Source organism: Camellia sinensis, chromosome 6, assembly GCF_055761805.1.
Source record: "Camellia sinensis isolate YWXY chromosome 6, ASM5576180v1, whole genome shotgun sequence".
Taxonomy (NCBI): Eukaryota; Viridiplantae; Streptophyta; class Magnoliopsida; order Ericales; family Theaceae; genus Camellia; species Camellia sinensis.
This window is the reverse complement of record NC_138966.1, coordinates 194,738,957-194,811,045: the sequence shown is the minus strand read 5'-3', so window position 1 is coordinate 194,811,045 and position 72,089 is coordinate 194,738,957. Positions and strand designations below refer to the sequence as shown.

General features: G+C 36.5%; 1 protein-coding gene and 1 pseudogene across 1 annotated transcript; one reads left to right on the top strand and one right to left on the bottom strand.

Moving 5' to 3' along the window:
* The first annotated feature begins 25,821 nt into the window (after window positions 1-25,821).
* Window positions 25,822-37,494, top strand: LOC145793960 (glycosyltransferase BC10-like; annotated as a pseudogene).
* Window positions 37,495-65,687: 28,193 nt separating this feature from the next.
* Window positions 65,688-66,074, bottom strand: LOC145793959 (uncharacterized). Its single transcript, XM_082876874.1, has one exon. It carries the CDS (start codon window positions 66,072-66,074, stop codon window positions 65,688-65,690), a length of 387 nt encoding a protein of 128 aa, XP_082733000.1.
* Window positions 66,075-72,089: the final 6,015 nt, after the last annotated feature.

Below are 72,089 nucleotides of genomic sequence, written 5' to 3'. Positions count from 1 at the left end.
GCTGCAGGTGCTTTACCTTCTGGGTCTCCCCCCGTATTTCGTTTTTGTTGACCTTCGAGTGGATTACATTGACTACCCGAGGCCGCCTGCCTGCGGTTGCTGTGATGGCGGAGGTGGAGCTGCTGGTGCTTGAGGAAGTCTTGCTTGCTCTTCCCTTGTCTTGGCCTCATCTACAAGGTCCCTCAGATGGCCCTGTCTTACCAGGTCTTCTAGGTGTGACTTTAGGGCTCTGCAACCCTGAGTCAGATGTCCATCTTCATTATGGTAAGCACAATGCTTACCAAGGCTCCTTCCCATAAATTCTCCTTGTACCCTAGCTGGTGCTCTGAAGTAGGGTTGGGTTCGAATTTTATCCAGGACTTTGTGAATTGGGATTCGGAACACAGTTGTGATTGCCTGTGCGGTTCTCATCCTATTTCTTGTTTGTTGGATCCGTTGTTACCTCGGCCTCGCTTCGGTGAGCCGTTTGTTTTCTCCTGCTTTGTCGCCTTAATCCCTGGAGTGTCTTCCTCGGCTTTGGCGTATTTCTCAATCCTGGCCATGAGCTCCTCTATGTTTTTTGGTAATATTTTTGCCAATGACTTGCGTAGTGCGCAATCATCTTTCAGGCCGTTCTTGAAAGACACGACCGCCACCTCTTGGTTGCATTCGGGTATTCGGTTGAACACCTCATAATACCTTTTTGCGTATGCCCTAAGGCCCTCATCCTCACTGATCCTCAGAGCCATCAGGGCGTCCACCCTTAATGGCTGCAATTTGTTCGTCACGAACCTAGCCACGAACATCTCGGCTAGGCTTTCCCAGGTCTTCACACTTCTTTTAAGCAATTTGTGAAACCAGTCCGATGCAATCTCCTCGAAGGATGAGGGGAACACCTTGCAGAGCAACGGCTCGTTCCCAGTATACAGTGTCATCGAGTTCAGGTATAATCTGACGTGAAAGTTGGGGTCTGACTTACCATCGTATATCTGGAACCTCGGCATACTGAATCTTTTCGGGGCCTCAACTTTGTCTAACTCTACCGAGAATGGTGTTCTCGGTTTAACTATTGAAGTTACCTCGGCATGATCTTGCTTCCTCTTGAGGTAATCTCTCAAGTCCTCCTTGGTCCGCCTAAGAGCTCAGCTATCTCCTGATTTTAGTCTCTTAGGTGCACTGCTTTTAGCTTCGTGGTGAGCCCTTTTTGATCTTTCTCCATTGGTCGCATCGAAACACAACTCCTGCCTTTGAACATGCCGATGTTCTTTGGAGTTTGCCTCCTTGGTGCGATGTGTCCTTCGTGATTCTTCCCTTCTTGGCTCTCCTCGCCCGACCTCCCTTGAAGGCCGGTGAGAGTGTCTTTCACTTCTGGCATGCTGGAGGGGCTACAGGGATTGTCTTCTGTCCTCCCTTCTGGGCATTGGCCACTGGAATTGGCGTGTCCTGCAGCGGGAACAGTGGCTGCATGACGTTATTTTGCATCATGAAGTTGACCATTGTTTGTAGGTCCGCCAATTTGTTTACTATGGTCTTCACCTCATCATCCCTCCGTAGGCATCTTTCTTTCCATACCTGGAGGTTGTCTTCGTTATAGTACCCGCTTTGATCTGTCTTCTTTGGTACGTCGCCTTCCTGGCCGACGTCTTTCACTCCGTGACTTTGGTCCCGAGTTTTTTCGTTACAATTGTCTTCTTCGACATCAAGGTCAATTGGTCTCCCACTCCCAGTAGAAGTGTTATCCCCCATCTTCTCTTTCTGTCTGTCGTTTGCCATCTATTCTTCTAGGATTCCCACAGACGGCGCCAAATTGTGTGAGTGAATTTCTGACCATACTACCAACTCAGTATTCAGCTGGAGAACACTAGCAAAATAGGATTAGCCCGAACAACCTGCAACAGAAAAAGGGACTCCGGTGGTGGTTCGTCCACCTGGGGGCACTCTGATGATTAAATCAGTAATCAAATATCTCTCAAAGATAATCAATAGTGCTCCAGTCACTGTTCTGAATATAAATTGCGTACCTTAGACCCATGGGAGTGCCTCTCTATTATAGTTAACTCAATCCTAGTCCCAATAGAAGCCTAGCTTCAATGGACATAGGATTATTGCTAATCTTGGACTCCCAGTAGGATTATGATAAACTCTCTAAGAGTCTTATCTTTACCCAAACTGAAGTCTTCTTCCATTCTAGGACTCTTGTCCCTTATCCGCTTATCCCAGATTCCGGTATCCTTGGAGATAATCTCGGCCTTGTGGAGATAACCTTGGCGTCATGACCAGGACATGTGGCACCTCGGCTGACACGTCGACGTCACCTTGGCCACGTGTTGGTACTCAAAAAATATGTCCCCACAGTTATTAATGTAATACACATTGTTTTTTTTTCAAATAATCAAGAATATTGTTCCTGTTATATAATGGTTTCCTAAATAGAAGTGGTGGTTGTCAGATTTAATTCAAAACTGCTTGATGTGGCTGAGTTGTTCTTGTTTATAGGGAAAACAGTGGTGTTATATGCATTAATTAGTGTACCAACACTAGTAATGATATTATTATTGACCCCACTGATTATACAAATTACAAATATCAAAAACCTCGTAAATTGTGTCACATTATCAATTGATAAACTAGTTAGGCCATCTCCAACGGTTCATCAAACCTTGCATCAGATTTGAAATTTGGTAAAAAATTCACTTTTTGGAGCTCCAATAGTTTCAGCAAATTGGTATCAAAATAAGAATGGAACAAAAAATTCATCAAAGTGAGAACAAGTTCCAGATTTTACTATTTTATTGTGCTTTACCGTTGGGGGAGACCAACCGGTCAACCAGCTAGATGTCCGGCCGGTTGACCAACCGGTCGACCGGTTCCCTTTCAAATAGGTAGGTTCAAACAGGTTAAAAAAAAAAAATTATCCTTACCGATCGACCCACCGGATGACCCTTCCCTTTTGATGCACTGTTGGAGCAACCCATATCAAATTGAGAAAATCAGAAATTTTTTACTCAAATTTAGTGAAAAAAGTAGTGAACGGTTGGAGATGCTCCTAGTACACTAATTAGCACATATATCATTATTTATGGAACCATGCTCTGTAATAAAGACAATAAATCAGATTGCTTCAACCATTGGTTGTAATGTGCCTTCCATGTTTTTTTTTTTTGGAACTGATAAACTAAGAACACCGAACAAAGCAATTTCAAAGACATAGCCCTCACTAAACCAGGAGGAAGAGAAGACACCCACGAAACTGGTAAATCACCCATCAAAAAGGATTGGGCTGTCCAATGAGCCGCCTTGTTTGTCGATCAAGGACCCCATCTGAAGATAAAATTCCCTCTCCCAGCCATGCTTCTGATATCTAGGAAGATAGCATTGCATTCCCAAGGGGGAACTGTCTCAAACTCACAAAGGTGGTTGATTGACTTCTTGTCGCCTTCAATCTCAATGTTCGAAAGGTTATGCACTTGTGCCAAATGACAAGCCATTCAAATAGGAAAAGCTTCACCTTGTAGAACAGATGAAATAGTCACAAACTTGGCTATTCCATCAATGAGATTTCCATGAGAATTTCGCAATAGAACAACGATTGCACCATGAGTAGAATTTTTCCTGACAGTCACATCACAATTGATTTTCAAACCAATCCCCAGAGGAGGAACCCAGGTAGACAGATTCCACGGCCCAGCAGCAACACCAACAGGGCTATCCGAAGCTAACTTTAATTCCTCCATTGCTTGATTGGCTCGAAGAAAAATGGACATAGGGTTAACTGGGTTCGCATTGAAAATAAAATCGTTTTGCCCCTTCCAAATAAACCAACCCATCTAAGCTACAGAGCTAATGAAGTCCTCCTACATTGATTTGTTGCTGAACTGATCTAGAAGATGATGTAGCCATTGAACCACAGATGAAATAGAAATTGGGTCAACCTTGAAGCTCAAGTTGTTACCAAACCAAACGGCTCTCACCCAGCTACACCCAAGAAGCAAATGTTCCATTGTTTTAGCAGCTACTTGACAAATTGGGCAAATAGGATGGAGGGCACACCGCCTTCGATGAAGATTCTCTTTAGTTGCCAATGCATTTTTACACACTCTCCACAAGAAGTGGTTTATCGTAGAGGGAACCTTGAGACCCAAATGAGCTTCCAAAACTATTTTGAAGGTTGAAAAGAGGAGGATGGTTGTTATGGACCCTTGTTTGACTGTCCCAAAATGGTTGTACGAGACCCCAATTTAACAGAATAAACCCCATTTTATCAAAATGCCAAATAAGAGAATCTTCCATATTCTTTGTAGATATCGGAATATACAAGATTGGTTGTGCTTCTTCCACTAAAACTAGCTTCTTAATCTCGTTCTCTTTCCACACTCCATGCGCTGGATCAATAACTTCCTCCACTTTTTGAATTTGACAGTCTGAAGGTTTAGGAGCAGTCACTCTGAAGCCAGGGGTTAACAAAACCCACTTGTCATCCCAAAACCTTACAGAAATCCCATTATGAACTTGCCATGGGACCCCCTCTTCAAGCAACTTCTTGCCTTGAATAATACTAGCCCATGCCCAAGAAACTCTATGCCCTTGAGTAGCCTGCATGAATTCGGTATGTGGAAAGTAAATACCTTTCATTATTTGAGCACAAAAAGATCCTGGGTTTTTCATCAAGCGCCAACCTTGCCACACTAGAAAGGCTATAATGAACGCATGAAAATCACGAAAGCCCAGCCCTACTTCTGATTTGGGTAAAAATAATTTAGTCCAATTCACCCAATGGATCTCTTTCCTTCCTGGGTCTTCGGCCCACCAAAATTTGCTGATACAAGAGTTGAGTTTATTACAAAACTTTTCTAGGAAAGCAAAGCACGCCATGGTGTAAGTGGGGATAGCTTGGGCCATAGCTTTGATTAAAGTTGTTAGGGAAAATCTATAATTCCCCACAAGTAGTTCAATCAATGGGAATAAAAACTAATGCGGAAAAATTAAATCAAAAGCAACACAAGAATTTTTACATGGTTCCCTCAATGTGAGGTACATCCACGGGATCGAAATCCGATTCCACTATCAACTAAATAGTTTCCAATCAATTACAAACGAGACACGAATGGTCTCACAAACCACCCTTAGGTGAATTCCAAATAATCACAAATAAATAAGAGGAAAGACCTCACCAAATAAATAAACCAAAATCTTCAGAACCAGAGTTGTAGAAGACCCAAAATAATAAGCCCAAATTAACTCCACCAAAGTAGCCGAATAAGCACACTGACAGTGCATCAAAGAACCAAAAAAAAAAAAAAACCAAAGCAAAGGAACTTCCGAAGAGCAACCGGACAACAGCACTAACTCATCCAATTTAATTCCACCAAATATGATGCACCAAGTGCTATCTCATCGAATTAATTAGCTGCTGCTGCTACTCTGATTTTTTTTAAAGAACAAACAATATCACTATCAATATATATTGTGAATCTAGGGCTTTTTATCAAACCCCTAGTTGTTACCAAACTGAATTAGGTTTCCACAAAATTAGATATAATATATAAAAATATATTATACCTAAACCAAACCAAATTAAAACTCTTTCAATAAATCAATTGGGTCCCACACTCCAATAAGGAGGTATACCCAACAATTCTCTCCCTACCGACTTAGGTGGAGATATCAACCATACTCGCCAAAGTTCGACACTTCAAATGTTTGTCTCTCGACAAAGTCTTAGTCAACATATCCGAAATATTATCATCCGTGTAAACCTTTTCGAGTTGCAACAATTTCGAATCTAACACATCACAAATCCAATGGTATCTCGCATCAATGTGTTTCGATCTCGAATGAAAAGTAGAATTTTTACTCAAATGAATAGCACTTTGACTATCACAATAAAGCACATACTTTTCTTGCTTCAAACCCAACTCTTGCAAAAATTTCTTCAACCATAACTCTTCTTTGCAAGCTTCCGTAATAGCAATAAATTTAGCTTCGGTAGTTGAGAGAGCAACACATTTTTGTAATTTAGATTGCCATGCCACAGCTCCCCCTGCAAAAGTCATCAAATACCTCGAAGTAGATTTCCTAGAATCAATATCACCGGCCATGTCAGAATCTGTGAACCCATCAAGCATCGGCTTACCATCCCCAAAACACAAACACACCTTTGAAGTCTCTCGAAGATACTTGGAATCCATTTTACCGCTGCCCAATGTTTTTTACCCGGATTAAAGATAAAATGACTCACCACACCAACGGCGTGAGCAACATCCGGCCTTGTACAAACCATGGCGTACATCAAAGAACCAACTGTTGAAGCATAAGGAACTTTCAGCATCTCTTCCTTGTCTTTCTCACTTATAGGACATTGATTCGAACTAACTTTGAAATGACCCGCAAGTGGACAACCAACCGGCTTTGCTTTATCCATGTTGAACCTCTCAAAAACTTTCTAAATGTAGCTTTCTTAAGACAACCAAATCAACTCCTCTTTGCGATCACAAGCAATTTTTATACCAAGTATTTGTTTTGCCGGTCCCAAATCTTTCATAGCAAAAGACATGCTCAACTCCAATTTCAACATGTTAATCGTGGTAGAATCTTGACTCACAATTAACATGTCATCAACATAAAGCAAAAGAATAATAAATTTACCATTCGGAAATTTTTTCACAAACACACAATGGTCGAAGTGGTTTTAGAAAAATCATTATTCATCATGAAAGAGTCAAATTTTTTGTACCATTGCCGCGGGGCTTGCTTGAGGCCATACAAACCTTTCTTCAATTTGCAAACAAATTTCTCTTTCCCTTTCTCTACAAAACCTTCCGGTTGGTCCATGTAAATTTCTTCTTCAAGATCACCATGAAGAAATGCGGTCTTCACATCAAGTTGCTCAACTTCAAGGTTCATACTTGCAGCCATGCCAAGTACAATCCGAATAGAAGACATCTTCACAACTGGTGAGAAAATCTCATCAAAGTCAATGCCTTTCTTTTGCTCAAAGCCTTTCACAACAAGATGTGCTTTGTACCTCAGATTCTTGCCATCATTCTTCAATTTGAAGACCCACTTATTTTTTAAAATTTTCCTCCCCTTAGGCAACTTCACTAAATCATAGGTGTGATTTTCAAGTAAAGAATTCATCTCCTCTTCCATGGCCTTTTTCCAATCACCTTTCTTTGCATGCTCAATTGCTTCTTGGTAGCTCTCGGGCTCCCCTTGATCAGAAATCAACACAAATTCATTGGGAGGATACTTTCTTGAAGGTTGTCGGTCCCTTATAGATTTTCTCAACTCAAGTTGTGGTGGCTGTTCTTGAGTTGGATGCTCTTCCTCAATTTCTGGCTCAACTTCATTAGGATTAGCATCATCCTCCACATCTTCAATAGGTGGCTGCACATCTCCCCCATTTTCATCATCCACCGAAGATGAAGGAGATGGATCCATGTCAATGAGATCACTAGTTTTTGGCTCCGGTTGATCACCTTTGCCAAAGTCTTCAATTGTTTGGTCTTCAAGAAACACAACATCACGGCTTCGAATGATTTTCTTGTCGACCGGATCCCATAATCTATACCCGAATTCATCTCGCCCATAGCCAAGAAAAATACATTGTCTTGACTTGCTATCAAGCTTGGGCCTCTCATCGTTTGGAATGTGAACAAAAGCTCTACAATCAAACACTCTCAAGTGCTCATAAGATGCATCTTTACCGGTCCAAACTTTTTCTGGAACACCACCGTTCAAAGGATAGGAAGGAGACAAATTGATCACGTCAACTGTTGTCTTCATTGCCTCACCCCAAAAGGATCTTGGCAATTTAGCTTGTGAAAGCAAACACCTTGTTCTTTCCACAATAGTGCGATTCATCCTCCCGGCAACCCCATTTTGTTGAGGAGTCTTTTTAACTGTCTTTTGGTGCCGAATACCTTGGCTGCGACAATACTCATCAAATGGTCCAATGTATTCACCACCATTGTCTGATCGGATGCACTTCAATTTTTGCCATGTTTCTCTTTCAACCATGGCCTGAAAATGCTTAAATACTTCTAGAACTTGATCTTTAGTTTTTGTAAAAAAGCCCAAACTTTCCTTGAATAATCATCAATGAAAGTAACAAAATAAAGTGCACCACTATGTGTTCTAACTTTCAAAGGACCACAAACATCCGAATGAATCAACTCCAAAACATTTCTTTTCTAGAGGCAACATTTTTATGAAAAGAAACTCTATGTTGTTTACCCGCCAAACAATGAACACAAGTTTTATGATGTGTACCTTTCAAACCAGGTAGAAGCTCTTTCTTGAACAAAACTTGTAGCCCCTTTTCACTCATATGGCCAAGCCGCTTGTGCCACAATTCAGTAGAAGTATCATCTTCAAGTGCATTGACAACACTTTTACAAATTTTTCCTTGCATCGAATAAAGTGTATGAGTCTTCTTACACTTAGCCACCACCAAAGAACCCTTTGTGAGCTTCCATATTCCATCACCAAATTTGTTGTTGAAGCCTTCATCATCTAGCTTCCCAGTAGAGATCAAATTGAGGCGAATGTCGGGAACATGCCTCACATCTTTAAGTAACAACTTACAGACCAAATTTGTTTCCAAGCAAACATCACCCATGCCAATAATCTTGGACAAACCTTCATTACCCATTCGAACAAAACCATAATCTCCTTCGGTGTAGGTAGTGAAGAAATCAACTCGAGAAGTCACATGAAAAGAAGCACCGGAATCAATCACCCAATAGCTCTCTCGGCCTACAAAATTGATACAATCATCTTCACAAACGACCATGAGATCACCATTGGTAGTCACTGCTGTTGTGTCTTCTTACTTCTTATCCACACTTTTATCATGCCTTTTCTCTTTGTTCTTGAGTTTTCGGCATTCTCGTTTCATGTGCCCTTTCTTATGGCAATAATAGCACTCAATGTCTTTCTTTGAAAAAGAACCATCTTTTGATTTGTCACGGCTTTGATCACGACCATGAGGAGTCTTACTCCTCCCCCTTGTTTTGCTTCGACCTCTCACAACGAATGCTTCCGAATGAGAGGAACCCACTGATTTTCTTCTAGTTTCTTCATTCAATAGGCTACTAGTGACTTGGCCCATTGTGACAACTCCATCAGGTGCTGAATTACTAACTGTCACAACCAAAGTCTCCCAACTTTCGGGCAAAGAACTAAGTAGCATCAAAGCCTGCAACTCATCATCAAAAATAATTTTCATAGAAGCAAGTTGATTAACAATACTCTTTATTTCATTCAAATGTTCTGGAATGGGGCTGCCATCTTTATATTTTAAATTACCAACTTACAAAACAGAAAGGCTTTATTTGTGACTGATTTTCTATCATAAAGATTATAATTTTTTCCATAAATCATGTGCCGAAGTTTCAGTAGCTACATGTTGAAACACACTATCATCAATCCATTGACGGATAACACCAACGGCTTTTCGATTAAGCCTATTCCATTCATCATCTTTCATACCCTCAGGTTTGCCACTATCACCCTCAATGGATCTATACAAATCTTTACAAAATAATAGGTCCTCCATTTTAGTTTTCCAAGTTACCCAATTACTTCCATTGAAGCTAGACATGCAACCTACATTCCCATCCATTGATTTACACAAATAAATAAACTCAAATAAACCTAAGCTTTGATACCAGTTGTTAAGGAAAATCAATGATTTCCCACAAGTAAATCAATCAATGGGAATAAAAACTAATGTGGAAAAATTAAATCAAAAGCAACACAAGAATTTTTACTTGGTTCCCTCAATGTGAGGTACATCCACGGGATCGAAATCCGATTCCACTATCAACCAAATAGTTTCCAAACGATTACAAACGAGACACGAATGGTCTCACAAACCACCCTTAGGTGAATTCCAAATAATCATAAATAAATAAGAGGAAAGACCTCACCAAATAAATAAACCAAAATCTTCAGAACTAGAGTTGTAGAAGACCCAAAATAATAAGCCCAAATTAACTCCACCAAAGCAGCCGAATAAGCACACTGACAGTGCATCAAAGAACCAAAAAAAAAAACCAAAGCAAAGGAACTTCCGAAGAGCAACTGGACAACAGCACTAACTCACCCAATTTAATTCCACCAAATATGATGCACCAAGTGCTATCTCACAGAATTAATTAGCTGTTGCTGCTACTCTAATTTTTTTTAAAGAACAAACAATATCACTATCAATATATATTGTGAATCTAGGGCTTTTTATCAAACCCCTAGTTGTTACCAAACTGAATTAGGTTTCCACAAAATTAGATATAATATATAAAAATATATTATACCTAAATCAAACCAAATTAAAACTCTTTTAATAAACCAATTGGGTCCCATACTCCAATAACGAGATATACCCAACAAAAATTTCGCCGCCAACCTGTGAAAACAACTTTAGTTTCCACCCTTGGAGTATAGAGAGGACTTTTCCAATGATGAAGCCATATGTATCAACCTTTGACCTTCCCCAAAACGAAGGCAGTCCCAAATATTTGGCATCATTCTACATTAACCGAAATCCAGAGGTAGAACAAATCTGGTGTTGGGTAGGCAATGGTACATTAGCCAAAAAAGACAACGCTAAATTTGTCGAAGTTAACAAGTTGGCCTGAGGCTCCACAATATACCCAAATCACCTCGATCATCTTTTGACATTTAGAAGAATTGGCTTTAATTAAGGAAGAGGAGGACGTCATTTGCAAACAAAAGATAAGAGAGTATAGGGCAATGTCTTGTAATCTTGATGCCTGATGTCTGGTGGCTCCTCACACTTCTAGAAATCAGCCTAGAGAGCACATTTGAAACTAGAAGAAAGAGATAAGGAGAAAGGGGATCTCCTTGTCTCAACCCCCAGGTTGGGATAAAGGCAGTCTTATTTTCCCCATTAACAAAAACTAAGAATGAAATCGTTGTCACGCACTCCATCACCCATTGAATCTAGGTAGGATAGAAACCCATCTTCCTTAACACTGCCCCCAAGAAATCACATTGCACATGATCGTAGGCTTTATTGAAGTCCAGCTTAATCGCCATGTTTCCATATTTTCCTTTACGCTTCAGCTTCAGGGAGTGAAAAGCCTCATGAGCTAACAAAATGTTGTCTTCAATTAGTTTAGCTGGTACAAAGGCAGACTGGTGTGGAGAAATCAACTTGTTCAGAATCACTTTTAGTCGATTGGCTAAAATCTTGGTGATAACCTTAAGGCTGAAATTGCAAAGACTGATTGGGCAAAATTGTGACAGTTTCACTGGGTTGGGAACTTTTGGGATTAGCACCAAATTCGTGTGATTGATTTCTTTCAGAAGATATTGAAGAAATCCTTCACTACTTGACACAATTATGTGCCTACCTCAGCCCAATAAGTTTGATAAAAAAATCTGAGGAAGCCATTGGGACCGGGGGCTTTGTTCGTACCAAGGCTAAAAACTGCTTCCTTAATTTCCTCATCACAAATTGGTTTTACCAACACGCGGTTCATATCTGCCGAGATTGAGTGCTCAACCACTTCTAGAGCTTCATCTGTATTGCTATTACCACCGTAAGTAAACAAATTGGAATATAAGTTCAATAAGGTAATGATTAATATCGGTATTAGAACAGAGCCACCTCCATTCTTCTGTTTGAAGCTTTAAAATTTGATTCCTTTGCTTCCTTTGAATCATTGAAGCATGAAAAAACCCTGAGTTACGATCCCCGTACTTAAGCCACCTATTTCATTTCTTCTGGGGATAAGACTTCTTCCATCTCATTTTGAACTCTGAGTTGATCAAACAAATTGTCCTTAGTGGGAGGGAGGGCCTGATTTCGAATTAGTTGGTCCTCTAGAGACCAGCTAATCTAATTTTGCTATTCCCAAAAACCGTTTTGCTCCATGGTTAAAGACCTCCACTACAAGCCTTCTGTTTGTGCACTAGTTGAAATATAGAGGAGCCATTAATAGTAGATTACAATTTGGATTTAATAACCTCTATGCATTCAGGGCTAGAGCATCACATGGTCTCAAATTTGAAAATTCGAGGAACCTTTTTCAGCGACGTACCTTCCATGTTTACAACTCTAAGGAATGTTGGTTTGTGGTCATTGAAAGCTATAGGTTTTCCAAGTGCAAGTAATAATATAATAAAAATAATGATATTGATAATAATGGTGAGTTTTGGTAGGATAAATTGAAGTTTTAGAGTAAGAAAAGAAGAATAAGAGAAAATAATTCAAATACATGATTACATGTGTTCTACATTCATGTGATAATTTATGACATGTCATTCCTTAGGTGTGAAACTATTGTGAGATTTTACACAATGCCAACATGACATAAAATCCAATAAAATTTTACACCTCAGCAAGGTGTGATTTGGAATTTGAGAGGCTATATTGTTGTTTATTAATTTTGAATTGTTGATTACTCTGAATTGACCACTTTGTTGGGCTAAACGCAGTCTGGGGGAAGGTAAAATAGCTGGGCCATATTACTAACACGAGCCGACGAATAAACAACCCATACAATGTGTCAAGAAGGCCCAATAATGGGCCTACACCCACAAAATAATTAAACCGGGTCTTCACCCTCGGGGCTGTTACAATTATAGGCCTGGGTTCGTTCTTGACCAAACCACCCACCTGATAGGTCAAAGTCAACCCACCCTAGAACAAAAAATTGACTCGGTCCATTTTGTAGCAACCACACCCAGACTCAGTCCCCCTTACAAGTTTTAAAGGAAAGGAGCTTTTTACTTATGGAATTATGGTGGAGTTATAGAATAAGGAATTATGATAGAGAACTTAGAGACAAAGAAGAAAGCAAAAAGATGGAGAGAAGTTGAAGGGAATTTACATGTCCCATTATGTTGGCATAAAGGCCAATATATAGACTTACAAGAGGGGAATACAAACAAAATATAACTTATTGCATATCTAACTTCATATCTAACATATCTAACTTTGTAAGACTTTACGTCTAAAAGTTGCCAATTTTTCTAACTCTTTAGGCAAGCCTAGTCATAGGCTTTTTGAAAAATCTACCTAAAAGTAAATACAAAGAGACAAAAATAAATACAAAAGGACTACAATTATTTGCTCTTTGCTACAGTTTTTACAATTATATACACTGATACACACTGTCTACCCTTCTCGATTTTCAAAGAGATAGACTGTTGTAGATAAGCTTTGGCTGAGCTGATTTGTCGTGTAGCGTCGGCTGAAAGGATGTGGCTGATCACTTTCCGCCAAATAATGCAGGTTGCTCCACGTGTCCTGGATAAGGTTGGAGTCGATCAGGAGACAGTTGCATTTGATAGTGGGGTCCACTATGCTTCTATCCTGTTAATGAGATTGTGATATTCTTCATCAGTCTCTGATGGAGGGGAATCTGGATCTTGGCTGTATTGCTCATTCCGAAAATGTTCTACATCATCCGCGGTCATGGCTAGTTCCAACAGAAGATCCAAATTATTTCTCTTTTTGAGATTTATTAACATGTCAAGAGCCTCATTAATTTGTGTAGGAGACCTTTGATATATTATGGGAAAATGAGTTACAAATAATATTCTACCATCTGTAACCATGAATGGCAATTTTGCTGAGCCATGGATGTTGGACGCTGCTTGTGAAACAGATATTAGACTGTCTATCCAATATCCTGTCAAAGAAAGTTTTTGGATATTTTCCAATTGCTCTCTCCAGTGATCTTCATCTAAATAATCATCTTCAAATTCAAAATCTTCAGTTTCTTTAAGATACCAAATTTGGTATGGTTGGAAAAAATGTTCTCGTTCTCGCCAACCAACAGTACTGGAGATCCAAAAAGTAAAATATTTGCTCCATCGAAAGCCTTTTACTATCCATGAGAGCATTGTTTTGATGATCATTGGATAATCTATCCATTGGATTGGATCTAAAATTTGGAAAATAACTTGATTAGTTATTCTCCAATCTATATCCTCAAAAAACCACATGTCATGGTTTGCCATGATGGTTATTTTGGGAATTTCGTATTTCAAATTTAATTTATCATAAGATCATTCTAAGATTTGTCTAATCTTATCATGATGATCTTCAACTCGACTTTTGATTAACATAAAAATTTCTTTTGGAACAAAGTTCTTGCTTTTTCAAAAAGATAAATTCTTTTTATTTGTTCAAAAACTGGATCAGAAAACTCATCTGATATGAGGTCTGATAGTTGAAGAAAATTGTTTATTTTTTCAAAATTAAAATCTTCATTCCAATTCATTTGTTTAAGAATATTGAAACAAAGATTTTGCAAATCTTTTAATTTAACTGTTTGCTCAGCTAATTTGTTGGCCAGAACTCCCATGTGTTTTCAAAATTTCACTTTGTTGTCTACAATGTGACTTTTCCAAACTCTATTGAGTTCTGCATAAATTTCTCTGAATATACCAGGGTTGAAAAAATCTTTTATTTCAGATTCATTTGGTCTAGATGTCTGAATATTAGCTGGAACTGGGTTAGTTCTCATTTGACAAAAATTCTTTTGATAAACAGGCGTAGCGGGTGCACTGTAAAAAGCTTTTTTAGCTTTAGTCATGCTAACATATGCTTTATAGCTCGCTCCTGAATATCCACAAACTTGTGTTTTGCAATCATTCCATTCTGTGTAAATTCCAGGTTGTTTTCCTGCAAACACAAAATAAACTTTTTCTTCTCTGGGGATTGTTTTTTTAGCAATTGTCACCCAATCTCCTTGAGCGGGTTGTTTACCCTTATCTATTGTTTCCTCTTGGTCTAGAGGTCTTCTGTAAAAATTAAATTTACTTGTTTAGAAATTTAATTTTCTGTAAACAATTTCTGCTAAGAAAATCTGCAAGAAAATTGTTAGTACCTTTAAGATGTTCTACTTCAAAAGTATATTCAGAAATTTTATTATACCAGGCTAATCTTCTTCCTTGTTCAATAGGTTTTTTATTGATCAAGAAATCTCTTACTGCCTTATTATCAGTGCGTACAATAAAATTTTCTGGAGCTAAATAAATATGAAAACTCTTTATTGCCAATTTTATTGCAAGTAATTCTTTTTCGAAAATAATATATTTCTGTTCATTTGGTTTAAATGTTCCAGAATTATATCCATAAATTAATTCTTCTTTTTGTAATTTTATGGGTATTGGATTTTTTCTTGGTCTAATCCCATTTTCTGATAAAGGTATCTCTTTATCATGCCATAAATTACTAGGTATAGCTTTAAGAACACATCCCCAGCATGCTTCTGAGGCATCTGTTTCTAAAATTAATTTATCACCTGTTTTAGGAAGATAAACATCTGATAAATTTTAACAGTTTCTTTAATTTGTTTAATTAAAGCAATATCTTCTGCTGTCCATTAAAAAATAACATTTTTCCTTAATTTGGTTAACCAAGGAATTTCTATTTTTGAAATATTTTCAATAAAATTTCGTCCATAATTTAAAATGCCTAATAGACTCTGTAATTGTGTTATATTTTCAAGAGTATTAGGAAAATCTCGTACTTTGGACAAAATATGTTCTTGTAATTTTAAACTTTTTTTATCTAAAATTATTCCCAAAAATTCAATTGATTCTTTTTCTAGTTCAATCTTTTTTGGAGACAAAATAATTCCATGTTTTTGGAATTTTTCACAAAGTAATTTTAAATGTTTCTTATGCTCCTCCTTGGTTTTAGAGAAGATAAGTATATCATCAATATAAACTACACAACAATCTTTAAGATCTTTAAAAATTGTATCCATCCACCGTTGAAATACCTGTGGTGCTATATTTAATTCAAAGGGCATAACATTCCAGTGATAATGTCCTCTAGGTGTACTGAAGGCTGTCAATTTTTTGACTCTTCAGTCAATTGAATTTGCCAAAATCCACTTTTACAATCAAATTTACTAAAGATTTTTGATCCTTTGGTTAAGTTAATCAAAACATCTTTTCGTGGAATAAAATATCCATCAAATTCTAAACTTTCATTTAGCCGTTTATAGTTTACTACCATTCGGGCTTTTCCTCTTCTAATTTCAGTATGGTTTCTTACCATAAAAGCTGGACTAGAGTGAGGGTTTTTAGTTTCTTCAATTAACATTTTGTCTAAAAGTTCTTGGAGTTGAATATCAAATTCATCTATATCTTGTCTAGTATAGATCATTGGTCTTACTCTAATGATAACATTAGGGTCTTTCAATTTTAAACTACAATAACGTGGACTACGTTGCCATAGTTTTAATGGATGTTCGCTAAAATTTTCTTCTAAAATTTTATAAATCCAATGTGATTCATCAATAGTTTTGATGATGGGAGTTAAAACACTACGCGGCACGGGCGCAAACTCTTTGTCACAAATGTATTTATGTTGTTCTAACAAGGGAATATGAATTAAGACATTGTTTATGCTTAATGAAATAGCCTTTTCCTGTATTTGCATTGGATGGTATTTATATATAAATTATTGTCAAGAAGGAAATCTCCATGCATATACGGAAAACATAAAATTTTTGGTATAATGAATTTACTATCATTTAACCAAATAGCTATATTTTTAGCCTTGAATTGTGTGGAAGTATGGTTGCCATCTATTCCAGTAACCAAAATTGGATGTTTCATTAATGTCCATTTTTCCTTTGGTATGGCATTCCATTTACATGAGCTAATTGTAGCTCCTGTGTCTATGAGAACACTGAGGCTATATGGTTTGTAACCTGCAAAATTAAACGTTCCCAATACATATGTATATCTTCTTTTTCCTTGGCTAGGAGAAAAAATAATATCATCATTTTGTGTTTGAAAATGATGCGTATATGCGGACTTAATATGTTCAAGTTTTCTTGTTCCTGGAAAAATAGGAATCTAAACATTGTTTGAAGTAATAGATTCTTGATTAGAATTATTACTTGATTCTCCAATGCTTAACTTTGAAAATGATTTGTTAGGAAAATCTTTTTCAAATACAGAAGTTGATCTTTTAATTTTTAGAACTGTATTTTCAATATATAAATTTTTTCCTGATGCCTGCATTTGTAATTGTGCAGGTTTTTTTGTTTTAGAAGATTCTCCTTGTCCCACTAGGTCTTAGATTAACCATTGTCGAGGGACTTCTGTAAATCAAAACACAAAACATGCAGCGGAATAAAATCATCAGATCATACCTTTTGATGATTGAACCTCGTGGATAAATCACGTGCTTCCAGAATCAGATCAATCAATCCCAGCAGTGGGGTGATATTACATTGGTGAATATCACCCACACAAACCACAGTGCAAAATGACTTTGATCGTTGTTTCTTGGGAGAGAGTCAGAATATGGGTTGAAACAGACTCAACGTTGTTTCTCTTGGATTACCCATAACCATATAACAAATATTTAATATATTATAATATCTATCCATATCAGTTAAGATACAGATAATATCTAATATATATTATATCTATCTATATCAGTTCAAACTGATAACGTCTGTTTCAAGAGTGGTTATCCTAAATAGGTTTGATTTCAAAATCAAAACCTATTTGGATAAGGATTCAAAATCAAATTTTAATGGTCATGCCACATGGGCGCCCATTACTAACATCTCCCACTCGCACATGAGTTGGCATGACACTGCCACATCTCTATCTCAATCTCCCAAAAAACGAACAATCTCATACTAGCCACTGCACCGTGCGACTGCTGAGAACACCTGCATGTGGGAGCTCTATACTAGAAACTCAAAATGAGCCAGCATAGAGACATCAACCCAAAAAGAAAAGAAATAGTGTCTCATATACCCCAGACCCATCTAATTACACCGGTCCAAAAAACATCTCTAATCCCTCAAAAAGAGCATGTTTGACCCTCTCAATTCTTGCAATATATTCACACTCAATTCGCCTCTCATACAGAGCGATGTGAGTTGCCGGCAGTGAATATACAACAGTGGTGTAATACTAGATGATCTTCCCTTTGCACTCATGCCATTTAGTTTAGGATTGACCGCTTTCCCAGTGATGTCCCTTAAGGCCGAATCATGCATGACCGCAGGCAACATACCAAAGTAGCAGAACATCAACCCCTTACCTTATGACATAGTCAAAAGTCACAAAAGGGTACATAAATGAAAGTCATATCAATAATGACTCGTAAGACTCACACGGTGAGGAAGCAGGGATCCATTCTCTCACCTCATTACTCGGTCGCTAAGCACATATAGTATGAATATATGTTACGGTGGAGTAACTCTTCCATAAAGAGTGACGTCATACTCGATACACCGTACAGATATTAGTCTAGTCGCTTTCTAGCGCCTAACCCGAATTCTCTATTTGCTCGCCTTCTAGGCGCCAAATGAGATCTCGCATCTGGCTAATCATAACAGGCACAACATGGAAAGTGGGTACTAACATCCATGTTTGGTCCTTAACACGACCTCATCTTGGTTATAACCAAGTCGACATACATAGTGGATGATTTAAGCCTCTCTTGGCTCCAAATAAAAATAAACCACCAGTCTCATCCTTGCTCGCTCCCAAGCGCCAAGGGCGATTGCTCGTGTGAGTGAGCCAATCTTGCCTGCTGACATCATCATTTGCTAATCATTATGACACAAACCATAATAGTGTCAACATCCCATCATCTCAAAATAAGTGATCGATTTTAAAAAAAATTGACCACAGCTTGCGCAATTATGGATTTCAAACATAAGCCTTATCAGCACCTCTTGCGATAAGTATACACAACGGAATCCACCATGTGCGCCTCACATGAAATGATTTAAGATCACTACCTCTTGCGCAATAACCTCTCTAAAGATATTTTTGGTGACCAATTTGCGTTTATTCTTAATGCGCCCAACTAGCGCAGATGCGCCCAACTAGCGCATTGAATTTTACAAGGAGCAAATTAATATGCTTCTAATAAAGCATTTTATCCACAGTCTAATGAGCAAGGTCAATGTCTAAACAACTCAGTTAACCATTTATCAAAGATAAAACTTATCATGCCGAATACGCCCACATAGCGTACTTTAGGCTCCCACAACAAAGAAAAAATCAAGGAATATAGGTCATCTGTTTCTCCTAAAGACAATCTGAGGATTCACTCAATAGCTAAGGCTCTGGCTTTTACCGATAGGTAAGTCAATGGGTTTGCAATTTTGCATCTAGAATCGTTCTAGGATATTCCTTATGTAAGTCATTGAAGACAAACCGAGAATTTTCCTAAAACAGTCCCTAAGGATCGTACATCCGAGCATATGAATTACATCACCCATGTCCATCATATCTAAAATGGAGGACTGCCCACCCTAGGTGGCGACAACCTTATAAATTCCTGGCTCATAATGACTAAGTAAGGAAAAACTTCTTTTGGACCATTGATCATGCCTCAGTGGTCTTCATCGATCATCGTTGCCCTATCATGGCTTGACGAAATCTAAGAACCACTGTTTGGATAACTGCTTGTAAAAGATTTGTTGGAACTAGCAACCTTTTTGCGCTCCTAACTTTTCACCATAAAAGCAGAAGGTAAATCCCTACGGATCTACTTATCCAATTCTCTAATGAGAAATCGGGTCACAGTGTCCACAAATCAATGTTCCGAACTTATGTCAATTATAGCCTAAGTCAAAATAACCTCACTCCCCAGGAGGAAGTCTTCTCATGGTCTACACTTTCCTCAATGGTGCGACCATTCGGTATCTAGCGAGCCTTATGCCTCAAAAATGACTATCCAAATTACGCATAACTTTATAACAGTTTTGCGTCATAATGGAAAGTCAACCAAATTATAAAAAATGGTTAATCCTCAAAGACTTTGTCTTAAACTGCGCAGCATTGATCCACTTTCTAAAAACAGGGGACTAGAGCCTTTGGCATTATCCTAGGCTCTTTATCATCTTGCGGAGCAATCATGAATGTTTCCCTCTCAATCACCCAGTGATGACGTGGAAAATTTTCACATTTGCTACCACGCAACTAAGAATGTAGAGTATTCTGCTCTAATGGAGTAATCCATTAGTAGACACATCGCTCCCACTGTCCCTAGGATATTGGAAATTTCTTTCCATTCTCAACTAGGCTACATAGAGCGCTATGCTTGGAATTCTCCATCTTATAGAGTTCCGAAAACTCTATTCACGTCACCTTTACTAATAAAACTTTATGTGACTTAGTTACACTACCACAAAGCTGCTTACCTATATGCACATGACCCGGAGGGTTTGCATGACCGCATACAATAATGCGCCACACGACCCTTTGTGTTTACAAGACAGCATACAATAATGCGCTATAGAACCCTAGGTCTTAACTTCGCAATCTTATGAGAAGTAGAATAAAGATAAGCTGCTTAATGGTTACAGATCGCCCATAGATGGCTCTCTGCTAACCCATTACTCAAAATGGAGTGTAAAAACTGATATGGAGGGCACTTAGTTAGGGATATAGGCAACAAACTAGTGCAATTCCCAATTGGGAAACATTTTGCGCCATTATCTACCTAACATTAACAATATTTAATTCCTTATCTCTACTACACCAGTGTGTTGTTGAGTACTAGGAATAATCAATGTTCTAAGCATCCATCTCTCTTCACAGAGTTTTTCTGAAAAAATAACTCAAATAGATACTCGCCACCTTGGTCAAAACTAAAAGCACAAAAAACTCTTATCTAATTGATCTCGACCTCATATGTGCAATGTCAAAAATCATCTCAAAACTTTTGACTTATGGGAGATCAAATAGTCTTGACTCAGATGCGTATCGTAATCTATAAATGTGTTGAGATTGAGGCTTAGCTATTGTACCCTCACACATATCTAGTCACAAAATATCATAGTGGACTAAATGCGCCAAAACAAATGACCTTCTGCGGCTTTCCTACTTACTTGTGCGCACCCATTGCGAACAAAGTTACACATTCACATGAGAGCAGGATGTCATAAGCGAGTGGGCCCGAGAAGGCCTACTCAAACCATCATGTCATCATCTCATTAATGTGATTAAGTATAATAAGCCACTGGTTCATGACCAATGTCATAAACTAATTCCAATCATCTTAATGTGTGAGTTCTCGAAGACAAGTTTTAAAGGTTTAGGCCCAACTAGGTAATGACTCACGACTAAGTCATATTCACTAGATCATAAAAAGGATGTCATGGAGATATCAACTGCGCCTAAGTCGCAAATTTAACTAGTAAGTGCTAATCCCCTGCACCTTCAAGTCAATTTTATTCTCCATACACTTTAATACATCTAGTTGAAAGATGACGATACTCCTGTTGCCATCTCTATTTCTCGCTTCATAGTTACTTGCAATTAATTCTACTATCCACAAGAAGGAGAGAATAAGCTATCAACTATGATAGCTCCCGAAGTAACTTAAGCGCGAATTAGGCTAAAGAGTCTAATTCAACACAATGCTCTTACAAGCGATGCGTTAAATTCTTAGAGTCATAACAACCTTGTCAGCCTTAACCTTTTCATTACTATGCTGCAACGTTTGCGCTTAGTGGTAAATGTTATTCAAAACGTTAGCCTTGTAAAGGAATCACACAAAGAAGCACCTCATCCATGTTTCACACTCAAGTGTGGAAACAGTAAGTGTCCACACTTAGACAAGTTGGCAATGCTAATAGATTTTGCAGCCACTAAGCGCTAATCTTTTCACTCAGTGTTAATAGATTTTGCAGCTTCTAAGCGCTAATCTTTTAACTTCACGTGATATTTCAACGCACACTATTATAGTGCATGAAATTTCGCTCAATCCACTCCCAATAATTGGGTAGAGAGCAAAACACTGCTCGTACTGGCTACTCGTCTTACACTTAATGACTAATTTATTTAAGCTCGCATTTCTTGGATGACGTGACTCTTGAATGTTACTTCATCCAATGATGTAACATTATTTACAAGTCAAATTACAAAGTCAATCCGCGCAACTCATTAGTCAAGATCATATACAGATCTATTGAGGGCTTACTAATTTCATAACTCCAAAACTCGCCAACTAAAACTATGTAGCGTGCCGCTAACTATAGCGCACACATTAGTTTTTATTGTGCCAAACAAGGCAACAAAAACACGGCGACTTTGAGTCATGTTTCCTTACTTTGGCTCAATTAAGGTTTGACCTAAAGTCTCCAAGACTTTTGCTCATCTAAAGAATGGGATTAGTTTGTTCACATTTGAACATCTCTACTAAGTTTAGGTCAACCAAATTAACTTTCATAAGCTAAATCAATTTAGAGAGAAATTCGCATTGGGATAAATTTGATTAGCATAATATAATTTTGCCGCAAAAATCTAAATTAAATAGTGACAATATTACACAAGTCGCAAGATCGAAAATCCGCTATGCTCGTAATCATCTCTTGCGCCACAAGTGACAATTATCCAAAATTTAGTTTAATTTATGCGCAAAATATTGGTTTTCGGGAGTTAATCTACAAAGATTTCTCTCAACCGAATAACCTCCCACTGACTATGGCATATACAAAGCATGATAAATTCCATACAATAGCATTTTAATGTAAATCTACAAATAACTCATGCTATATTTATTTAATAATGGAATTCTAATAAATAAATAAATAAACATGCTCTTCTAATTACAACATATTACAAACCCAAAAAAAAATATGCTGTATCCAATATTTAAATTATGCCATAACAGAAAGTACATCATCCTGAAATTTTCTGGTATTTTCTGGAATTTTAAATAACTAATTAAACACACATAAAATTAGAAATAAAAAATCCAGAAACTAGTAAACAGAAACAATATTCAGATTATGCCATAATTAAAATGTACATTGTTCTGAAATCTTCTGAAATTTTTTTGAAATATTCTGGAATTTTAAATAACTAATAAATACACATAAAATTAGAAATAAAAAATCCAGAAACTGATAAAATGAGACAATATTACCAGTAGATATTAAAACATTTCAGAAGTCCACAATAAAAATTTCAACCCCAGAAAATTATTTATGCAATACCAGCATCATTTTAAAGCATAAAAAATGAATTATTAACACAGAAAAAATATTTTTTATTTTCGTAAAATTTTCAAAATTTTATAGAATGTAGAAAAATTAATTCTGAGTCTAAGGGTACCAACCATGCTTAAAACAAAGCTATAACGAATAAATTATGGCCAATTAACGCAATTCAGAATTAAAAAACAAACAAACAGAGCCTTAGAGCCAAGCCAGCGCGGAAAAAACGGCTCGGCTCGGCTCGGCGCCGCTCAGCGCAAGTCGGCTCAAGGATCGGCTCGGCGCGCGGCTCAGCCTCGGCTCGGCCCGCGGCTCAGCCTCGGCTCGGCGCTCGGCTCCGCACGCGGCGCGCGTGCGGGCGCGGACGGCGCGCCTGCGTAGACAGCACCGCCGACGCGCGCGTGATGGCGCGTGCAGGCGCGTCAGAAGGGCATCCGGCGCGTGTAGGCGCGTGGAAGCGCGTGGGCGCGCGTGTCTTCGGCGTGGTGGCGCGTGAAAGCCACGCGCCGCCTTCCAGTGTGCTGACTGTTCCGATTTTTGTACTGCCGGACTCCTTTTTCCAAAATAAAATCATTTATGCTCTTAAAAATGACATTAATGATCACAAAAATAAAATATTTTGGATCTCCACATCTTTTATAAATATACACATGATAAAAGAAAGCACGAAAATATCCACTATTGGCTCTGATACCAATGTAAATCAAAACACAAAACATGCAGCGGAATAAAATCATCAGATCATACCTTTTGATGATTGAACCTCGTGGATAAATCACGTGCTTCCAGAATCAGATCAATCAATCCCAGCAGTGGGGTGATATTACATTGGTGAATATCACCCACACAAACCACAGTGCAAAATGACTTTGATCGTTGTTTCTTGGGAGAGAGTCAGAATATGGGTTGAAACAGACTCAACGTTGTTTCTCTTGGATTACCCATAACCATATAACAAATATTTAATATATTATAATATCTATCCATATCAGTTAAGATACAGATAATATCTAATATATATTATATCTATCTATATCAGTTCAAACTGATAACGTCTGTTTCAAGAGTGGTTATCCTAAATAGGTTTGATTTCAAAATCAAAACCTATTTGGATAAGGATTCAAAATCAAATTTTAATGGTCATGCCACATGGGCGCCCATTACTAACAACTTCTAAATCGCTCCAATTCATTAGACGAGGTTGTATTATCGTGTCAAATGGTCTTGGTTCAAAGATCTCAACGATTTTATTATCGTTTGATCTTGTTTTTGTTTCAGGAAATTTGGTTAATTCGTGAATTATTTTCCAACGAATAGCCAAATCATGAGAATTTGATTTCATTCCTAATCCTTGTGTTTTAATTCTTATTCTGACTGTATCTTCAAGATTAGGATCATTTATGGAAATAAAGAAATTTGGTCTAACATTAAACCAAACTACTCCATTAGCCAAATTAGACTGAATTCCTCCAATGATTGCTTTCATTGGGTCGGAAAATTTTTTATCAAAAATTACTGCCAAAATAGGAGTATCTATCCCTTGGCAAAATAAGGCTGTTATGGTTACTTGAATTAATCCAATATGAATATATTGAATTTCAGGATATTTCTTTTTCCATCTTGCAACTTTTTTCTTATCAAAAAAAGGAAGATCAATATTTCCTTCTTCTGACCATTTTGCTTGAGTGTTACCACTGTATTGTTCAAACACTCTTGCTAAAAAGAAGTTAAATTTTAAAAGTTTGTAAATTTCTGGAACAGTAACTTCTTGCATTTTTTCAAATTTTGCTAATTCTTCGTCGGTAAAAGTTTTTTCTTCCCCGATTACATCTCTATGTTGAATTGCCTGCAATTCTTCTTGAGATATATTATCCGCTTCTTGAGATATTGCTTGACTATTATTAGTAATCATGAAGATTAGTTCTTCATCTGAACTTTCTTCATCACTAGAAATTTCATATAAGATTTCTTCTTCATCAGAAATTTCTTCTCCATATATTATTTCAAAATCTTGTTCTTCAAGGACTTTGATCATTTTCTTTGCACTTTTTTCCCTTTTTGGGCATTCGGGTGTATAGTGACCTTCTTCGTTACAAATGTAACATTTACAAGTTTTCTTTTTTGAAACATTTGTTGGTTTCTTTTTTCGAATATACTTTTTCTTTTTTGAAAAAGTTTTGTTCTTTTTCCAAGGTTTCCATTTATATTTTTTATGCTTTTTGGAAAATCCTTTTCTTTTAGGAAATGTATTACAACCAATTTTCCAATTTTCTTTTAAAATTTTATCACAACATTTTTGACCATATGGCGAGTTAGAAATTTGATTTTTTATTTGTTTTTTTTCCTTTGCTTCTAGACACCGATCTGCTATCAGCCTTAGAACATAATTAATGCGAAAACCAAGATTATCATATTCTTCCTTCCCCATTTTTTTTGAGAAAATCAGGATATATTTTAATACATAACTCATCCCATGGATTAGGGAGTTTATGAAAAAATTGATCTAACCAGGGTTGATTTGCTGGTGGATCAATAAGATAATAATATTTTTTTAAAAGTTTGAACATAATCTTCAAAAAGACAAATATTATGTAATTCTAATTTAGTCAAAATATAATTTGCATCTGCTTGCAAATTAGTATCTCTTGCAAAACCACATAAATTTTCTTTTATGATTTTTGCAAATTCAGCTAAAATTGTGTCAAGTGTGAGAAAATTTGTTAACAAAGTCATTTTTTGACTTTTTCCAATTTCAGATTTTTCCCACTGTCTTAACCATTGCAACACATCTCCTTGGAGAGTTGCTACAATATAATCAAGGAATTTTTCCTTTGACCAACTATTTTTATAATTGGTAATAATGATGGACAAGGATTGTGCCCAATCATCTATTGCTTATGGTTGATCCTTAAATGGAACATGAGACAAATCTAAATAAGTACCATTTTGAGATATTGGATACTTATGATTATTATCTTTTTTAGATATTACTGGCTCAGGTGTAGGATTGGAGGTACTTCCAATGTTAGTATCATTTTTAACTTCATTTGTTTTAATAAAGTCAAAATTTTCTCCATCTCCCCATGTACCAAATAATTCGGGATCAATTGGCTCTTCTGCCTTTCTTTTCCCTTTATTTATTTCTGTTGAAATATCTTGATCTATTGATTCTTCAGATGAGGATGATTGGCTGTCATCATCATTAGTTAACATATTAATATCATAATTAAAGCGTTGTAAAAGGGCTTCATTTTCTAGATAAGTTTCTTTTATCTGATCTAGTAGCCTATTTCTTTCATCAATACCTAAGTCTGGGTCTTTATATAATTTTCTCCAATAATCCAATATTTCAACAATATTTTCATATTCAGTTTTATTATAGGTATTGGTTTGAAATACCATAATATCTTCTGTACCATAAAATTGCCTAGAGATGTCACTATCTCCTGAACTATTCATTCCATCATTGTTTATGAAAGATATAGTTTCTAATTTTGTCACCAAATTGTTTATTTGATTTTTTGCTTCTTTATTTAAATCAATATTTATTATAGAACCCAAATTGTCTATTTTAGATTCTATAGACTCAACTTTAGTTTCTAGATAATTTTGATTTATTTTTTGATTTTTATCTAATTTAGAAAACCAAGAACACATAATATTAGTAATATTATTTAAAGTAGAACACACACTATTTATATTTGCAGATTCTTTAGTAATATGCAAACTATGATCATATTTATTATTAACATTATTTTTTGTATTTCCAAAGCATATTATATCATCAGAATTAATTGTCATTTTAGATTGTTGTTGGTACCTAAGACCCTCCTAGTGTATTATCTGGTGCCTAAAACCTCTCTTTATGATCTTAAAGACTTAATTATGGCCAATTGTCAAAAGATCTTAATGAGTATATGGGTTTTGACATACACTAAGCATATTGGTTTTACAACAACTATAAATGAAACAAATATTTATGAAGATATAAAATACCAAGGATACACAAAAAACTTAAGACGGAATTTTTAACTAAAATATATATATATATATATATATTTATAACATAAAACACACCATACAAACTTATATATATATCAAAAATTTATACATAGATCGAAATACTTACATAGCTTGATCTTGCTTTCAAAAGCTCTTCACCAAACTTTGATACCAATTACAAAACTAAAGGAAAGAAGCTTTTTACTTATGGAATTATGGTGGAGTTATAGAATAAGGAATTATGATAGAGAACTTAGAGACAAAGAAGAAAGCAAAAAGATGGAGAGAAGTTGAAGGGAATTTACATGTCCCATTATGTTGGCATAAAGGCCAATATATAGACTTACAAGAGGGGAATACAAACAAAATATAACTTATTGCATATCTAACTTCATATCTAACGTATCTAACTTTGTAAGACTTTACGTCTAAAAGTTGCCAATTTTTCTAACTCTATAGGCAAGCCTAGTCATAGGCTTTTTGAAAAATCTACCTAAAAGTAAATACAAAGAAACAAAAATAAATACAAAAGGACTACAATTATTTTTTATAATCAAGTTTCGGGTTAATTTATATTCATCTCGATTAATTTTGAGATCTTAAAATTACTGATCAAACAAACATCTAGTAACTCATTTGGATGACTCGAACTTGAGACAACTAAAGTTTAAAAGCTCTACCATTACCAAACTCAGTAATCCCTACTAGCTCAAAATTAAGAAATAAATAAACACCATAAATGATATCATACTCGTTTTTATAGAAATTGAACCCTTAATCTCAGCTTACAAAATGGTACTACATACTATTAGGTCAAAGGAAGCTTGGTTCACATTTTCAAAACTTACCACCTCAAAAAAATAAAAATGTTGATTGAAACTAAATTGGATAAATTACACTGACCTGCATTGAGTTTTAAAATAAATATACAAATTTCATAATTTAAATATAATTAGACAGACCTCTTTTTTAGTAAGATTAAAGATATCAAAATTAATACAGATGGTATAAAGACACAATATAAAATGTACATTTCAATGTAAATAAGATGACAATATCATTTTTTTATTCATATTATTAACGAATTCTAATAAAAATGAGGCTAAGTATTATATAAATTAAAACTTTAAGGGAGTTTAATATAATTATGTCAAATTTTTTAGACTTACTTCATTTTTACTAAATCTCAGTAGAGTTTTTACCCAACTAATTTTAGCTGTATTTACAATATTAGACTCCTTTCACGTATCTATACATAGGAAAATGATATACAAACTCACTTTCTACGCCCATTTTGTAAATTCAATGATAGCCCCGTTTGGTAGAGCGGTGAAAAAGTGATTATACATTATAACTTAACAGATTATGGCTTATAGCTGTGAACATAAGCTATTACCTAATTGGTGTAGCTGTGCGATTATGGATTTAAGCAGCTAAATAGTGTTTGGTTAATAAACTATAAAATAACTTTTTATTGTGTAATTGTCCTTTTTTCCCTTATATGACATAAAATGATTATTTTGTCATTTTTTGAAGTTTTAATTTAAAGAAATTATTTCATTAATAAAAGTTAATATAATTAGTATTACAAAAATTATCATTTCATTAATAGTATCAATTAGTATAAAATTATTTCATTTTTTCATTATAAATTAATTAGTATTAATTAAGGGCTTAATTGGCATCAATTAATACTAAAATTATTAATAGTATCAATTAATATAATTTTTTTTTTCATTTTTTCATTATAAATTAATTAGTGTCAATTAATGACTTAATAAGTATCAATTAATACTAAAATTATTAATAGTACTAATTAGTATAAATTTTTTTATTTTTTTCATTATAAATTAATTAGTGTTAATTAATGGTTTAATTAGCATCGATTAATACTAAAATTATTAATAATATCAATTTGTATAATTTTTTTTTCATTTTTTCATTATAAATTAATTACTGTCAATTAATAGCTTAATAAGCATCAATTAATACTAAAATTATTAGTAATACCAATTAATATAAAATTATTTCATTTTTTCATTATAAATTAATTAGTGTCAATTAATGGCTTAATTAGCATCAATTAATACTAAAATTATTAATAGTATCAATTAGTATAATTGTTTTTCATTTTTTCATTATAGATTATAAGAATAATGCTATATGTACTAATTAATGTACACATTAGTGTACTAACAGATGATGTGGTATCATTTGTATGGTTTTGAGTATTTATAACTTGTATAATAAATATGGTCAATAATAATATTATAACACTAGTTGGTACACTAATGTGTACACTAATTGGTGTATGTAGCACCACAGATAAATTAATTAGTGTCAATTAATAGCTTAATTAGCATCAATTAATACTAAAATTATTAATAGTATCAATTAGTATAATTTTTTTTCACTTTTCATTGTAAATTAATTAGTATCAATTAATGGCTTAATAAGCATCAATTAATACTAAAATTATTAATAGTACCAATTAGTATAAATTTTTGAATAATGCTATATGTACCAATTAGTGTATTAACTAGTACACCAATTGATGATGTGACATAATTTAAGAGGTTTTTGGTACTTGTAATATGATTAATGAGTGGGGTCAATAATAATGTCATAACTGGTGTACCAACACTTGTAGTATCAATTAATTAATAGTATCAATTAATATAAATTTTTTTTTTATTTTTTCATTATAAATTAATTAGTGTCAATTAATGACTTAATTAGCATCAATTAATACTAAAATTATTAATAGTATCAATTAGTATAATTTTTTTTCATTTTTCATTATAAATTAATTAGTGTGAATTAAAGACTTAATAAGCATCAGTTAATATTAAAATTATTAATAGTACTAATTAGTATAAAATTATTTCACTTTTTCATTATAAATTAATTAGTGTCAATTAATGGCTTAATTAGCATTAATTAATACTAAAATTATTAATAGTATCAATTAGTATAATTTTTTTTCATTTTTTTATTATAAATTAAGAATAATGTTATATTTATCAATTGATATATTAACCAGTGTACCAATTGATGATATGGCATAATTTAAGAGATTTTTGAAATTTGTAATGTGATTAATGAGTGAGGTCAATAATAATGTCATAACTAGAATTGGTACACCAGTTACTTTACTAATTAGTGCATGTAGTATCACCAATAAATTAATTAGTATCAATTAATTCTTAATTAGCATCAATTAATACTAAAATTATTAATAGTATTAATTAGTATAATTTTTTTTCATTTTTTCATTATAAATTAATTAGTGTCAATTAATGGCTTAATAAGCATCAATTAATACTAAAATCATTAATAGTGCTAATTAGTGTAATTTTTTTTCTTTTTTTTCATTATAAATTAATGGCTTAATTAGCATCAATTAATACTAAAATTATTAATAGTATCAATTAGTATAATTTTTTTTTTCATTTTTTCATGATAAATTAATTACTGTCAATTAATGGCTTAATAAGCATCAATTAATACTAAAATTATTAATAGTACCAATTAGTATAAAAAAATTTCATTATAAATTAATTTGTGTCAAGTAATGGCTAGTATCAATTAATACTAAAATTATTAATAGTATCAATTAGTATATATTTTTTTTTTCATTTTTTCATTATAAATTAATTAGTGTTAATTAATGGCTTAATTAGCATCAATTAATACTAAAATTATTAATAGTATGAATTAGTATAATTTTGTTTTCATTTTTTCATTATAAATTAATTAGTGTCAATTAATGGCTTAATTAGCAGCAATTATTATTTTTTATTCATTAATTATTATTATTATTTATTAAAAAAACATTGAAAACCTCTACACCAAAAAAAAAAATTGTAAACCCTATCCCCGGCGGGCATAGCGGCGACAAACCGGCGTTAGGGTTTGAAATTGATCCACAGAAAGAGAAAGAGAGCCGTTGAGAGAGCAGAGAGAGAACCATTGAGAGAGCAACACCGAAGAGAGCGAGCTAGGGTTTTGTCATGCCGGCAGCCCATTCTTCTTTTCCTTCTCCTTCTCATCTCACCGTCTGCGTCGATCGCGAAGAGGGAGAGAGAGCTAGGGTTTGTCACGTTGTCGATCGCGATGATTCAAATCGGGTTGGTTCAGATCGCGATGGTTCAAATCGAGATAGAGAGCGATCGGAGAACACTGGAGAGAAAGAGAGAGAGAGAGAGAGAGAGAGAGAGAGAGAAGAGACAGAGCTTTGGTCGCCGGAAATCGCCCTGGTTCGCTAGAAATCACCTGTCCTATTTGTATGAGAGAAAAAGAATGAGTGTTCTTGGTTTATATACATGGCACACTTGTAATAACTAAAAATTGTAAAGGGCATTTAAGTCATTTTATGCCCCCCATTTTAGCTTGCCGCATAAGCTTAAATCAAGAAGCACCCTTGGAGCTGCTTACAAATTTAAGTTGAAAGTAACTTAATTAAAGCCACAATCTATCCCTTTAAGTTTTACCAAACACACCAAAATAACTTAATTTAAGCTAAAAGTTTATTTAAGCTGTTTTTAAGTGCTACCAAACAGGCATGATGTGTAAGTATGATTAATGGATAATTAGGAAAGATATGAGAAAGAATGATATCCTAATTGATTGCAATATCATTAGATTTGAAAAGTGGATCTAATTTTTGAACTTGAATAGCAATATATCTTAACACTAATTTTATTTTATAACATTTAATTAGATTAGTAACAACAATTTTAATAAAAATAATATGGTCGTTTATTGTAGGTAGGAATCCCATAATATATTATATGATATACCATTACGTTTTATTGTAGAATTAATCATTATATTGTGATAATTAAGAACATCATCTAATCTCTCTCTCTCTCTCTCATTCTCTCTCTCTCTAAACAACGAAGAAGAATCAACACCAAAAACCACCAGCCTCAGCTGCTAATCTCCTTTCTTATTTCATCTTCTTTGCCTGTGGCATAACCTCTGGGATTTTACTAACGTGCTATCTCAAGGACTTGTCACTGAATCTACTAATCACCCACTTCTCTATCTCTCATTCACCATTAATTCTGCCACCACCACCAGCTACCCAACCACCACCACCTACTCCTCCCCCATCAGCCACCAAAACTTCCAAAACCAATATTAGATCATCAGAATATCAAAAGCCCACACATGTCACGCACGATATGAGCGACGAAGAATTGCTATGAAGGGCCTCAATGACTCCCAAAATTCATAAATTCCCATTCAAAAGGGTTCCAAAGGTTGCCTTCATGTTCTTGACAAGAGGGCCAGTTTTGTTAGCACCTCTTTGGGAGTTGTTCTTCAAAGGCCATGAAGGATTCTACTCAATTTGCGTGCACTCCGATCCATCTTTCAACCAATCCGAGCCTGAAAATTCAGTTTTCCATGGCCGGAGAATTCCCAGTAAGGTCAGTTTTTTTTAGTCTAATTTTTCATATTAAACTTGTGCGTTTTTTTTTTTTTTTTCTCTTTTACTTTAATTTTATATAGGTGGATTATTAAAAAAAATTATTTTCTTGTTTATTCATTATTTGGGGCTTTCATTGATGTTTTAATTAAAAAATATAGATGGTGAAAGCTAGGTTGAAGCTAGGGAAGATTATGGGTGGGGGGGTGGGGGAGGAATATTTCATTGCTCTTGAATATAATTTTCTTTCAAAACAAACACAGTATAACATGTACGAGAGTATGATTTCACCTTTACTCTATGAACTTGATATACAATGCATCTAAATAGGGTTGAACTGCCCTAATGGCACTTCTTCTTTTTTTATTAGCGAAAATGGAAATTTTATTGATAAAAATCAATGTACAAAGAATACTGAAATAAATTATCAATAAAAGAAAAATAAATGAAAGTATCAAAATAAAACTAATCTATCGAACAACAAGCACAATCATCTAGTAATACTACACCAAAAATTGACGAGAAATAAGTACAAACAAAAATGCAAAATCACAACAACCTAAATAAAGATTAACCAACGCAAACAAAAACAAAATCACAACAACCCAAATAACTACAAAACAACACTTAAGGCATTATGAAATTCCAAACATGCGCTAGTTAAGTGAAATTAAATTTATAAATTTAGGTAAAAATTCTTAACACATAACATGTTGCTTTTATAATTTTTGTGAAATGATAATTTTATCTCCAATTTTATGGGATTAGATTGTGAATCCCCATGCTATTTGAGATTAGCAGTCCACTTGGATAAAAAAACAGGGAAGGGGGGAATAAATATAATTCTGAAAATAAATTATTCATTGTTTTTAAGATAAATGTGATATAATTATGTGGTTATAATTATTTGATAATTTTTTGTACCAATAATCTTCTGAAAAGACTTTGCAAAATAAATGTTCTAACTCGATCCCTGATAATTACACAGTATTCAATTGAACCACTAGTGACAATCTTGATTTTATAAGATTTTAACTCTTTGAACAGATCTGCCATGTTTACCGATACATCACATGCTTCTATTAACTACATGACAATTACCATTTGTAAAATTTTACTTGGGAATGCTTCGTAACTGGGCACTATTAAGACTGCAATAATGGGAAAATTTAAAAATTGATGGAACAACAATTAACAAATAATAAAGTCTACTCATAGAAAATTATTTTTGAGCACTACAAGAAAAAACACTTTTCGTGACCAATATTTTGGTCGCGAAAAGTACCATATTTGGTCGCTAAAACCTTTTCACGACCAAAATATGTTGGTCGCGAGTTGGTCGCTAAAGCCTCGTCACAGATAGTTTTCTGCGATCAAAAAAGTCTTTGGTCGCTAAAAGTGACCATTCGCGACCAACTTTTTTGGTCGCAGAAAGTCCAATTCATATTAGCCAAAAGTAAACTTTTAGCGACCAAAGATAAGTTGGTCGCCAAAAGTTAGCGCCTTGACCCCAAAAAAATAATTCTTTTGTGTTCCCTAGGACTTGAGCTCCTGACCAAGGAGTCACCTTATGCACCCAATCCATTCTGGCACTCTGCCAATAACATACTTCTTGTTCATATTTGGCAAAAAAAATATATAACCCATAAAAATTGGGTTATATATTATTTTATAAAACTTTTAATGCTTAAATAGAAAAATAGCATGTAATTACTGTAGTATCATTTTTTTTAAAATTTATCCTACCATAACTTTCCGCGACCAACTTTTTTTTTTTGTCGTCAAAGGGTAATCTTCCGCCACAAAAAAAGCCTCTGGTTGCTAATAGTACACTTTCCGCGACCAACTTTTTTTTTTGGTCGCCAAAAGGTGATCTTCCGCCACCAAAAAAGCCTTTGGTCGCCAATAGCATACTTTCCGCGACCAACTTTTTTTTTTGGTCGCCAAAGGGTAATCTTCCGCGACCAAAAAAGCCTTTGGTCGCCAATAGTATACTTTCCGCGACCAACTTTTTTTTTTGGTCACCAAAGGGTATACTTTCCGTGACTAACTTTTTTTTTGGTCGCCAAAAGGTGATCTTCCGCGACCAAAAAAGCCTTTGGTCGCCAATAGTATACTTTCCGCGACCAACTTTTTTTTTTGGTCGCTAAAAGGTAATTTTTCGCGACCAAAAAATTATGATCGCCAAAAATTAAATTTTAGTCGCAAAAAGTAGACTATTTGCGACAAAAAAAAAATGATCGCCAAAAATATTTTCTCTTGTAGTGGAGACTGCAATAAATAATGAGGAAACTAAACAATTGATGGAACAACAATTAACAGACAAAAAAGTCTACTCACAGAAAATTATTTTTATGACTGCAATAATGGGAAAACTAAAAAATTGATGGAACAATTAACAAATAAAAAAGCCTACCCACAGAAAATTATTTTCTTAATAACTTGTGTCAAGTGATGAAATTGCAACTGCATACCGAGACTCAACACGTCATCGTATTTGAGTGGGTTGTTCCTTTTTGACCTCTCATTATATAATTATATGGTTTAAATAACATGAAAAATTTATCTAAAATTTTATGCTAAACGTAAATATGTAATATAAATTTAAAGTTAATGAGTTGTGGGCATACACTAGAATATAGTTTTTTTTTTTCTAAATTTATAATATTGTTGTATAGTTTACCAGAAGAGATTATAAAATGGAATAATTGAAAATGTATACAATTTGGAACACCATCTATCTAACAACGAAAAGTCCACGCGAAGGGGCATTGGCTTCTTAATAACCACCACGTCGCTCATAAAATATTCAACTCAAGCCTATCCTTTTTTTTTTTTTTGGAAATAGGAGTTACATTGGGCAAATTACAATTTTATTTCTCATTTTGAGTCATTTTAATTCTAAATATTTTTATTTGGTCAATTTAGTAATTTTTTATATTTTTTTTGTATTCAGTGAACTTTTTTTTATTTTTTTAAGTTCTACTCGATTAGACCAACCACAAAAGTCAAAAAATAAAAATAAAAATAAAAAATAAAAAAATTTGAAAAAAATTCCACTAAAGATAAAAAGTCCCAAGCAGTTGGTTTTTTGGCCCTTTTTTTTTCTTTATTTTTTTGTCTTTGATAAATTTTTTTTGATTTTGATTTTGATTTTTTTTTTTTCAGATTCATCTACACCAACCAAAACAAAAAAAAAATTGACACAAATTTTTAAAAAATATTAAAGAACAAATTAAAAAAAAATATGAAACTTTTTTTTGTCTGTATGCGAAACGACTCCTTACAATGGTCTCCATGTTTGACACTATCAGCATTCATTGTCAAAGTTAGGAGTATTTTTGAAAAAAAATACACCTAGATTCTGTTAAAAAAAATTATCTTTTCATAAATTGATACAATTGAAATATTACTTACAAAAATGATCCAAGGTTCCTATGCTGAGTAAAGTGTAATTAAACTTTTTTTTTTTGTTTTAAGATGCAATTTTTAATTATAAAATATTCAAGATTCTAACAATGAATAATGATAGGCCAAGGCATGATGACCACTTTAACATGCATTTTATACTTTGAAGATAAAATTAACACGATTAATATGTTGGAGATCAAAATGACGAAAAGTGCCAATGAAGCATGGAGACGAGTACTGATATTGGTACAAGTGTTAGAAATCCGTAACATCTAATTAAGATCGGTGAAACACGAAATATAAAAAAGAACAAACACACAAGAAAAATAAATTACACACATATGACGAACACAAAATTTATGTAATTTATCCAAAATTATAATTATGTCTACGACTGCTGTGGTTTTTACTATGATAAAAAATATTACAAAAGATTGCAGAGATAGCTGCCTCCCTTCAATTATAAATACATAAAAATTATGACAACTTGTTACAAGTATGGAAATACTAGAATACCTTCACTCCAAATCTGCATTTATTAGGATGTACACTATCCTCCTAATAACGAATTCACTATGGTACAATAATATGACAACACTTAAAATAAGATACGGATAAAAAAAAATATTTTTATAATTCGTTAAAGTAAGGTACAAATTTAATACTAACAATTATATCTATACAGATGGTGTAATGCTATTATAGAGAACCCTAAGTTCTTTGAGGCTTAAAAATTTCTACAATGCCTTTCATTTGTTTTATTTGAGAATAGACACAACCTAAATTTATTTTGGTGTCTTACATTTTTAAAAGGGTCATGCTAATAATTTTTTAATGGATATTCATTAAAGATCAAATAATGTTTAAAAAAATAACAGTGATATATTTTCTCTTTATTTATATTTATATAGGCAGGAGGGTGTGTTGGTAATAACGTTGTCGTTGGCATATAAATTCATCACTCATGTACTTGACTATATAGTTTACATATATTACACCTTATAGAATTCTCGTGTATAATGCAGAAAGTGCAATGGGGAAGTGTTAGCATGGTGGAAGCAGAGCGTCGCTTACTGGCTAATACTCTTCTCGACTTCTCCAACCAACGATTTGTTCTCCTCTCTGAATCATGCATCCCTCTCTTCAACTTCTCTACTATTTACTCTTATCTAATAAACTCTTCCAAAAACTTTGTAGAATCCTTTGATTTACCCGGCCCGGCTGGCCGTGGCCGGTATCGCCATCAAATGAGTCCCACCATCACAGTCCAACAATGGAAAAAAGGATCTGAATGGTTCGAAATGGATCGAGATATAGCTATCGAGGTTGTCTCAGACACAAAATATTTTCCACTATTTCAAAAGCATTGCAAAAGTTCATGTTGTGCCGATGAGCATTACTTGCCAACGTTTGTGAGTATAAGATTTTCGGAGAGGAATTCAAATAGAAGTTTGACATGGGTTGACTGGTCAAAGGGAGGTATACACCCAGCTAAGTTTGTGAGAACAGATGTGACTATTGAGGTTTTGGAGAAAATGAGGAGTGGAAGGAAATGCGAGTACAATGGGAATATCACCAATGTTTGTTTCTTATTTGCAAGGAAAGTCACACCTACTGCTTTGGGTAGGTTGATGAGGTTTGCACCAAAGGTTATGCAATTCAACCCATAAGATTAGAAATGTCATGACGTTAGGGACTTATGAATACAAAAAGATTAAAAAAGTAATGAGTGGTTTAAATGAACTTTTGTATAGTATAGAGCCCACACTCACAGACTATTTTCTTTAAGTATTTTTTTATGTCTGATTTCTTAGTCGGTATCATTTATTTGTAATGATCATAGGGTGAAACAAAAAATGGTTGCAAATAATTTCATTTTGTTTTTTCAAATTTGACAGATAAAATGACCTAGTATATGCATGTAAAGAAAAACAACAAAAAGAATTTTTTATTTGTTTGGTTTTGGTTGGTTCTTGACTATGCATGTTTCCTACAATAAATTAAAATCAATAGCCATTGAAATATTTTGCTCATTCTCCTCTCAGGAAAAAAAAAAAAAAGAAAAAAAAGATATGTTCAAGGGGAATTGTGCTCTCAGATTAATGGGTGTTGTGGGGAATATTTTTTTATTAATTTTTTCCCCATAATCAGCTTTAGCTCTTTTGATGAGAAATTGTTCTCTTCGCCAAATGCCACCTCTACATAATATTAATAGCTATCAAAGTTTACAATGATGGTATAATACTTGAGAAAATCAGGCATTAATCCCCTCACCTTTTACGTAGAAGCTTAAAGATTATGATAAGAAATGTATTAGGTAAGATCTCTCAATGTTTGGAATGTAGTTATTTAAATCCTTTTTGCTTCCCTTTTTTTTGGGTTCTAGTTTTGCCCTTTATTTAAAATTGCTCAAAGAAATTTTAAATTGCTTATTTTCTCCCAGAAAAATTTCAAAGTTGCTGAGAGAAATTTTAGAATTGTTTATTTTCTCTCACATAAATATTAAAATTGCTTATTTTCTTTTAGATAAATTTTAAAATTGCTTATTTTCTCTTGGAGAAATTTTAAAAATTTTACTAACTGAAGATGGCTAACTCAATGAAATTTTGTCAAATTTTTTTCCCCTAAAATTTCATATTCATCATGAATCTTATTTGATAGATCTCGAAGAGAACAATCTAAAAATACAAATTTTATTGAAAATGGATATCTAAATCAAAAGTTCCAGAATTTTTAAATTTTTAAATTTTTTAAAAAGTGAAAGACGTTGAGCAGTATTGCTTATGAGCAACTTTAAAATAAAAAACCCATAATACTTATGTCACATATTTTTATGAAGAATGCAGTAGTGAAAATGGGTGCCCATTACAAATTGTATAAAATTAAATTTATTTGTGAGATTTGAAATCGTTGAATGGTTTTGTAGGTTTTTTTTTTTTTTAAAAAAAGGAAAAAAAGAGAAGAAAAAAATTGACTACAAGGAGCCAAAGAAAACAAAAAACCATAAAAAAAAAAAAATACATGTTGGTACATATTCAACTTTTGTTAGATTATTATTTTTTAATTTATATTTACATGGTCTTTTAAACTTCAAAATTTAGGAATAGAAAGTATCAGCTACGACTTTTTCTTTTTTTTAAAAAAAAAAAAAAAAAAAAAAAAAAAAAAAACCTATTCAAAAGGTTGATTTTTCAAAATCGAAGGTGATACAACTCAATTAAAAAAATTATCTTACCTATTAAAACTCTATTTGAAATCTAAAGTTTAACTTAAATTTTTTCAATTTAAAGAAAAATCAACTGTTTATCTCTTTTGATTCTTTATTCATATGCCATAATACAAATTAAAAATGGTTATGATATTATTTAACCGCAATATAAATTTACAACTGCTAAGTTAATATTTGAAGATTTATCTGGATTATTATAAAAACAAACACATAATTTGGTGGCATAATTTATCTGTACTATTATTAAAAATAAACCGTTGTGAACCTTCAACTAAGGCCTCGTTTGGCAAGCGGTGATTTTAGTTAAAAAGTCAAAAAGTCACTAAAAAAATCAAAAAGCCACCAACCTATATAAAAAAATCAAAATTCTCTTTTCTCTCTACTTTTTGCACATCTTTTCATAAAAAACTAAAAAATCATCTCAAACACTTGTTTGGTTTGTTTTTGGGAGAGTTGTTTTTGGAAAAAAATTTGGAGAGAAAGTTGAGAAATTTTTTTGGTTTGTTTGGTTGTATATTTTGGGAGAGTTGTTTTTTTGGGAGTTTGGGATGATTTGATATTTTGAGAGAATTTGAGTAGATGTGTGTGAGAGAAAAAGTAATTGAGAATGAGAGATGAGAGAGAAAAAGTGATTGATTGATGTGTAAGAGAGAGAAAGTGATTTTGAAAATTTTTTGACAAAAACTCAAACCAAACAATTTTTTAGAAATTTTTTTCTAAAACTCATCTCCCAAATGCAAACCAAACATACCCATTAGTTTTTCTTACATTATATTTTAGCAAAAAAGTCAAAAAGTTACTAAAAAGTTTGTTTCCAAACGAGACCTAAGCCTAATTCAAGTTTAATGTTGAACAATATCAATAAATTATCCTTTCGGCCATCTCCAACGGTGCATTAGATTAAGCATCAAATTCAAATTTGATAAAAAAGTCTCTTTTTCCCTCTCCAGTGATTTCACCAAATTGATATCAAACTGAGAACGACACAAAAATTTCATCAAACTGAGGACAAGCGCAAAATTTCACCATTTCACTATGCTGTAACGTTGGGGGTGGGCCAATTGGTCAGCCAATCGGATGTCCGGCTGGTTGACCCACCGGTTGATAGGCTCCCTTATTCTGCGAACTGGTTTATTTTCTAGAACAGGTGCGAACTGGTATATTTTCTGGAACAAGTTCAAATAGGTAAGTTATTTTGTGGACTAGGAATAAATTGATGGGTGATATAAATTTAAATTCCTATGAAAATGTAAATGAAAAAGTCACATCTTATATACATATTTTGAGTTGAGAACTAGCCGTTCTGTATTAGCAATTCCAATAATTTACCGTTGGGTTGACAAATTATTTTGAAAACTTACCGTTGCTGATGTGCTCTATAAAATATATCTGTTTAATAATAGTATGCTGTGAATTTCAGTTAGGTTGACAGAGTATTTCAGTTTGATAATAACATTACATTTTGTTGTAGACATGCTGTGAATTTTTTTAGTTCTGTCATTATAAATTTTTTTTTCCAGTGAGCTTTAGTTTATATGTTAGCTTGATAAATTTTTTTTAGTTTTGTGTCATTTTGTTGTAGACATGTTGTGAATTTTGATAAACTTTACTGGCCGACCGGCCAGTCGACCCACCGGACATCTCCTTCTCTTTTGATGCACACCATTTGAGCTATCCATATCAAATTGAGAAAATCAACTATTTTTTACTCAGATTTAGTGAAAATTATAATAAACCGTTGGAGATGCTCTTAAAGCTTATTTTAAAAATAACCCTTAATGTCGAACAATTTGGACTATAGTTTTAGGTTACCAAACTTTGAATTTAAGGGACAATAATATAAATTTACAAAATTCATTTCACCTCTTGTGATTTGAGGCCATATCATTTTGTCCCTTATTGTTCAAATATAACTAAACAGTTTTCATGTGATTTTAGACCAAAGTGTAACTGTTAATTCCATTAACTACAAATATGAAATCACTGTATTACCTTCAAACCCTAATAATTTTATTTTATTTTTTTTTTGTTATTTTTTTTTCTCATATACATAATTTATAATTTCTAACAGTTAACTTAATTAAATCATAGTTAATCATAAGGTTCGGGTCTTTGACAATTTTTTTTTTTTTTTTTTTTTAAAAAAAAGTTCCTTGAGAGCCTCAACAACAGTCTAAGTAGCTTAATAGTCGAATCACAGTAGCAACCCAAGGTTTTTGGAAGCCTTAAACTAAATATCAAAATGAGACCATATCTAATTAAGCCTTTGAAAAGTTGGGCCTTCGACAATAATTTCTTTTAAAAGAAATATCCTTGTGGGCTTAGGCAACCATTTAAGTTCTAATAGTTTAGTCACCTCTACAAACCATTAAGAATTTAGTTAAAAGACAAAATAACAATTCTAATTATCGTGCTAAATGCTTCTTGTGCATCAACTTTATTATCTACAACAAATGTTAAATCAGGAGTGTGTATCTGCAGCTCAAAATAAGCCTTAAATGCATTGCTTGGTAAGGGAAAGTACACCCCTATGAAATAAATAAATAAATAAATAAATAAATAAAATAAAATAAAAAATCACTAGCAGCAGCTATGTAAATGTAAATAAATATGTTGGAGATGTTTATATATGTTGGAGATAAAATTCCCTCTCCTAGCCGTGCTTCTGATATCTAGGAAGATAGCATTACATTCCCAAGGGGGAACTGTCTCAAACACACAAAGGTGGATGATTGACTTCTTGTCGCCCTCAATCTCAATGTTTGAAAGGTTATGTACTTGTGCCAAATGACAAGCCATTCTTTTTTTTTTTTTTTTTTTGGTTACAACGGAAATAAAACAAGGGACTAAGCCCTTTCCATAGATCGTCATAGCATATCATCATCAAGCAAACTTCTAATCTCAACTAGGGGTTCTTTCACCACCAGCATGTCCTCCGGTTGAGCTGCTCCAAGCTTGGCAAGAGCATCAGCACACAGATTTGCTTCCTTCCAAACATGTTGGACAGTGCAGTTGCATCCTTTAAGTAAGATTTTTGAATCCTCCACTAGATGCCTGAAAGGGCATTTGTCTCCTACCTCTTCCTGCAGCAGTTGCACCACCTGAGCTGTATGTCTCTATGATCACTCCATTTAAACCTTGCTGTAGAACCACTGTCAAACCCTTGTAGACTGCCCACAACTCTGCCTCCAGACTGGTTCCTCGTTGAAGTTTGCCATAATATCCACAAACCCATGCTCCTCTTTCATCTCTAATCAGGCCTCCATCTCCTCCTGATTTTATATGCCATCAGTGTTAAGCTTCAATTGTCTTGCAGGTGGTAAAAACCAAGAAACAAATTGATAAGCTGGTCTTGGAACAGGTAAAGAATTAAGGAAAGCAAGATGGATCTCTCTAGCGTAATCCAAAATGTAAATGACACTCTTTTGGTAACTTGTGGGTTTTCTATCAAACACATACAAATTCCTGTTTTTCCAGATTTTTCCCAAGGTTACAGTAAAAACTAGATACCAAGGGAGATCAGTATTAAAGTGATTTTTATTTGTAACATTACTCATGAACCAATCCATTCAGCTTTTCCTTCGCATTTCAAGGAACCAAGGTCTGGGAAAAAGAGCAAGCCAAATTTCTTTGGCCTTATAGCATCCTCTAAAAAGATATTGGCAGTCCTCAATCATATTACAACTGGGGCAGTGGTCATCTTGAGTGAAGCCCCTGTGCAGCCTCATTTGGTTAGTAAGTAATTTGCCATGCCTCATAATCCACAAAAATAGCAAAAACTTCACCTTGTAGAATAGATGAAATAGTCACAAACTTGGCTATTCCATCAATGAAATTTCCATGAGAATTTCGCAATAGAACAACGATTGCACCATGAGTAGAATTTTTCTTGACAGTCACATCACAATTGATTTTCAAACCAATCCCCAGAGGAGGAGCCCAGGTAGACAGATTCCACGGCCCAGCAACAACACCAATAGGGCTATCCGAAGCTGACTTCAATTCCTCTATTGCTTGATTGGCTCGAAGAAAAATGGACATAGGGTCAACTGGGTTCGCGTTGAAAATAAAATCATTTCGCCCCTTTCAAAAAAACCATCCCATCCAAGCTACAGAGCTAATGAAGTCCTCCTACATTGATTTGTTGCTGAACTGATCCAGAAGATGATGTAGCCATTGAACCACAGATGAAATAGACATTGGGTCAACCTTGAAACTCAAGTTGCTACCAAACCAAACGGCTCTCACCCAGCTACACCCAAAAAGTAAATGTTCTACTGTTTCAGCAGCTACTTGACAAATTGGGCAAATAGGATGGAGGGCACAACGCCTTCGATGAATATTCTCTTTAGTTGCCAATGCATTTTTACACACTCTCCATAAGAAGTGGCGTATCGTAGAGGGAACCTTGAGACCCAAATGAGCTTCCAAAACTATTTTGAAGGTTGAAAAGAGGAGGATGGTTGTTATGGACCCTTGTTTGACTATCCCAAAATGGCTGTACGATACCCCAATTTAACAGAATAAACCCCCTTTTATCAAAATGCCAAATAAGAGAATCCTCCATATTCTCTGTAGATATCGGAATATACAAGATTGGTTGTGCTTCTTCCACCGAAACTAGCTTCTTAATCTCGTTCTCTTTCCACACTCCATGCGCTTGATCAATAACTTCCTCCACTTTTTGAATTTGACAGTCTGAAGGTTTAGGAGCAGTCACTCTGAAGCCAGGGTTTAACAAAACCCACTTGTCATTCCAAAACCTTACAGAAATCCCATTATGAACTTGCCATCGGACCCCCTCTTCAAGCAACTTCTTGCCTTGAATAATACTAGCCCATGCCCAAGAAACTCTATGCCCTTGTGTAGTCTGCATGAATTCGGTATGTGGAAAGTAAATACCTTTCATTATTTGAGCACAAAAAGATCCTGGGTTTTTCAACAAGCGCCAACCTTGACACACTAGAAAGGTTATAATGAACGCGTGATTTTCAGCCCTCCTTCTGATTTGGGTAAAAATAATTTAGTCCAATTTACCCAATGGATCCCTTTCCTTCCTCGGTCTTCGGCCCACCAAAATTTGCTGATACAAGAGTTGAGTTTATTACAAAACTTTTGCAGGAAAGCAAAGCACGCCATGGCGTAAGTGGGGATAGCTTGGGCCATAGCTTTGATTAAAATTTCGCAGCCAACCTGTGAAAGCAACTTTAGTTTCCACCCTTGGAGTATAGAGAGGACTTTTCCAATGATGAAGCCATATGCATCAACCTTTGACCTTCCCCAAAACGAAGGCAGTCCCAAATATTTGGCATCATTCTACATTAACCGAAATCCAGAGGTAGAACAAATCTGGTGCTGGGTAGGCAATGGTACATTAGCTGAAAAGACAATGCTAAATTTGTTGACGTTAACAAGTTGGCCTGAGGCTCCACAATATACCCTAATCACCTTGATCATCTTTTGACATTTAGAAGAATTGGCTTTAATTAAGGAAGAGGAGGACGTCATCTGCAAACAAAAGATGAGAGAGTATAGGGCAATGTCTTGTAATCTTGATGCCTGATGTCTGGTGGTTCCTCACACTTCTAGAAATCAGCCTAGAGAGCACATTTGAAACTAGAAGAAAGAGATAAGGAGAAAGGGGATCTCCTTGTCTCAACCCCCTGGTTGGAATAAAGGCAGTCTTATTTTCCCCATTAACAAAAACTAAGAATGAAATCGTTGTCACGCACTCCATCACCCATTGAATCTTGGTAGGATGGAAACCCATCTTCCTTAACGCTGCCCCCAAGAAATCACATTGCACATGATCGTAGGCTTTATTGAAGTCCAGCTTAATCGCCATGTTTCCAGATTTTCCTTTACGCTTCAGCTTCAGGGAGTGAAAAGCGTCATGAGCTAACAAAATGTTGTCTTCAATTAGTGTAGCTGGCACAAAGGCAGACTAGTGTGGAGAAATCAACTTGTTCAGAATCACTTTTAGTCGATTGGCTAAAATCTTGGTGATAACCTTAAAGATGACATTGCAAAGACTGATTGGGCAGAATTGTGACAGTTTCACTGGGTTGGGAACTTTTGCGATTAGCACCAGATTCGTGTGATTGATTTCTTTCAGAAGATATTGAAGAAATCCTTCACTACTTGACACACTTGTCTGCCTACCTCAGCCCAATAAGTTTGATAAAAAAATCTCGGGAAGCCATCGGGGACCGGGGGCTTTGTCCGTACCAAGGCTAAAAACTGCTTCCTTAATTTCCTCATCACAAATTGGTTTTACCAACATGCGGTTCATATCTGCCGAGATTGAGTGCTCAACCACTTTTAGAGCTTCATCCGTATTGCTATTACCACCGTAAGTAAACAAATTGGAATAGAAGTTCAGTAAGGTAACGATTAATATCGTTGTTAGAACAGAGCCACCTCCATTCTTCTGTCTGAAGCTTTAAAATTTGATTCCTTTGCCTCCTTTGAATCATTGAAGCATGAAAAAACCCTGAGTTACGATCCCCGTACTTAAGCCACCTAATTCATTTCTTCTGGGGATAAGACTTCTTCCATCTCATTTTGAACTCTGAGTTGATCAAACAAATTATCCTTAGTGGAAGGGAGGGCCTGATTTCGAATTAGTTGGTCCTTCATAGACCAGCTAATCTAATTTTGTTATTCCCCAAAACCGCTTTGCTCCATGGTTAAAGACCTCCACTACAAGCCTTCTGTTTGTGCCCTAGTTGAAATATAGAGGAGCCATTAATAGTAGATTACAATTTGGATTTAATAACCTCTATGCATTCAGGGCTAGAGGACCACATGGTCTCGAATTTGAAAATTCGAGGAACCTTTTTCAGCGATGTACCTTCTATGTTTACAGCTCTCAGGAATGTTGATTTGTGGTCATTGAAAGCTATATAGGTTTTCCAAGTGCAAGTAATAATATAATAAAAATAATGATATTGATAATAATGATAAGTTTTGGCAGAGTAAATTGAAGTTTTGGAGTAAGAAAAGTAGAATAAGAAAAAATAATTCAAATATACCATTTCACAGTGTTCTAAATTCATGTGATAATTTATGACATGTCATTCCTTAGGTGTGAAATTATTGTGAGATTTTACACAATGCCAACATGACATAAAATCCAATAAAATTTTACACCTCAGCAAGGTGTGATTTGGAATTTGAGAGACTATTTTATTGTTGTTTATTAATTTTGAATTGTTGATTGCTCTGAATTGACCACTTTGTTGGGCCAAACTCAGTCTGGGGTAAGGTAAAATAGCTGGGCTGTATTACTAATACGAGCCGACTGAAAAACAACCCATACAATGAGTCGAGAAGGCCCAATAATGGGCCTACACCCACAAAATAATTAACCGGGTTCTTCACCCTTGGGCTGTTACAATTATAGGCCTGGGTTCGTTCTTGACCAAACCACCCACCTGATGGGTCAAAGTCAACCCACCCTAGAACAAAAAAATCGCCTCGGTCCATTTTGTAGCAACCACACCCAGACTCAGTCCCCCTTACGAGTTTGATGGATCATTTCATTTATTTTTTATAATCAAGTTTCGGGTTAATTTATATTCATCTCGATTAATTTTAAGATCTTAAAATTATTGATCAAACAAACATCCAATAATTCATTTGGATGACTCGAACTTGAGACAACTAAAGTTTAAAAGCTCCACCGTCACCAAACTCAGTAATCGCCACTAACTCAAAATTAGGAAATAAATAAATACCACAAATGATATCAAACTTGTTTTTATAGAAATTGAACCCTTAATCTCAACTTACAAAGTGATACTACATACTATTAGGTCAAAGGGAGCTTGGTTCACATTTTCAAAACTTACCACCTCAAAAAAATAAAAAAGTTGATTGAAACTAAATTGGATAAATTACACTGACCTCCATTGAGATTTAAAATAAATATACAAATTTCATAATTTAAATATAATTAGACAGACCTCTTTTTTAGTAAGGTTAAAGAGATCAAAATTAATACAGATGGTATAGAGACACAATACAAAATGTACATTTCAATATAAATAAGATGACAATATCATTTTTTTATTCATACTATTAAGGAATTCTGATAAAAATGAGGCTAAGTATTATATAAATTAAAACTTTAAGGGAGTTTAATATAATTATGTTAAATTTGTGAGATTTACTTCATTATCTCAGGATAGTTTTTACCCAACTAATTTTAGCTATATTTATAATATTAGACTCCTTTCACGTATTTATATGTAGGAAAATGATATACAAACTCACTTTCTATGCCCATTTTGTAAATTCAATGATGTGTAAGTATGATTAATGGATAATTAGGAAAGATATGAGAAAGAATGATATCCTTAATAAATCTGGTACTTAATTAATGGTACTTGATTTGCTTTTATTTGATAAATCTGGGCAGCTAATATCCCCCAAATAAATCTGGTACTTAATTTACCCTAATAAATTTCATTATCATATATTTGATAACCATAATGACAAATTAATTTACATAGCACATATAACTTATTTATTTTATTACTGCCATTATTATAATTCTTATTCCATATATTTATTTTATCATTATTGTTATTATTTATTTATTTAACTTATTTATTTATTTACTATCTTTAACTCTAATTTGACCCAACTAGTATTATAATTTCATATTTCTGTTAATTTGGCCCCAAATAATAATCCACAACTAATCCCATATTCGGTAACCCAATGCCAAATTAGATTCTGTATTTATTATTATTTATCACATGCACCCACGATTATATATATAACTATAAATATTTATGTGGTATTTAATTAAACGTTCAGGGTGTCACATTTCTCCCTTTCTAAATAGAAGTTTGTCTCTAAACTTGACGTATCTTAATTTTCGAAGAAGTGTGGGTGTTTGGCTCGCATTTGACTTTCCGTTTCCCACGTAGCTTCTTCGATACGATGATTTCACCATAAGACCTTTACCAGCGGTATGGTCTTGTTTCGGAGAATGTGATCATGACGATCGAGAATTTGCATTGGTTGCTCTCCATAAGAGAAATCTTCTTGAACTTCCAGGTCCTCGTAATCAACAACGTGTTCTGGATCTCGAAGGTACTGCCGAAGCATTAAAACGTGAAACACATTGTGGACATTGGATAGTTCAGGAGGTAGTGCAAGGCGATAGGCTACAGAACCAATCATTTCCAGTATCTCAAATGGCCCAATGTTACGTGGGTTTAACTTTCCTCGTTTTCCAAATCGGATCACTCCTTTTGTTGGTGAGATCTTGAGGAACACATGATCCCCTATTTGAAATTCCAAGTCCCGTCTCCGAGTATCTGCATAACTTTTCTGGCAGCTCTGAGCAATGCGAATTCGCTATTGGATGAGCTGGATTTTTTCACTTGTGACTTGCACAATCTCGGGGCCTAACAATTTCTTGTCCTCGACTTCCGTCCAGCATAGAGGTGATCGACATCTTCTTCCATACAGAGCTTCATACAGTGCCATTCCAATGCTTACCTGGTAGCTGTTGTTATAGGCGAATTCCACTAAAGGTAGGTGCTCATCCCAGTTACCTTTGAGGTCCAATACGCACACACGTAACATGTCTTCCAATGTCTGGATTGTTCTTTCAGATTGCCCATCCATTTGTGGATGATAAACCGTGCTAAACTTTAATGTAGTCTTCAAAGCTTCTTGTAATTTGTTCCAGAAGTGAGACACGAAGTGGGGGTCTCGGTCAGACACGATCGAAACTGGGATACCATGCAAACGAATAATCTCCTTGATGTATAAAGTGGCAAACTTATTCAGGGAGTACATGATTTTGATTGGTAGAAAATGCTTTGACTTTGTCAATTGGACTATTATAACCCATATTGCATTATTCTTCGAAAATGGCTGTGGTAGCCCAACCATGAAGTCCATAATAATGTGTGTAGACGCGCCCCGAGGGCTTTATGCTGTGCTACAGTTCAGACTCAAATGTCACGGTTCTTAATCTGATCTCACAATGTGCAATGTGAGATTGATAAATCACCAAAGAGTCCAAATCTGGCAAATCGTTTTGGAAAATTGATTTTTGTAAAGAAGTGCCAAACATAGACTACTTTGTCAGATACAGAGTCGTCACCTAAATATTTTATTTTGGGAAATTTAGGAAACCCTGACTCGTGCCTAAGGCCACGTGTCCATCATCACCAAAGTTGCCTCGGCTCGGGAACTTGGGTACGATTGGGGAAGGTCATCTATGAGCACCCCCGCTCACCCGATCAAAGATCGATCTTTACTAACATGATATCTTGTTTTTGAAAACACACGCATTCTTATTCCGGTTATTAGCCTAGAATTACTATGTGATGCGTACAACACACAAGTATAGACTAGATCGCCTAAGTTGGAACAAATCATCTCACGTTTGTTTGTTTGAAAATAGTTTGAAAGTACTACTCGCAAGTAGGCTAAGATGTGAATTTTTCCACCCTCGAGTGGGCTTAGAAAACATGATTTTGCCACAATCAAGTGGGCTTAAAACTCGCATTTCAATGAATTGTTTCAATACCCACAGGCATTCAGGCAGTTATATCATATAAGCAGTCAGCCTCATGGTAAGCATGCTATCATGTTAACACTCACACTCATGCAAGATGCTAAACCATAAAAGCTTACCTAGCACTCCGAGCCAAAACAATAGCTAGTTAGTAGCTATGTTAAGATGTCTAATGCAACACATGCAAAATGCAACTAGAAATAGGCTCGGCTATCTAAGATGGCATGTGAAATGCAACACTTGATACACGTATTCAACTCGAAATTGAAATACAATGCAGTTAATATGATGCGCCGAGCCCGGTGCATGCAATACAGATGAATGGATGCAAACATGCGAGCATAAATATACTAATCAAAATATGACCTAGAACTAACCATCATAAGCGGATAAGTAAAAAAGAGAAAGACGTGGGGTTGGAAGACATTCACACACTCACGCACACTTATTACAAAATTTGCCCTCTCGACGAAGGGTCCGAATAAATAATACAAATCAACTAATTAATTAACTACCCTAGCTAATTAATTATTACATAACTCTTAACTAATTAAGCAAATTAATTAAGTTACAAAACAGTTAAAGCGGCCTCAAGAGGAGGGACAAATGCATGCTCGATTGGCTTCGCTTGGAAATCCGTTGCCATGCCCATGTTGCCTCTGTTTGCACTGTTTTGCACCTCTGAAACTGTGAAAAACTCGGCGATGCTTCTGAACCACCTCATGGTCAATCTGAGAGGTCATTGGCCAAGAGGAGTCGCCATCGGCCAAAGATTATTGCTATCGGCCAAACTGATAGCCGATCGGCAGACTAAGGTGGCCGGTCGGCAGTTCTAATGGTCGATCAGCTAACACTTCCTGCAAATTCCTGCTTTTGTTGCAACAGAGCACTAACAGAGGCATGGCAAGGTATTTTCAAGAAAATGTTTGTGCCGCCACACTCCTCATCATGTCTAAGGCTCAAAGGAGTGTAATGCTCGACTCTCGAGCCATCAATCACGAATCTCAATGCATGATGGCCTAAGAAGCCAAATTGCACAAGGTTAATAAATACATGACAAATGAGACACTTGGCCATCACCTTATCATGGATAATCAAAGGCAATGGAGACAAAGGAGATTGGCCCATTTTCATCACTTCAAGTATGAAATGAACCAATTCACTTTGTGTTCAACATAACGTCCGGTTGAACACAATGCAATGCACACATGCAACATGCTTATCTTGGCACATTTTACTTGATTGATTTTGTTTACACATTTTAACATTACCAATCCATTCATTAATCAACTTGTCTAACTATGAGAGTCCTCTAATGAGAGAGAGGTCTATCAAAGAGAATGGTTTAAGGCATGGGAGAGACCAATGCCTTTGACTAGGAGTAACTCTCAAAAAAGGGTTGAAGCCATTTAAGCACAAGTCTCAATCCCTTGCATTAAACTCAAACTCAAGACTAACCAATTCTCAAAACAAATCAAAAGTGAAGAAATGAGGAGGATAGCAGATTTTCAGTGCTAAAGTGGCATGAAATGCAAGACTCTACTATGTAAACATCGCATGCACAACATGCTAGAACACTTAAGCGTTGAAACTAGTGAAGAGCTTTACACTAGGACCATGCAATACAATGCTCAAATGACCTAAAGCACTCAAAACAGACCTAAGGCAGGTCAAAATGGTAGCAAAAACATGCTGGACTCGCAACAAAGATGGCAAGAAAGATAGGCTCCCGAATTAGTTAACAAACAAGGCATAATGGCACAACTCTTAAACACAATTAAAGAGTGATAAACATGAGAGCATGGCAGAAGTTTATGGTCTGAAATTACCTATCAAATGATGCAATATCATGCAAATAACTCAAATATGACATGCTAGGGGGCCCAAAGTGCAAGGCTAGCAAAGCCAAATACACTATAGCTATACAAAGCGAGCCTCAAAAGGCCAAGAATAATCAAAACAGTCCTAAAGCATGTCAAAATAATGCTAAAACATGTATGGAGTATAGCCAAGACAAGCTAGCATGAAGGGCCAAAACATTAAGTAAGCTGGGCCAAAACATTAAGTAAACTAGGCCAATGAGCATGTTTACACTACACCTACCAAAGCCAAGCATGAGATGACTTCACCAACTAAATCAGAGTCAAGGCATGTTAAATAATGACCAAAAACATGCTGGAATGGAGCCAACACATGCTAGAAAGATGAGCCAAAAGCTTAAGCATACAAGGCTAGTTTGCAAGGATTACACTATAAGTGTAAAAGAATGCATAGGGTGAGCAAGACAGCCCAAAACAGAGTTTTGGAAGGTCTGAAAAGTCATAAAAATGAGCCTTAACAATGCCTTTAAGAAGTAGAAACACATGCTCTTTTGGAGGGCCATTAATACAAGCAAACAAGAGAAGAGGAGGGGGGACAACCTCCTCCTATTTTGATCCTCAAAACAAGTTTTCTACCACTAAAATTCCTTTGGAATTCAGTGGTTTTAAGGCCAAAAGATGTTGTTTGAAAATTTTGAAAGTTAGCTCACAAGGCCTTACAAGCCAAGGAGCAAAAGGGAGGACAACCCCCTAGCCAACCAAGGTACAAACCAAGACTTTTAGGACTGAAAAACCAGAGGAAAAACAAAGGTTTTTGTAGTTCAACACCACCCCCAAAAAACAGCCCCAAAGTAGTGTGCAAAGGTGGTGAAGTAAGTGTGCAAAATAAATACAAAAGAGGAGAGGTGATTACCCTTGTAGCACAGCAGCAAAAGGGCCTCTTTCTTGGCTCAAATGACCTTCTATTAGCCCAAAAACCAGTTCCAAGAGACCTCATCCCATGGATATGCAACTTTGATGAAGGATGCCTAGGCAAAGGAGTCATATTTCTCTACTTCTATGTACTTCTATGCACCAAAGGGCAAGAGAGAGAGGCTTTAAAGAGAGATGTAGAGATTTTCCTCTGAAAATTCTGTAGAGAGAGAGGGAGTTTAGCGAGAGAAGCTCTGAAACTTGCTTAGGAAGTTCTATCCCTTTGAATATGAGATATTTGGCTTCATATATAGCAATGCAAAGCTTTTGGTCGAAAATATCTGATTTGGGACAGGTGGCACAAGCTGGAAATAGCTGGAGGAGAAATATCTGCCAATTCTGGGCTTTCTGGACACTTCTGGCCGACCGGCTATCTTTGGTGCCGACCGGCCATCATTTTTGGCTGACAAGGTTCACTTTTGGCCGACCTATGGCCGATGAGGTCAAATTGTGGCCGATGCACTTCCATATCGGCCAATGGAAAAAATCAGTCCTGGTCGCTGACTTGAAGAAAATCTAATTCCTTTATCTGGACTCCTTTTCAAGTCATTCTTGAGCCTAAACTGTAGCCCCGGAAGTCTTCTTTCCAAATTTGGCTGCCTAACCTAAAAATTCCAAGTGTGCTAAGAGATATCCCGCTTTTAGTGAAGACTGCTCAGTTTCGGTCTAACCGGAATGATGCCCAACATCAACCAATCATATCTCCCCCATCCGGACTCGGCTTTAGGAGATTGTTAAGTGAAAAATGAAGCCCCGGAAGTAAGATTTCCAACAGTGGTGACCTCATAGCTGAAATCCAAGTATACAAGTGGATAAGCCCGATTTAGCGAGGGTTGCTCAACTCTCTCTTAACGATTCATGCCTACCTTATTCTCCAACTTGGTTTCTTCCCTCTCCTCTTCTTTTCTTCAACTCCAAACCCCTAAATGAGATGTTTTTGAAGATTTTCCAAATACTTCATCTCTCTTTCATTCATTTTCACTTTGTCCTTGCTCGGTTTACCAAAAAGCGCAACATTTGACAAAATGCAAGCCTCGAAACATCGTAAAAACTTCTTTTCAAAAATATTTTAAAAGAGAGGGTTTTAAGGTCCAAAAACCATTCAAAAAAGCTTTGGTCCAAAATGAATGTAAGGTTGGGATGTGACTCTCCTCTTGCCGAAGAAATCGAACTTTGCTCTGCATAGCCTGCATCACTAAGTAAACCATCAGTAACGCCCAAGTCTTAAGGGCGGTCAAAAATGGGGTGTCTATAATGTGTTCCCATTTCCGTTCAGGAATAGGGAGTGGTTGCACCAGTCCTACAGGTCTCTGATGTTCTGCTTTAACACGCTGACAATGCAGACATTTTGAGACATGGCTCGCTATGTCTCTTTTCATTCCTGTCCACCAGTATTGTTCCTTCAGATCGTGGTACATCTTTGTGATGCCAGGGTGGACTACAAATCTCGAGTTATGAGCTTCTTCCAGTATCTTCTTCTTGAGTTTTGGGATGTCGGGTATGCAAATTCGATTATGATATTTTAGTATCCCATTGCTTCTAGTGAAATCAGGATCAAGCGTACTCTTTTGCTCCTCGTAATTTTTTTTCTTCAAAAGTTTATCTTCCCATTGGCGTGCTTTAATTTCTTCAATCAATGTAGGCTCCACGGTTACATTGGCGAGTAACCCATTGATCTTGTGAGAAATGAGAGTACACACCAAACTTCTAGTCGTCTTTCGGCTCAGTGCGTCTGCCACCACATTAGCTTTGCCTGGATGGTGATGGATCTCTATATCATAGTCCTTCATAAATTCTAGCCACCGTCGTTGCCTCATATTCAGTTTTTTCTGTGTGAACACATATTTAAGGCTTTTATGGTCAGTGTAAATCTCACAGGTTACACCATAGAGATAATGACGCCAGATTTTGAGGGCAAAGATTACCGAAGCCAATTCTAAATCATAAGTCGGGTAGTTCTTCTCGTGAGTCTTTAATTGTTGCGACGCATAAGCAATGACTTTTTTATTTTGCATGAGAATGCAACCCAAACCATTGTATAAGGCATCATTATAGATTACGAACCCATCTGCTTCTGTAGGGAGTGCTAGTATAGGGGCTAACACAAGTCGACTTTTTAATTCTTGAAAGCAATGCTCTTGTTTATTAGTCCATTCGAAAGGCGTATTCTTCTGAGTTAGTTGGGTCAAGGGTGACGCTAACTTTGAGAAATCTTGCACGAATAGACCCAAGAAACTTCAAATTTCTAACACATTAGTCGGTCGTGGCCAATCCACGATTGCTGTAACTTTTTGAGGGTCAACTGAGATGCCATCTTTGTTAATGACGTGACCGAGAAAGTGTACACTAGTGATTCAGAATTCGCATTTCTTTAAATTGGCATAAAGTTTGTGATCACGTAGTGTTTGTAGAACCGTTCGCAAGTGCTGCTCATGGGCCTCTAGCGACTTGGAGTATATGAATATATCGTCAATGAAAACGATGACAAACACATTAAGATAGGGTTTGAGTACTCGATTCATGAGGTCCATGAAGGCTGCTGGGGCATTTGTGACACCAGGAATGTCGTATATCAGTTGGCAGCTGGGCATTTTAAAATCATTTTTTACTTTCTCTCTCTCTCTCTTACTTTCTAAAAAGACATTTTGAGAGTTTCTCTCTCTAGAAACTCCCTTCTCTCTAGGGTTTGATCTAGTTAGAGTGTTTCTTTTTCCTTCGGCCTTTGTAAGAGTTGGGTTGATCGTCGAGGGCTACGTTTTGATCCTAGTATATTGAGTTTTGGAGCACGTCGAGTTTCTTCTTCTTCTTTCCTTGAGCTCCGAATTTGAGGTAGGGATTCCTACTCACTCTTATGGGTTTTAACCTAGATTTTGAGCTTATTGTTTAAATGGTTGATTTTGAGACTTAGGGTTTCAAAATGTGTTAAAGAGGGTTTTGTGATTTTGAGCTCATAATATGTATTTTGGGTTTCAAAATGATGATATAGTTGTTGGTTGGTGATATTTGAACCTTTGAGGTGATATTGAGAGTTGGGGAAAAAAAGCCCTAATTTGTTGTTTAAATTAATTGGTATAATTAATTTGGAAAATTTGTAGCTATATGGAATTGAGTTGGAAATAATGAAATTGGTTCATTGTATGGTAGAATAGTGGAGTTAGATTTATTAATCGCTCACTTTTAAAAACATTGATATTTTATCTGTTGGAGCTTTTATTATCTGTTTAGAAATAATTGCTTGGGCTACCGATGGAGGGTAGTTTTGATTGTTGTAGACAATGCATGATGATTAGGCAAACTAAAACTAATCAATTGGATATGTCATAGAGTATGACGGTTGATAGAATACATTAACGTTATGTATTGATTGATTGTGTATATGACCTTTGTGTATATACGTTCTGTGTGTGGGAGGAGATAGGGGATGTACTCCACGGTTTAGGGGAAGATAGGGGATGGACCTTTAAACCGGATGTTGTTTGGGAGGAGATAGGGGATGGACTCCACTGATACAGCTCATATGCTTGTCAGATAATGTGTTGATATAGCTCATATGCTTATCTTTGGAAGTGTTGATACAGCTCATATGCTTATCATTGGAAGTGTTGATATAGCTAATATGCATATCTGTTGAAATGTGGATACAGCTTGTATGCTTATCTGTTGAGATGTTGATACAACTAGTATGTTTATCTATTTTAAAATGGGAAATGTTTAATATGAGTCATTGTCTCATATAAGTGGTTGGTCAGGTTCTGAGCCGTTAATGTAAATTGTGAAATTGATAAGAAATGGAAACGGGTTATGAATTGGTTTATGGAAATTGAACATTTATTAATTGCTAATGTCTTAGTTATTGCTCATACTGTGTTTAGCATATCTCTACTGGGCGTTGGCTCACCCTTTATGGGACATTATTTTCAAGTACAGGTAGCATGCCACCTCCAAGGATATAGCTTGGGTGAGGATGAGAGTTGAAGACTCTTTTTGTTTATTTTGATGTATTACTTGTAAATTCAAGCCAAGGGCTTAATATGTATTGAGTTAGTACTCTTCTTTTTGTAACCAAGTGTTAACTTGGAAAGTTGTAAGCCCTTAGGGCATTTGCTTTTGTTGTTAACATGTAATACAGTTGTAAGAATTACTCTGATAAATAGAAATGGTTGGTTTCTTTTATATCAATGCATGTCTAAAATGATAGGTTTTATGTATTATTTTGAGGGCGTTACAACTTGGTATCAGAGCGTACCAGGTTCGAATACTTTGGGTACGTGGGAAGTGATTAGGATCACAATGGGCTTGTCTCGTTTGATAGAGACTTAGATGTAGTGTCATACGCTATGTGCTTAATTGATAACATGCTTATGTGACTATGTGGGTATGGAATGTAGTTTCTAGGATGTTGATTGGATCCTTGGGTTTCTGGGAGTCTTGTTGGAAAAGCACTTGATCAATGTTGTTTCTAACCGGAACTCTAGTAACGCCTCGGGACTATCATTATCCGAAAATGAAATTCGTAAGTACTTATGTGTTTATGTGCTTACGTGGAGTGAATTACAGTTGTCCATGCATTAGGACGTGAGTGTTATAGCTTCAGCACATTTGTGAATGTGCTAATGGTCTTGGTTACCTTTATTAGGATGTCAGGACGAAGACATGGTAGACGAGGCAGACGTGGTAGGCAGGAGATGCCTTTACCGGATGATATTCTGGCACAGCAGGAGGGGGTTGGCCAGGCCAATGTGGCTGAGCCAGCAGGTCAGGAGGCTATGGGTGCTTTAGCCCGAGGGATAGCCGATGCTTTGAGGGAGTCTGTGGGTATTTTTCGAATTGAGAATCCAGTTCAGGCTCCAGTTCAGGCCCAGGTTATTGAGGCAGGGCCTTCCTTCTTGAAGAGGGAATTCTTCCGGTCCAATCCGGACGAGTTTGTTGGGGATCTGAAGGAGCCACTTAAGGCTGACGAGTGGTTGAAACAGATGGAGAAGACATTCGAGATGCTTGGCAACGAGGACAGGGCTTTAAAGGTGACCTTGGCATCCTTCCAGCTAAAGGGAGATGCGGGTCAATGGTGGAAGTACGAGAAGGGCAGTGTTGGTGGTGCATGGGAGGCGTTTGTGAATGCTTTCCAGGAGAAGTTTTTATCTTCAGCTGCTAGGGAGAAGCTGAGAGAGCAGTTTTGCCAGCCTAGACAGCAGGGCTTGTCAGTGGCCGAGTTTGAGGCTACTTTCACTAGTCTGTCCAGGTTTGCACCTGAACTGGTGGCGTCCGAGGAACGCCGTTGTTTTGAGTTTGAGCGGAAGTTGAGGCGTGGACTCAAGTTGAGGGTTGGAGGGTCTTTTATCCGAGAGTACAGACGTTTGGTTGATGCTACTGCTCATATGGAGAGTATGATGCAGGAGGAAGACGAGGGGCAGAGAGGCTCCAAGAGGAGCCAAGATGGTCAGGGTGACAGCAGGTGACAAAGGGGTTCTAACCCTCAGCAGTCTCAGGGTGGTTTGGCTAGATCGACCTTTCCAGTGCCGAGTGCGGGCTCTGGGAGAAGTAGTCAGGGAGGCTTGACTTGTTTTGCGTGTGGCCAGCTGGGTCACAAGTCTTCGGTTTGCCCACAGAAGGAAGGGGGTCAGCGAGCTGCTTCTTCTTCAGCTAGACCTCAGGGCCAGAGTCAGGGCAGGGGCCAGCCTTTGTCTTGCTATCAGTGTGGTCAGCCTGGGCACTTGAAGAGGTATTGCCCACAGTTGAGTGTTACTTCAGGAGCGTCTGGTTCTAGGCAGACGCAGAGTTATCAGCCAGCTCAGTCTGTGCAGGCCTCGAGGGCCAATCCAGGAGCTTCGTCATCCCAGTCAGTGCAGCAGTCTTTTGCTCCTAGAGGTGAGCAGGTGGATCAGGGGTCTACAGGGTGCGTGTATGCTGTTATCGCGCAGGACCTAGTACCGGCTCCATCAATAGTGAGAGATACCTTTCTGTTTTGCAACTCGGTTGCTAGTGTTTTGATTGATACAGGTGCATCTCATTCTTTTGTGTCTGCTGCATTTGCATCTGTTTTGGAATTGGAGTTGGCATAGTTAGCATCTCATATTTGTGTAGTATCACCTGTTAGTGGTGAGTTGATCTTGAAACAAGGTGTTAGAGGTTGTGATATAGAGGTCGCCGACCATAGGCTTCCTTTTCCCTTTTTTGTCATGCCCATGAAGGGTTTTGATGTTATTTTGGGTATGGACTGGCTATCGTCATACCGGACTGTTATTGATTGCTACCGCCAGAGGGTCACAGTTTGTACCTTGAGCGGGGAGTGTTTCCATTTCTTGGGGGATCGGGTTGGTAGTGTGTTGCCACCGATGTATGATCCGCGAGGGCGGAGTGAGCTTAGTGGTCTACTTGCTAGCTTTTTGAGTGGTGAGTGTGATGAGACTCAGATTGTATTGCCGAGGATGGTTTGTGAGTATTCGGACGTTTTTCCCGAGGACCTCGTTAGTTTGCCAGCTCACCGAGAGATAGAGTTCTCTATTGATTTAGAGCCGGCACAGCGTCGATTTCTATGGCACCTTATCGTTTTGCCCCAGTCGAGTTGAGTGAGTTGAAGATTCAGCTCCAAGAATTACTAGATAAGAGTTTTGTTCGCCCTAGTGTTTCGCCATGGGGAGCACCGGCCCTTTTTGCTAAAAAGAAAGATGGTGCCTTGAGATTGTGTATAGACTACCGGAAGTTGAATCGGGCTACGGTCAAGAATAAGTACCCTATGCCCCGTATAGATGATCTGTTTGACCAGTTGAAGGGTTCCCGTTGTTTCTCTAAGATAGACTTGAGATCGGGTTACCACCAGTTGAGGGTCAGGGAGGAGGATATTCCTAAGACGGCATTCCGTACGCGGTATGGCCATTATGAGTTTCTGGTGATGCCATTTGGGCTTACCAATGCACCGGCAGTCTTTATGGACTTGATGAACCGGATCTTCTGGGAATTCTTGGATCGATTTGTAGTCATTTTCGTGGACAACATTCTTATCTATTCGCCTTCTGAGGAGGAGCACGAGGAACACTTGAGAGTGGTGCTCGGGTTGCTTAGAGCCCATAGGTTGTATGCCAAGTTTGGGAAGTGTGAGTTCTGGCTAGGAGAGGTCAAATTCTTAGGCCATGTGGTATCCGGTGAAGGGGTGTCTGTTGATACATCCAAGATAGAGGCAGTGCAAGATTGGGCACAGCTTAAGAGTGTGTTTGAGATACGCAGTTTTTTGGGATTAGCTGGGTATTACCGTCGGTTTGTGAAAGATTTCTCCAGGCTAGCTTCGCCGTTGACTAGATTGACGCGAAAAGGGATCAAGTTTGTGTGGAGTGAGACTTACGAAAAGTCGTTCCAAGAGTTGAAGGTTAGATTGACCACCGCTCCGGTTTTGATTATTCTGGAGAGAGGGTTGGGTTATGAGGTTTATTGTGATGCCTCACGAGAGGGTTTGGGTTGTGTGTTGATGCAAGAGGGGAAAGTGGTAGCTTATGGCTCACGTTAGTTGAAAATACCCTACGCACGACCTAGAGTTAGCAGCAGTGATCTTTGCCTTGAAGATTTGGAGGCACTACCTTTATGGTGAGAGGTTCGAGGTGTTCTCGGACCACAAGAGTTTGAAGTATCTGTTTACACAGAGAGACTTGAATTTGAGGGAGAGGAGATGGATGGAGTTCATTGAGGACTATGATTTTGAGTTACACTATCACCCGGGAAAGGCCAATGTTGTGGCTGATGCCCTTAGTAGGAAATCCATTAGTGATGTAGCTTGTATAGCCATCCGAGAATGGGAGATGTTGGGTGCGCTTGGCGAATTTGACTTGCTTCTGAGTGAATCAGCTGAGGCTGCGGCCTTATTTTCTGTTGTTGCGCAACCTACACTTGTGACCCGAGTGTTAGAGGCACAGAGAGATGACCTTGAGGTAGAATCCCTCCGAGAGAAGATCTCAAACGGGAAGGTTGAGAAGGGTTTGACGGTGTATCCCGACCTGAGTGTGAGATACCAAGACCGTTTGTTTGTGCCAGAGTCTCGCCGAGAGGAAGTACTCCGAGAGTTCCATCATTCACGTCTTGCGGTGCATTCGGGAGGCACTAAGATGTATCGGGATTTGGGTCGCCAGTTTTGGTGGCGGGGTATGAAGAGAGATGTGGTTGTTTTCATATCGAAGTGCCTTACTTGCTAGCAAGTGAAGGCCGAACATCAGAGGCCGGCGGGTTTGTTGCAACCCTTGTCTATTGCCGAGTGGAAGTTGGAGCATGTCACTATGGACTTCGTTGTAGGTCTTCCGAGGACTCAGCGGGGTAGTGATGCCATTTGGGTGGTTGTAGACCGGTTGACTAAGTCGGCGCATTTCATTCCTATGCGCGTGAGAGATTCAGTAGATTATCTCGCCGACTTGTATATTCGGGACATAGTGAGATTGCACGGGGTCCCGGTGACGATCGTCTCAGATAGAGATCCTCGTTTTACTGCTAGGTTGTGGTAGAGCTTGCAGAGTGCCATAGACACTAAGTTGACCTTTAGTACGGCTTATCATCCTCAGACTGACAGGCAGTCCGAGCGTACTATTCAGATCCTTGAGGATATGCTTCGAGGTTGTGTCCTTGACTTTAGTGGGACGTAGGAGAGGCACTTGCCCTTGGTGGAGTTTTCCTACAATAACAGTTTTCAGTCTAGCATCGGTATAGCACCCTTTGAGGCCTTGTATGGCCGACCGTGTAGATCTCCAATGTGTTGGGCCGAGGTGGATGATGCACCTTTGTTGGGTCCGGAGTTGGTTAGAGAGACGACGGAGAAATTTAAGCTTATCCGTAAGAGGCTTGTTACAGCCCAGAGTCGCCAAAAGAGTTATGCCGACCGTAGGAGGAGGCCTTTGGCGTTTGAGGTAGGTGATCATGTCTTCTTGAAAATATCACCTAGGCGAGGTTTGATGAGGTTTGGGAAGAGTGGGAAGTTATCCCCTCGGTTTATCAATCCCTTTGAGATCCTTGAGAGGGTTGGCGAGGTTGCTTATCGTTTAGCTTTACCGCCGCAGTTGTCCGGAGTGCATGACGTGTTTCATGTGAGTATGCTTCGAAAATATGAGCCAGATCCATCCCATGTGTTAGATTGGACCGACTTGGAGGTAGATGAGGATGCCTCGTATGAGGAGAGATCGGTTCGGGTCTTGGATAGGTGGGATCAAGTCCTGCGTGGCAAGACCATTCCTTTGGCGAAGGTTTTGTGGAAACATCACGGAGTGGAGGAAGCCACTTGGGAATGTGAGTTGGAAGTCCGCGAGAAATATCCGGACTTGTTTGTTGGTGTGTAACCATGTATTGGTAATTTTGTAATATCGTTGAACTTTAAGAACATTATATGTGTCTTAAGTTGTAAAACATTGTGAATGTTTTGGTTAATGGAAATTTGTTATAACATTGCATATGTTCAATGTATTGTGGAAATGCAAGCATGATGATAATGTTGCATGTATTATGGAATTGTGGAAAATGAGTTGAAATTAGTAAATTTCAAAGGAATGCATGTTGATAATACAGGTTGTTATGTGTAATGTGAAATGCCTCTTGAAAGAGAGGGGATTGACCGGTAGTGGGTCGGATTGTTTAATATTATGTTGTAGCATTGTTGAGAATGGAGAAAACTTGTTTTTTTTTTAAAAAAAAAAATTGTGTTTAATTTCGGGGACGAAATTCTTTAAGGGGGGAGGTTATAGCGATCCCGGTTATCCCTTACTGTTCTGTTGTATTCCGGACTCGGTTCCGTGAAGTTGGTAGTTGTATCTATCTTGTTGTCGTCCTTTAATTCCGCTTGATTGAGTTTTAGGATGTATTGGGCAGAGTTGTTACAGGTTGGTTGGGCTTTGGTTTCAATTCTTTGTTGCCCAGTTTTTAAGAGTTCCGCTCGAGCGGGTCTTCTTGCGCTCGAGCAGAGATTGCACGCTCCCAGTATTTTGGTGCCCTGAAGAACTTCTGCAGGAATGTTTTTCACGCTCGAGCGGGTTTCTTTATGCTCGAGCGGGTACTTTAGTGCTCGAGCGGGTAGTACCTTTTGGTGTAAGTTCTGGGAGGGGGAAATCTACGCTCGAGCGAACTGGTTTTCGCGCTCGAGCGGATGTACTTTATTCTTGTGTCTTGGCGCTCGAGCGGGCCTTCTTACGCTCAAGCGTACCTAGTTTTTGTTCTTGACGCTTGAGCGTTGTGTTCTCCGCTCGAGCGGGAATGTCGTATATTAGTTGGCAGCTGGGCATTTTAAAATCACTTTTTACTTTCTCTCTCTCTCTCTCTTACTTTCTAAAAAGACATTTTGAGAGTTCCTCACTCTAGAAACTCACTTCTCTCTAGGGTTTGATCTAGTTAGAGTGTTTCTTTTTCCTTCGGCCTTTGTAAGAGTTGGGTTGATCGTCGAGAGCTACGTTTTGATCCGAGTATATTGAGTTTTGGAGCACGTCGAGTTTCTTCATCTTCTTTCCTTGAGCTCCGAATTTGAGGTAGGGATTCCTACTCACTCTTATGGGTTTTAACCTAGATTTTGAGCTTATTGTTTAAATGGTTGATTTTGAGACTTAGGGTTTCAAAATGTGTTAAAGGGGGTTTTGTGATTTTGGGCTCATAATATGTATTTTGGGTTTCAAAATAATGATATAGTTGTTGGTTGGTGATATTTGAACCTTTGAGGTGATATTGAGAGTTGGGGAAAAAAAGCCCTAATTTGTTGTTTAAATTAATTGGTATAATTAATTTGGAAAAATTGTAGCTATATGGAATTGAGTTAGAAATAATGAAATTGGTTCATTGTATGGTAGAATAGTGGAGTTAGATTTATTAATCGCTCACTTTTGAAAACATTGATATTTTATCTGTTGGAGCTTTTATTATCGGTTTAGAAATAATTGCTTGGGCTACCGGTGGAGGGTAGTTTTGATTGTTGTAAACAATGCATGATGATTAGGCAAACTAAAACTAATCAATTGGATATGTCATAGAGTATGACGGTTGATAGAATACATTAACGTTATGTATTGATTGATTGTGTATATGACCTTTGTGTATATACGTTCTGTGTGTGGGAGGAGATAGGGGATGTACTCTACAGTTTAGGGGAAGATAGGAGATGAACCTCTAAACCGGATGTTGTTTATGAGGAGATAGGGGATGGACTCCACTGATACAGCTCATATGCTTGTCAGATAATGTGTTGATATAGCTCATATGCTTATCTTTGGAAGGGTTGATACAGCTCATATGCTTATCATTGGAAGTGTTGATATAGCTAATATGCATATCTGTTGAAATGTGGATACAGCTTGTATGCTTATCTGTTGAGATGTTGATACAACTAGTATGTTTATCTATTGTAAAATGGGAAATGTTTAATATGAGTCATTGTCTCATATAAGTGGTTGGTCAGGTTCTAAGCCGTTGATGTAAATTGTGAAACTGATAAGAAATGGAAACTGATAAGAAATGGAAACGGGTTATGAATTGGTTTATGGAAATTGAACATTTATCAATTGCTAATGTCTTAGTTATTCCTCATATTGTGTTTAGCATATCTCTACTGGGCGTTGGCTCACCCTTTATGGGACATTATTTTCAGGTACAGGTAGTATGCTACCTCCAAGGACATAGCTTGGGTGAGGATGAGAGTTGAAGACTCTTTTTGTTTATTTTGATGTATTACTTGTAAATTCAAGCCAAGGGCTTAATATGTATTGAATTAGTACTCTTTTTTTTTGTAACCAAGTGTTAATTTGGAAAGTTGTAAGCCCTTAGGGCATTTGCTTTTGTTGTTAACATGTAATACAGTTGTAAGAATTACTCTGATGAACAGAAATGATTGGTTTCTTTTATATCAATGCATGTCTAAAGTGATGGGTTTTATGTATTATTTTGAGGGCGTTACAAAAAGGCATGACAAGAAACTCGTAGTGCCCGTGACGGGTTCTAAAGGCAGTCTTTTTGATACTTTCCGTTTTGACTTTTAGTTGTTGATAGCCAGAACGCAAGTCAATTTTGGAAAATACTTAGGCGCCTTGAAGTTGATCGAACAAGTCATCGATTCGCGACAGAGGGTACCGATTCTTGATGGTGACCTTGTTCAGCTCCCGGTAATTGATGCATAATCTCATCATGCCATCCTTTTTCTTCACAAACAATACTGGAGCTCCCTAGGGTGAGGTACTAGGTCGAATAAAACTTTTGTCGAGTAGTTCTTGGAGTTGAGTTTTCAGCTCTTTTAATTCTGTCATCGACATGTGATAAGGAGCTTTTGATATTGGTTGTGTCCCAGGTTGGGTTTCAATGGTGAATTCGATCTCCCGATCAACTGAAATACTAGGTGGATCTTCAAGAAAAACATCCGGAAATTCTCGAACCATGGGGATTGCATCAACGGTGGGGGCCTCCTTTTGTGTATTGATTACATAACAAATATAACTACCACAACCCTTTCTTAGAAGTCATTGGGCTGCCATGGAAGATATAATACATGGAGGGTTAGAAACTCCAGTCCCATCAAAGACAAGTTCGGGTTGGTTTGGTAACCTGAGGAAGACCTTTTTGGCTTTACAATCGATAGAGACGTGGTTGGCAGCCAGCCAATCCATACCTATGATCACATTAAAGTTTCCAATGCGGAGGGGAATCAAGTCTACATATAAGGTTTTTCCTTTTAAGAATATAGCACAAGATCTGTACACATCTGTACTGCAAGCAGACTTACCAGAAGGAAAAGACACAGACAATATATATCTTAATGGTTCGGGTGTTGACGCCAACTTGGCAACAAAGTGTGGTGCAACAAAAGAATGAGATGATCTAAAGTCAATGAGGACATGAGCTAAATGACCATGGATAGAAAGTATACCCGACACAACGTTTTCGGTAACTTCTGATTTTCCAGGTACCAAGGCGAAAGCCCGTCCTTGACGTTTTTGGTCATTCCTCTCTCCTCCAGGTCCTGCGGGTTTCCTGACTGGGCTAGAGGGGCTGGCTATAGAATTAATCAGCTTTGGACAATCCCTCAGCAAGTGGCCAACTTGACCGCATTTAAAACATGCTCTCGTGTCTCAATGGCATTGTCCCCAATAAGCCTTCCCACAAGTGCGACAAATTGGAACAGTGCCACCTCGGGGGTTGGTAGGACCTTGATGGCCTGAACTGGTTGTGCCTGTATTCACCTTTTTAGTAGGCGCAACACTGAGTCTTCTGTTGTCTCTTTCCCAGAATCGCTTCTTGTGGCTTGGTTTCCCAGAACGCGAGGCTTTAATCCCCTTTTTTGCAATGTATGCCCGGTCTACCATTTCTGCATAAGTTGGCAGTTTCAAGACCTCGAGCTTGTTTTAATTTCAACATCCAATCCTGCTTCGAATTTTCTTGTTTTTCGAGTTTCGGTGGGGATGATGTATGTTGCAAACTGAGCGAGTTGTGTGAACTTGCTCTTGTATTCGGCCACCGTCATCGTTCCTTGCTTTAGATGTATGAATTCTGATGCCTTTTGTTCCCGTAATGAATCTGGGAAGTATTTTTCGTAGAATATTTCCAAGAATCTTGCCCAAGTCATAATTTCTTCTTTGGCCAAAGTGAGAAGAGACCATTCCTGTGCATTGTCTCTGAAAGTGAAAGTGGCGAAAGTTATCTTTTGTCTTTCAGTGCAGGGTAAGGCGCGAAAAATCTTTTCCATGTCTTTCACCCAAGCATCTGCTACCATTGGGTCTGGGCCGCCAGTAAATGTGGTGAGTTTCAAATCCTAGAACTGTTTTATGGTAACCGGCTCTTCTTGCCGTTCCGGCATCCCATTGTTGATGTTAGTCTGCAAGGCTTGCAAAAAGCTACTAACTGCTTTTTCCATTATTCTTTCCATTGATTCAGTGCCACTAACTGATGACTCACTTTCGTTTCCATTATTGGCCATTCTATAAAGTAATAAACGAGGCATTACATTCATAACACAACATATATATAAGCATGTGTAGCGCAATCTATATTTATATAAAATGCCAACTTTATATTTTTTTACAATTCATATTACATCAGTCAGAACATGTTAGTGTCCCATCCCTGTGGTAAACAAAAAGAAAAAGGCAATAAAAAAGGGATTAGAACACATCATGGTCAGCATACAAAAAGATTTTCTTCTACCCAAAACTAGAGTGGTGGGTCAAATGGGCTGAAAAACTATGGGAAATAGTGCTGCATAAAAAGCTCAAATTCCCACCCCAACTATACTACACCAAAACACATCCACGCTACTTGGACCGTGAAAATGGGGATGGACTGTATGTATTCCAAAAATGCTCGGTCGACAATCCAGCGGGGTGTCTCAATATATGACAGGTCATTATTAAAGTCAACATTTTGAATATTAATTATCTCTAGCGAGTTAGGGACTGTGGTGAAAATATAGTCCTCAGGGTACAAGTTCCCCCTTCTGGCTACAAAATCTGGGGGTAGAGGGCCTATGATATAGTGCGGGCGATCATGTCCCGGGGCAACGCCAAGGACATGAGATGGTCCAAGAAACATCTACGTGTATCGACAAGGCTGTGCCTCCATAGTAAATGTGGGATATCAGTGGGGTCGGCCTAGATATACACTGGTCGCCCCATCAACTGGGCAAGGCCTGGGTGCAGTCTTTTGATTATGTCTTCTGAATCTCCCCAACCCTCAAGTAAGGTGAGGGCGGGGTGCTCGGCTAAAATCTCATCTAAATTAATGGCCTGGAGCTCATCCCAAAATGCATCATCAAGATCAATCTCTGACATTCCTACAATACCAGAATAAATGTGAGATTTTACACAAAAGGATTAATATTGCAGGTAAATATTTATTATTATTATTATTTTATTTTTATCTTATTTTATTTTATTATGTTTATTTATAACTTTTCGAACTTCTTAATCAAATTAAAACAGTTTCTTTTTTTTTTTTTGAACCGTTGCTTTGATACCACCTTTGTTACGGCCCAACCCTAGGGGCTTAGAGTTGGAATCACAACTTACTAACTTATTTTATTTGTATCAAATTAAACTGTGCAAATGGAAATAAAAATAATTAAACAGGAAATTACTCAACTTTACTATTTTAATAAGAGAAAATACATTTATTTTATTATTCAGTGACCGGCCCCGAGTAGAACAACAGGGAGCAAAAATAAAAAAATAAAAAAAAAATAGAGAAGAAGGAAAAAAAAAAAGTGGTTCAACATCAATCCACGTGTGGGTTCCATTTCGTGAGGTTATGGGTTTTCCCTACATCTCGTCACCTGAAAGGGTAACAGCTATAAGCACACAGCAGAGTGAGAAATATTATGCTAAGAGTACAGGGAATACAAAATAACTATGAATAGTTAGTTAAGTCAAAATATTTACATAACTCAATTTGGTAAATAAATCATTTAAGTGGCAGAAACTGAAATACAGAAATTATGAAAATAAATAACCATAACCACGGTACAGAACAGAACAGAACAGAGGTCACAGAAGTGGCAATCAGAACAGAGGTCAATGGATCCATGACAAACAGAGGACCACAAAGTGGCCAAACAGAGGCCAATAGTTATTTAAGTCCCCCAAGGCGTGGGACTTCCGTGGTGGTACTTACAAAACATAATTGTTTATATGGTTATAGTAAAATATTCTTTAAAATTTAAACAAACATATCCATAGATTTCATTTAAACAAATAGAGTTTAGAAATTAATCCACGTAACTGAAATATTTCTAAAACTTAACTTGAATTAATATAACTTATAAAATATAACTTGTATAAATAAATTATGGTAAGTCAAAATATATGGAAAATATATTATAGCAACTCAAGGTATAATATAACTCACCTTAAAATTAAGTCTTACTAATTCCTTTATATTTTTGTTGATTTCCGGCTCCTCATTTTCTATTGATATCATTTCTCTCTTCTTTTTATTTATTTATTTTTCCTTCTTTATTTCTCCGTTCACTTAGAGCACCTCCCTCCCTATTTATACACATACTTCAAGTGATGATTCAACTTTGGCCCCGTTTATTTTGGGAGATAGAATGGAGGGGATTGATAATGAGAGGATTAATAGTGAGGGGATTGATAGTGAGGGGATTAATAGTGAGGAATTGTTAAATTATTTTTATATAAAATAATAAAACAAATAAAAAATATAAAAATTAAACATTAATATTTTTTAAAAAATCCTCAATGTATAAAAAATAAAAAAATTTCTAATCCCCTCACTATTTTTCTAATACCATCTCTACCTCCTCCTTACCAATCCCCCTTCCTCCTCCTTACTAGTCCCAAGGGATTACAAGTCCCCTCTCTATCTCTCAAAACAAACACCTCATTCTCAATCCCCTCCTCACTATCAAATCCAATCCCCTCCCTATAACCCCAAACAAACAGGGCTTTTATCCTAAGGCCCCAAGGTGATGATTCACTCCCCCTCCCAAGCCTAGGTGTCCAGTTGGCCCCTCCATTTCTTTATTTCAGCAGATTTGTAATCTTGATAATTAATGGTACTTGATTTGCATTTATTTGATAAATCTAGGCAGTTAATATACCCCAAATAAATCTAGTACTTAATTTACCCTAATAAATTTCCTTATCATATATTTAATAACCATAATGACAAATTAATTTATATAGCATATATAACTTATTTATTTTATAACTGCCATTATTATAATTCTTATTTCATATATTTATTTTATCATTATTGTTATTATTATTTATTTATTTAACCTATTTATTTATTTAATATCTTTAACTCTAATTTGACTCAACTAGTATTATAATTCTATATGTCTATTAATTTGATCCCAAATAATAATCCTTAATTAATCACATATTTGGTAACCTAATGCCAAATTAGATTTTGTATTTATTATTATTTATCACATGCACCCACAATTATATATATATATATAACTATAAATATTTATGTGGTATTTAATTAAACGTTCAGGGTGTCACAATACACTTTTCTTTTTTTGTTTTAATGGAGAAAATTTTCAAATTCTGAACAAGTTATTTTTGAGTTTTAGTTACATGTAGTGAAAACTGTAAAATTTTACAGTTTTAATTTTTTTTTAGTGCTGGAATGAATCATGATTTAAAACTGCAAACTGTAAAATTTTGCAGTTTCAAAATATTCTTTAGAACTGTAAAATTTTACAGTTTCATAACATGTTTTTCAGTTTGATTAATAAGGATAAATACTTAATAGATTTTTGCTTTACAGTTTCAAAACTTGCTTTTCAGTTTAATCAATATTGGAGATTATGTGCTTAAATCTTACAAAAATTAAAAAATAACACATGTTTTTTCCTATTGTTGCTAGTTTTTGTCGTTACATTTTTTTCTTTTGGTTTATCAATATTTAGCACATTTTGCTATGTTTTTTCGTTCTAATTTCTCTATTTATTTATTTTTAAGAATATTCTGGACATTCCAGTAAGTCACCAATAATGTTCTTAACGTCTAGCGAACATTCTGGACATTCCGGTTACTTCCATCGATGTTTAAAACACTCCGATGAACTTCCGACAATCCTCCGGTGACTTCCCGAAGATGTTGAACATTCCGGTGAGTTTCTGGTGATCGTCTGCCGGAAGTCCAACGCTAGTGGGATGGGACAGCGTCTGTAAATTAAAAAAGAAAAAAAAAAGATTTTTTTGGTAGTAATTAAAAATATATAAAACTAATTGATACAAATATTTTAATTTCGAATTAGATAAATTTTGAACTTTATATATAAGACTTATTGATAAGTTTCCCAAAATAATTAAGTGGGTTCTTGTAGTGACCCTCATTCCCCACCTTAGCCTCGGGCATGAGCATTTGTATAATCTTGTTTTGGTAAGTTGCAGTAATGAATTTTCTTGACTTGTCTTAACTAGAATGAGATTTTTGCCTTGGTTTGTACTCATGTGAAATTTACATGTTGAGTCTTGTTCTTTCTGGTGAGTCTAGCCGAGGTCACCTTAAAGCCAGAACCACCTTGAAACCACTTTGGTTAACCTCTACCTTCGTCCTGGCATATTGCCCGAGATGTCATTTTCTAGGCCGAGGTGTATCATCAAGGCCGAGGGGTGTATCATCTAGGTCGAGATGTTATCCTTGAATCCAAGTGATCTTGTTCCGTATTGATGTGACCTAGACCGAGGTGTGGCACATCTAGGCCGAGGTGTGGCACAGTTGGGCCAAGTGTTGTCCGTCCTAGCCGGGATCATAGGTACCTCACCTACCGGAGCCAATGTTTTCACCCGATGTCAGTACCTTGTCAGAATGCCATGCCGCTTTACTTGTTAAACACCCTTTCGCCATACTTTGTCTGGCCTGTCAGCCTCCTCTTCGGGGAGAACCAACCAGCCGTTGCCACGTGTCCGAGCTGAATGTTAAATCAGCCGGCAGTAAGTAGAACCTATCATTTTGTATCATATCTTTGCCTTGAGAGAGAGAAGCTCTAGAAGGAAGAAGGAGTTTTAGAGTAGAGGAGTGGATCTTCGAGCTTGATTCCTAGAGATCCAACCGTTAGATTCGTGTATTAAGGTTAGATTCTTAACCTACTCTTGTAGTCCTTGTTAATCACCTAGCTGCATTGCATGATCGAACCTGATTTGCAAGCCATGCATTGATTGAAGGTTTGGTTTTAGAAAGAGAAAGTAGTATTCATGTGTTCTTGAATAAAAGCCTTGTTTGATCCGAAAGTTTGCATTAAGATTCATGCTTTTGTGTTTGTTTTCATAGGATCTTCGAGTATGGGTACCCAGGTCCATATTTTTGAATTCATAGCATGAAATCTCAGCTTTCGTAATAGCAAGTTTTGATCTTTGCATTCATCTTCCTCATGTCCGTGTTCTTCATGTTCGTCATGTTCTTCAAAAGAGGGAAACCCAGATTTTCCCGACCTCATTTCCTTGAATGTGGCCATTAAGGCAACACCTCGGCAAGGAGGTGTGGGACCTCGGCCTAGACCTGGTTATCGCCCAGCATGTTTTCCCGAGATGAGAAACAGTGTTTTGTTTTGACTTAGCTTAGTTTTGAAGGATGCCGAGATCATCTGTATGCATATGAGCTTGTTTGAAAGTGCATTCAATAGACCTTGCCATGTGTTTGTAGGACTTGGACTCTCGCTTGACCCCGACGTTGAAGAACTAGGTGAGTGGTATTTTTGATAAAGCTACGTTATAAAGTTTTGATAAAGTTTTGCTTTGTTTGAAAAGTATTTGCTAAGCATGAATGACTATCCCTATTTGTGTATCAAGTATTAGCTTTGATCTTGGAAATCTTGAAAGTCCGTACGTGCTAGGGGACTATAAGCTTTTGTAGCACAATCTTGAAAGTCCGTACGTGCTAGGGGACTATAAGCTTTTGTAGCACAATCTTGAAAGTCCGTACGTGCTAGGGGACTACAAGCTTTTGTAGCACAATCCTTGAAAGTCCGTACGTGCTAGGGGACTATAAGCATTTGTAGCATAATCTTTGTTAATGTCACCCATGAAATTTGAAAGACCTTGATTGATGAAACTCGATAGATTTGTTAGATGAACACGATTCATCCCACGTTTGTCATAAGCTATGATTATGCATTGTTTCGTTAAAGATCACGGATGTCATACATGCAAACCCTTTATTACTTGTACCATTCACTGAGTATTCAAGCTCACATATATGTAGGTGATGAGCAGGAAGGCGGTGACGCCTAGGTGTGACTCGCAAGCTTGTTTTGGGTT

Excerpts from the sequence above, each read along its gene's own strand:
- LOC145793959 (XM_082876874.1), bottom strand. The coding sequence starts at position 66,074 with ATGGTAGCAGATGCTTGGGTGAAAGACATGGAAAAGATTTTTCGCGCC.